At 43.6% G+C, this 60,948-nt stretch overlaps 2 protein-coding genes and 1 pseudogene across 3 annotated transcripts; 1 reads left to right on the top strand and 2 right to left on the bottom strand.

Moving 5' to 3' along the window:
• Positions 1-239: 239 nt before the first annotated feature.
• LOC311355708 (cystatin-B-like) lies at positions 240-1,026 on the bottom strand. The gene is made up of 3 exons (XM_084475518.1): positions 869-1,026; positions 674-775; positions 240-548 (listed from the first exon to the last, which is right to left on the bottom strand). The coding sequence occupies exons 1-3, from the start codon at positions 947-949 to the stop codon at positions 420-422; spliced, it is 312 nt and encodes a 103-aa protein (XP_084331644.1). The 5' UTR covers positions 950-1,026; the 3' UTR covers positions 240-419.
• Positions 1,027-3,055: 2,029 nt separating this feature from the next.
• Positions 3,056-29,887, top strand: rmc1 (regulator of MON1-CCZ1). The gene is made up of 21 exons (XM_084475384.1): positions 3,056-3,262; positions 5,194-5,270; positions 5,417-5,501; positions 9,398-9,454; positions 9,742-9,828; positions 11,620-11,760; positions 16,731-16,834; positions 16,997-17,086; positions 20,953-21,058; positions 21,263-21,371; positions 21,710-21,754; positions 21,944-21,997; positions 22,771-22,899; positions 23,227-23,333; positions 23,430-23,549; positions 23,664-23,741; positions 23,817-23,921; positions 25,433-25,501; positions 25,697-25,784; positions 26,678-26,815; positions 29,181-29,887. The coding sequence occupies exons 1-21, from the start codon at positions 3,164-3,166 to the stop codon at positions 29,258-29,260; spliced, it is 1,968 nt and encodes a 655-aa protein (XP_084331510.1). The 5' UTR covers positions 3,056-3,163; the 3' UTR covers positions 29,261-29,887.
• A 5,888-nt stretch (positions 29,888-35,775) lies between these two features.
• Positions 35,776-37,515, bottom strand: LOC311355107 (annotated as a pseudogene). The gene is made up of 4 exons: positions 37,420-37,515; positions 36,592-36,745; positions 36,222-36,361; positions 35,776-35,995 (listed from the first exon to the last, which is right to left on the bottom strand). The product of its transcript is annotated as an uncharacterized misc_RNA (transcript).
• Between the last annotated feature and the right edge of the window lie 23,433 nt (positions 37,516-60,948).

Genomic DNA, 60,948 nt, shown 5'->3' with positions numbered 1-60,948 from the left:
TATTGTATTCTTTAGTCCAAGTGATCCTTTCTGGGTGCTTTGATGCAGCTTGTGACAGATGTCATTATTATTAAATACATTGGTAGTTAAATTCGTTTTCCCACCATCAGAAGTCAGGAAGTGATATTCAGTGTGTGAGGAAAATAAATATTCTAAAAGGGCGTTGTGATCGAGGGTGTGAAGGAACACTGTGGTACACATTTCATTCAGTTATTCAATGAAAAAAGCAGCTATCCTATGGAAACTGGTTTATTTTATTAGAATGGCGAGTGTATGGCGAGTACTATACCACTGCATTGACTGAGGCTCTAACCAAGTCATGACAACACATATTTAACAATCATAAACACTAGTCGTGTTTAAAAAAAAAATGTTTAAAAATCATAGGCACTTTCCCCCCCAATATTTGTAGCGTTGGATCAGAAATGCTCGAGGGGGTCCTGGTGGGACTTGGACTCCTGCATGGCGGACAGCTTCACGTTCCCGCCGTTGCACGGCAGCTCCCTGAAGACCCGGAGGTGGACGTGGTCCTCTCCTCCCACATGGACCTTCGTGAGAAAGAACCAGGTTCAGAAAGAGTTAGTGTCAGATAATGCTACCAATTAAAAAGAACATTCAATCGATCCTTACGACATAAATACATGAACAATGCGTTTCACGGCCAGGGGACCACCTTGATGAAGAAGTTGGTTCCAGCCACCACCTGGGTTTTGTATGACTTGGCCAGGAAGACATCATAAGACTTGTTCGCTTTTCCCTCAGCGGACGCCTTAACCTGTTCAATAGATAATAACATTTAGACAACGACATCCGAACATTTTATATTCAAAGTCGATCCTCCGAGTCCGACCATCACCTCCTCACTCACCGTGTCACAGAGGTCCTGGACCTCCTGGGTCGCGGTCTTGTCTGGGGTGGTTCCTCCGCACATCATAGGCTGGGGAGACATGGTGGCTATGACATTAAATTGCAGACAGAAGTGTCAGTATACCAGGAAGATTCTACACTGACGCTTAAAGGGGTGTTGTGGACCACGTGACTCACAGGTCATGTGACGTGACTCATCCACGTGTGTGCGTCGGACCACGTGACACGGGTCATGTGACTCATCCATGTGGTTGCGTAGCAGGGGGATTCCAATCCAGCCCGTTTACGTGGTGGTGGCAGTGTTGCCAGATTGGGCCAGATTTCCCGCCAAATCTGGCAACCTTGGCCGGGTGTACGGCAATGTAAGGTATGGTAACCGGTTCTGCTGATTCGGGGCCTCGTACCACCTCACTTGTAGGGTCGTGCTTTGCTTAGACGTACTACATCACCATTCATTTGTAGCGCGTCACTAGTCGCAACGACTCACCGTTACTGTGTTTGCCCTTCTGTTAAAATATGAGTGGCAGTGGCCTATACTTTATTGTCTCCAGCAGATTGAACTAGTGCAATGCTCTTATTACTGAATCTATTAAGATCTGCTACTTGTTCTTCTGCTGCATTAATTTTCTCATTACAAAGCACTTTAACTGCAATCACTGCCAGCCCCTGATACCACTAAGCCAGCCTTCGTGTCTGGCCAGAGAGGCAACCACGGGGTGGAGGAGCGGTTTTTATCACCGAGTGTTGCAACATTATTCCTCAAAATAGCATTTCAAAGGAGGGAATTGAAAATGTGTTGTATTTGGTGAATAGACACACCCAACCTGGGTGTGTATGACAAGGAACAATTGTGCGTCTTGTTCACCTCTCCCTCTGTGGGTGGCTCGACCCGTTTTGTACAAATACAATAGCCCTCTGAAGAATCTCTGAAGAATAAGTCCAGTCTCAGAGGCTCCGGTTCCCTTGGTCAAATGTCTATGGGAAATAACATGAGGTTTTTGAATGATCGTACATAACAAACTCTGTACGTGCGATGAAGTAAAAGCTGCGTCACGTTTTGAACTACACACTTTTTCCATCTAGTTTCGACTGGGTGAATCCTAATTCACGTGTGAAAAAAAAATGAGGCTAAACTTATGTTGATGTTGAAATTAACTGCCCCCAGTAGTCTTTGTTAAATGTTAAGTTGGCATTTTATTTTCTTATGGTGTATATTATGTGCTTACTCACCAGCAATAAATTAATTCATTTCGATTCAAACAATGTTTCTAAGTAGGCCTACATGTTTTTTCTAAATGTGGGTCATCAACGAGGAGTAAAGTAGTAACTTCGGGCACATCTGTCATCTGTTCTTTCTCCCGACGTGTTTACTATCTTTATTCATTCCTTGCGATGCGGCGGGGAATGCCGTATACGGACGGGCGGCGGGAGGGGCTGCTCCGGTGAGAGAAAGATGTTTTCAGTAGACAGTCGTTTTCAGTCGACTCACTTCGGGTCGGCGATTTATTTAAAAAGCTGGCACAGAAAATGGAGCAAGCCAAGCCAAGGTGTCATGCCAATGTAGTTACCCCAGTGTATCATCATCAACATGCATTCAATACACACTACTCTTCGATTTAACCCAAAGCTGAATTAAATGTACATGTTTTTCTAAATGTTTCTCATCAACGAGGCTGTAAAATAACTACGATCTTTATTCATTCATGCGCCGCGGCCGAACTGACGGGGGTATTCTCTGATATTATGAATCTTACAGACTGCGTCGGGTTCTCCGACTCTCTGGTACTTCCACAACAAGTAAAGACTCCTAGTCTGGTTTATCTCGCCCATGGGGAAAAGGAATTGGGGGAAATTAACTTTGGTTTTAAGAACGCATGTATCGAAAGAGCGCTTGTTGTAGTCCATTTTCGGAAAATTGTAGTTTCACGCTAGAGACGCTAGAGGTCAGCAATACCCGCCGTCGCGCAATGACGTCGGTTAGGAAAAGTGGAGTCGAATTCATTTTAAACAGTGCTGTCTTTTCCTATGTTCGAAAGGAGGCACATTTTCATCTCTCCTTGACCAGATTACGTTTTACACAAAGGTTAAGGAAAGGAGGCATAAAGGTTGGGAGATTTGACTTTCCGAATTGGGCCTGGGAAACAGCCATCTGGCCATTGATCATGTGATTTGCATCACATGACACCGACGTGCACCCGGAAGACAGTCTGGCACTAGAGCACCAGTGAGCCACTACCTCTTAATACAGATGTTATAACGGTCCTGAAGCAGCACGACGAACACATTGAAGAGGACGATGAGTGAGGAGCATTACCTGGAACTGTGCGAGAGCCCGGTCCAGTTCGAGCATGCGTCCAGCGTCAACAACGTCTTCTTCGACGAAGCAAACAAGCAGGTAGGCTAACGCTGAGCTAGTACTGGTCGGTCAGATACTGTGGACATGATTAATATATCGATCAGATACTTTGGACATGATGAATATATCGATCAGATCCTAGGCTGTGGACAAGATTTAATAAGCTGCGATCCATTTGTATGGTACGCCGGTACGTCCGACCTGCTCTAACGAGAATGCGACGTACTCTCCTGGCTTGCAGCACTTATAGCGTTCCCGTTTCTCATTGGCTAGTCATTGTTGTTGTTAGCTACATTAGCCTCTTTAGCAAACCAGCTCGTAAACAAACAACACAACTTTACATTGTGTTACACGGTCTTGCTGCAATGCCTGCATTGGTGACCGGAATACAGTAGCAATGTAATCAAGTGTGTAAGAGCATTTCAATCGACATTAAAATGACCAACGTGTTTGTATGGTACGCCCGCCCGTACGAGTCGTAAGGTGTAAATCTCCCAGCTTTCTCTCGCACATTTCACGGAGGCACGCCCCCTTGCTGTGCGTGCAATACAATGTAAAGTTGTGTTGTTTGTTTTCGTGTTGGTTTGCTAAAGAGACTAATGTGGCTAGCAATGACTAGCCAACGACAAACTGGAACGCTATAAGTGCTGCAAGCCAGGAAATTACATCATGTTCTCGCTAGAGCAGGTCGGACGTACCGGTGTACCATACAAATGGATCGCAGCATCACTGAACTCAGAATCCGAGTGGGACAGACCAAAAGGGGGCGTTCCTCCGTGAAATGCCGCAAGAAAACTGGGAGATTAATGGTGCTATCCATTTGTTTGGTACGCCCACCATCCCAGTCGGATCTCCAAGCTTTCTTGCGGCATTGATGCATTGTGGCATTGAGGCACGCCTCCTTTTCTTTGGGGATACCAAGCTCCCGCTGGCGATTGTGATGAGTACACCGAGTAGCGATAGATCCCCGTGACGCTCAACGAATGAAGATGGCTGCGCCCGTAGTTAATAAAGTTTGTATGTATGTATGTATTTTCTTTCTCTTTGTTCCACATTGGTGTCTTTAATGTCGATGTACACTGCTCTTACACACTAGATTACATTTATGCTTTAATCCAGTCACCAATGTATGCATTGCACGGTCTTGCTGTGCATGCAATACAATGTAAAGTTTTGTTTTCGAGCTGGTTTGCTAAAGAGCCTAATGTTGCTAACAACAATGACTAGCCTGCTACTACTGCTGCCACCTCCAGGCGTCCATTATTCTCCCACTCGTCACACACAAAGGACTACTGGAACACTTTTAAGGTGGGAAGAGCCAGGACGTTACGTCACATTCTTGTTGAGCAGGACGGCGTACCAGCATAAAAGGCCAAATGGATAGCAGCATTACACCTTATGACTCGTACGGGCGGGCGCACCATAGAAATGGATCGCAGCATGACTTGTTATTGCACTGTACGTTTTTAAAGCTAAGCTAGGCAATTCATTTCGGAAGCATTTTTGCTTTACATCCCGACAACAATCAATAACTCAGTAATTCAGTCATTCAACTTCAATAATTCAGACAAAAAAGTAACAAAAAAGCAGGTATCTGGCTGTCACAGGCTGTAATAAGCCTGTTTGATCAACCGATTCTATGTCTTCCCTCTCTGTCTCCACCTCCCCGGCCCCCTGGTGTCCTCGGAGCAGGACTACAGTCCTCCAGAAGGCTAGGCCCCCTGGTGCCCTCAGGGCAGGACTACAGTCCTCCAGAAGGCTAGGTTGACCTTTTTGCCAAAGCTACCCTGCTAGTTGTGTGTTTTGGTTGACTGGTGACCTGGAGGAAGAATTGGGATGGCGGCCTGGAGGAAGGGTCGAGATTTTCCGGTTAGATGCTTTCAAAATCTAGCCTCCTCTGGCTGGTTTCTCTAGATCTCTACCCTAGCTTAACGCTAATCTCGGTAGGTCCTGTGTGACTGTGTCTCCAGGTGTTTGCAGTGCGTTCTGGTGGTGCCACCGGGGTTGTGGTTAAAGGCCCCGATGACAAGAACTCCATCGCCTTCAGGTACCTTTCCGTGTTCCAATCATGATTGGAACGTGGGCATGGATTACATCCTTCTAACCCTGTATCAATGTGTCTGGTTAATAGGCTGGTTGCTAACTTTCTCTTGCCAAAATGGCAATCACAGTATGTGCTGGTCTCGTCAACAGAATGGAGGACAAAGGGGAGGTCAAGTGCATTAAGTTCTCCATTGGAAATAAAATACTGGCCGTTCAAAGAACCTCCAAATCTGTGGTAAGTAAGTTATGTTGCTATGGTGTAAGACGCTAAGCACTATTTCTAAGTGAGCCAGTGTGTTATTTAGCATTGGAGACCGTTTTCAACACGTTTAATGTGATGTAAATGTCTGTGTTGATAGAATAATGTTAGAAATAAAACTATCCTTGTATCGCAATGAGCACATTACATTTTGAGGGACTACTTTCTCAGTAGCGACGGAATTTCACTTTGGCTTCCGGTGTAGCAACCAATTCATTACCGCAGAACGTAAACAGAGAAGCGTACTCCAGGTAATATCAGCCTATCGCTGCCGTAGCCTGCTTCCAACTACAGGGATTATAAACTAAATGCAATGCGATGAAAGGGTACCGGTAGTTTTATTTCTAACATTATTCTATCAACACAGACATTTACATAGATAGTCTGGCGTTACAATTGGTTTGCCTCGGGTGTACTGTGGAGTGGGTAAAACTGTTTTTATTTGCAGGCTAGCAGATCCCATCGGCTTGCACTAGCCTAGCACCAGCAATCTCTACAACTAGAGGGGTATTCCATCAACCAAGCTAAAGGCAAAGCCGGGCTTATTTCACCTAGCCTCGCTACTTTCAACTAGAGTTGCGTTCCATTAACGTGACGGGAATCTCCGCTAAGTAACCATGGCAACTTATCCGACCAAACTAACCTGGTCGGTAGCAGGTTAACTGTCAGGCTTACTTGAACGGTGTTTCAGAGAAGTCCATCTGTCGGCAACAAGTGTAATATCAAATATCACAAATGATGCAAATAAAATAATCAAATGAATTGCTATTATATTGTTATCGTCGATATTCTCAACATATTTTTATACAAATCTATGTATTCTATCAAATTAGTGAACCAGCAGTTAGGTGAGTGGTCTAGCACTTGCCCTGTGGTACGTGCTACCAGAGTTTGCGTCCTGAGTATGTCATAGAATTCTTGCCGTTGGCTTATTTTTGTAATTCCCTTTGTCAGAGAAAGTAGGCCTAACAATTTACTTTTTATATAATAAATATGTCTTACAATTTCCCTAGCACCAAAATATAACTTGCAGAAACTCATGGTAAACTTAATGTTAATATGAATGTTACTGATAGTGAAGCCTTTGTCACAATGACAAAGACACTGCTGCATGGGAAATAGTCAGCCACATAAATTCCATTCAGGTGAGTTTCTCGGCAGGCAGCCAAGACCACTTCTGTTAAGATAAATACTATGGCCAATCAATTTAGAATATTCAAAGAAATGGTAAATAAATGGCATGAAAAGTAATTTTATTTCTCCAGTAATCCTTCCTAAATTACTAATTGCGTGGGGATTGAACCCTGGATGACCGGGTGCAAGTCCGACACATTTAGGGTGACCAGATGTTGTCCCCTTTGTGTGGGACAGTCATGCATTTCCATTACTCTTTACTAGGGCTTCAAATTAACACGTTCATTTCAATTAATTAATCACAGAAAAAATAACGTGTTAAAAAAAATTAATGCAGATTAATCGCACTTCTATAGTGCCCTCTAGAGTCAAAACAAAGTATTGTATATTTTTTGCATCTTGAGTGCATCTTGAGTGAGATGGAGATTAATTAGGTGCCAAGCAACTAATTAAGGGTGCGAGGCAACCTATTGTAATGTCAATGTTTTTATTTCGCCGCGTTTGCATTACACAGCCTAAACCGCTCGCATGCTTTTTATGAAACTTACTAGACCTGTAGAGGTTGACCCAAGATTAGCAGACAGCAAATATTACACTGATTGGCCCAAAGGTGGCGCTACACCAACTGTCCAAAAAATGCAAACTTTGCACAAGCATATCTCCTAACCGGTTTGACCTACACTCATGAAACTTTGTTAACACATGCATATCCTCATGATGAACAAATACGCCTCAAGAACCTATGACTTCCGGTTTCCAGATTTGCCGCCATTTTGAATTTAGTTAAAAACAGTAAATTGCCTAAGGATCCCAGGTTTTTTGACTTTGACAAAAATCATTTAGCCCATATCATCTATGGACCATTATCCTCAATCTGACATAAAGATTAGTCTGTACAATAAAGATTAAAGCACCCATGAGCCATTGACTTCTAAAAGGGGCGTGGTTTAAAATGATGAAATAGTTAATTGCCCATATCAACATCAAGTTGGACTCCTATGATGTTGACCCCAATACAAAAGTTGTTCAGAATCAAATTCTGAACAAGATAGTCAACAAATTTTTAAATAGGGCGTGGCATCGAAATGGGCGTGACCTGTCACTAAAATCGCCACAGTTCATAGACGCAATGTTTGATTTGAGCGGGACCGACACAGTGGCTGTTGGGGCCCAAAGTTGATTGACAAAACAACATGGCCGCCGGAGGCTAAAAATCGTCAAAGAACCAAGTTGGACTCCTATGATGTTGACTCCAATACAAAAGTTGTTCATAATCAAATTCAAAATGTATGAAACTCGGTAGGCACGTATAACGTGCCAAGATCTACAGAAAAGCGTCTTGGATCCATGCCCCAAAACCCAAAACAAATTTGTGACTGTATGTTGAAGGGCGTGTCCTTGGCGTGCCATCAAAGTTGGCCATTTCGAATTCCGTGGTCTTGTATTTGAACAAACAAACTCCTAGGGAATTCATCAGATCTGCTTCAAAACTGGACAGTACACTTGAATAATGTTGCTGAATGAACGCCTTGCTATTTGTGACTGTACGTTGAAGGGCGTGTCCGTGGCGTGGCGGTTGGCTCAGGCATGGCACCTTAAACACTGTTAACAGCTTTAATTTGATAATTAATTATGCACCGTATGTTAATGAAAGACATGTTTTAAATAAAAGAGACATTGAACTTTAAAGTCTATTATGTCTATTATTCATTGAATCACTCATCTGCCATAATTTATCTGAATTAAATTATTTTGTAATACTTTCTCTGCAAAATGTAAGCATGCGATTAATTTAGATTAATTAATCACAGAGCCTGTAATTAATTTGATTCATTTTTTTTAATCGGTTGACAGCCCTACTTTTTACACGTCCCGCAAATTGAGCATTGTTATTTGCTGTCAGACTCGATTTTTGAAATGCGTGTTTTATAATCTGGCATTTATTTACACGGGACGTGTAAAAAGTAATGGAAATGCGTGACTATCCCGCACAAAGCGGGACATCTGGTCACCCTTGACACGTTACCTCGAGACTATCTCCCTGATTACAAATCCATGTTTCGACATTCACGGTTCTGGGCTGGTTCCATATCTCGTGATAATGAGATAACGATAACGTTAGCCTGGCTCGAACTAACCTGAACAAGGCGCGGCTGAACTGCTTTGATGGAATGGCTTTAGCCTCAAGTGGAAGTTGGAGCTAGTTCTAACTGGGCTTAATCAACTAAGCGCCGCCTTCGTTAGCGACCTTGATTAAATACCCCTTAGAAGGACTGAATGAAACATGTTGAAACGGTCTCCAATGATAAATAACACACTGGCTCACTTGGAAATGGGTCCAATGTCCAAAATTCTGAACTGCTCCTTTAAGATTCATACTTTTTTGTCCAGCACCAAGGGCAGAGCGTTGCTCAGACACTGTCAGCATTGGAAGTTAAATGTGTTGATTTGTTGATGTGTGATCCCTTCTCATTGTTGCTAAAGCTCTGCTTTCATTCGACTAGAAAATATTTTTCTTGTTGAAATATTGTATTTTGTCAAGTATATGGCTTTTAATACACATGCGTTTGAACAACTGCAAATGAAACCAGGCTGCACATTCATAAAGACAAAAAGTGTAAGAAATTAAACATTATTGTATGAATATGTTTTGCAAAGTCAAGATGTGTCTATGGAGCTGCCCAACTCCCTGATAGCCGCTTAGTTTAAAGTCATTGATCGCTGATTTCCCTGTGTAGGACTTCATCAACTTCATCCCAGAATATCCACACACTGAATTCTCTCAGGAATGCAAGGTACTGAAGGAACCTCATTCTTATTGTTTGTGATCAAACCTTTCCTTATTTATATCACCTTTTCCTTTGTTTTAAGCTGTTATTATAATATATAGTGTTTCGTAAAGTGTCTGTTTCTGACATGGGCCCTTTTGATTTTTAAGATATTGTTCACTTCCGTTGGACACTTTGGATTTAGAGTAAATGAAATGTCATGGCCTAGTATTTATAAATATCTCTCACATACTTGTTTTTCAAAGCACATTTAGATTTCTTTCATCTTTCATGTGTTGTTGTTGTACCGGTAGATGAAGAACGCCAGTGTTCTGGGCTTCTGTTGGACCAACTGGAACGAGATCGTCTTCATCACAGACCAGGGCATTGAGCTGTACCAGGTAACACCACATGAAGAGCCTCTAGACTAGGACATTGAGCTGTACCAGGTAACACCTCATGAAGAGCCTCTAGACCAGGACATTGAGCTGTACCAGGTAACACCACATGATGAGCCTTTAGACCAGGGCATTGAGCTGTACCAGGTAACACCTCATGAAGAGCCTCTAGACCAGGACATTGAGCTGTACCAGGTAACACCACATGATGAGCCTTTAGACCAGGGCATTGAGCTGTACCAGATATCACCACATGAAGAGCCTCTCAGAACCACCATTAACACAGAGCAGTGTTAATTTCGTCAGACGAGACGAGACTAAATATGTTCGTCAACAACCTTTTTTTCCATGGCTAAGACGAGACGATGACGAGACTGCACCAATGTCCAAAAACACTGACTAAGACTAAATTAACATGCATTCTTATTGACGACAAAAGACAAGACTAAAATGTTTTGCATAAAATAAAAACTAAGATAAAATCTCTCTCCATTTCCGTCTACAATCGTCTCTACTTTTTCATCATGAGATAGAATATTCAGCTGTTACGCCTTCAAAATATTCCGAATGTGTTCGTGCTGTTGCTGCCAGCTAGAGCACGGAACGGGCCACATTTTTCTGTCCGAGCCCGGCCCGCGTCCGACAGAAGTAAACACACCGCCGGCGAAGCGCAGCGGTGTGCGGGTGGTGTGTGTTGGGCTTAACAGAGCCCGACCTGAGCCCGACAGGCATCAAGATATATATGTCCGAGCCCGACAGTTAAAGTAAATTTTTTCTTTAGTAATGACACGTTTACGTTTGTACCATGAATGCACGCCTTTATTAAACGAATGCAAGGCATTTTGGAATTGTCAACCGATCAGCGCAACAAGCGCGCAATAACTGCGAGCACAATCATAACTTCATAATACTTCCACACAGTAGACTTTCCTTGATTTTCAATTGTTTTAAACTCTCCCGATGCCAATTTCTTCTTAACGTCCTCCATTGCTCACTTGCATTGCATTGTCCCATATAGCCTAGTAGTCACTGCACGTGAGCGTGCTGTGTTTCACGTGTGTGACGCATGTGGAATGTGTGCGATGCACGGCTTGTAGTTAAGAACAAGTTCATCATTTGTGAATGTGTCTCTTAAATCAGAAAAACAGACACAAAGTTGGATTCATCAAAATTCATTCAACAAGTGTATTTTGTCAGGTAATTATGACATTTAACCAATATTTGAGATGTGTGAATCACTAGGCCTATTTGACTGAAATGGTTATCAGAAATAATCGTTATTTAAAAAAAGACAAAAATGTTTTGACTAAAACTTGACTAAGATACCTTGAGTTCTCTTTTGACTAAAACTAGACTAAAATGACGAGACTAGTCGACTAAAACCAACCAAAAAGAGATGTGAATGACTAAAACTAACAAGGACATTTGGCACAAGACTAAGACTAAATTAAAAATAGGTGACAAAATTAACACTGACACAGAGTACACACATCAGAACCAACTTACCTGTGTGTGTGTGTATAGTATCCGTCAATGGCCTAGCTCACTGAATGTATTTGAGTAGATATAGTACATTTATTATGACCATGTGGAAGCCATACACTACACAACATTTCACTGTAGGCTACGTACTGTGAACAACATACCGTACTGCCAAGTCTCTGTCGCCAGTCTCTAGGGCTCACATACTGTACATGTAGTACATATATCAGTAACATCCTTGTTATCGTGATTAACCTAGCATTATCCACCATATTATCTCCCTCTCTCCCTCCCTCCCCCTGCCCCCTGCAGGTGTTCCCAGACAAGCGCACTGTGAAGCTTGTAAAGAGCCAGAGCCTCAGTGTGAACTGGTACCAGTACTGCCCCGAGACGGCCGTGCTGCTGCTTTCCACCTCCGGGCAGGGCAACGTGCTGCAGCCCTTTGTCTTCAGGGTGGGTGGGTCTGTGTGTAGTGGGTGGGGTCTGTGTGTAGTGGGTGGGGTCTGTGTGTAGTGGGTGAGGTCTGTGTGTAGCAGTGGCAGCTGGTGGTTTTTAAAGTGAGGAAGGAAGGACTGTGCGCTTGGTTGCCATTGACCTGTTTGCACTGTTAGTGGCGTATGGTGGCATAAGTATGTGAGACTCAAGTTGTTTCAGGGTGTTTTGGTGAACTACAAAATAGCAGGGAGGGATAATTATGTGAATACAATTGCCACCAGTGGCAGCATTGTACTTTGAAAGCTGGTGGGCAGCATGTCTTGGACTACAAAGGCAGAAGGAAAGGATGCAAAGCCAATTAGTCAAATCAGGCCTACTCTTGATTTGTAAAACTAAATTAAAAAATCTGGGCCTATCATTGGGCCTATTTTTGCCCTCAATGACTGAAGCTATTGGTTGTAATTTGGCTATGTTCATTTTCAGCTACAATTGTTTTAAGAAAAATGACCAAAAGTGATGCCATTTAAAATGCATCATGCTCTGAATCATTCACTAACATCCTTTCCACAATATTAAACAGAACGGTCAGAGTAACAAACAAATAAAAGAACAATTAAAACTGCACGCAGTGATGAACGGGACCTCGCACCCGGCTTGCGGCCGCGTCACGTGCCCTCGTAACATGTGCGCTGACCAATTGTGAAGCAGATGAATTCCCTAGGAGAGGGAGTTTGTTCAAATGCAAGGCGAAAAATACCCAAAATGGCCAACTTTGACGGCACGCCACGGACACACCCTTCTATGTAGCATAATAATAGCACGGCGTTGGTTCAGCACCATTTTTAGACTGTACAGAAACATTTTTAAGCAGATCCGATAAATTCCCTAGGAGGAGTTCGTTCAATTACAAGGCGAAAAAGTGAAAATGAGACCACCGAATTCAAAACGGCCAAATTTGACAGCATGCCACGGACACGCCCTTCAACGTACCGTCACAAATAGCACGGCGTTGGTTCAGCACCATTTTTTGACTGTACTGACCAATTGTGAAGCAGATCCGATAAATTCCCTAGGAGGAGTTTGTTCAAATACAAGGCGAAAAAAGCAAATACAAGACCATGGAATTCAAAATGGCCAACTTTGACGGCACGCCAAGGACACGCCCTTCAACGTACCGTCACAAATAACACGGCGTTGGTTGAGCACCATTTTTTGACTGTCCTGACCAATTTTTAAGCAGATCCGATAAATTCCCTAGGAGGAGTTCGTTCAAATACAAGGCGAAAAAGTGAAAATTGCTGCCGAGAGTGAAAATGAAAAAATGAAAGTAGCCGACTTCCGGTGGGTTTTGGGGCATGGGTCCAAGAGGCTTTTCTGTAGGTATTGGCACGTTGAACGTGCCTACCGAGTTTCATACATATTGGTGAAACGTGGCGCAGGGGCTGCTTTTTAAATATCCTGTAGGGGGCGCTACAAACATGACAAACACGAATTTTGGTATGTGAGCTACAGGCACCAGTCTACACGTGTCCTATGAATTTCATATTCATAACTATTACGGTCTCCGCAGAGTGATTTACCCTCCTCTGGCGGCCATGTTGTTTTGCCAATCGACTTAATTTTATTTGAGCAGTTGGAACTTTGGTCCCCAACGGCCAGGCCAAGTCAGTCCCGCTCAAATCAAACATTGCGTCTTTGAACTGTGGCGATTTTAGTAACAGGCCACGCCCATTTCGATGCCACACCCCATTTGAAAATATGTTGACTTTATCTTGTTCAGAATTTGATTCTGAACAACTTTTGTATTGGGGTCAACATCATAGGAGTCCAACTTCATGTTGATATGAGCAATTAACTATTTGCGTGTTTTAAACCACACCCATTTTAGAACTCAATGGCTCATGGGTGCTTTAAACTTTATTGTACAGACTAATCCTTATGTCAGATTGAAAATAATGGGCCATAGATGATATGTGCCAGAGGAGTCAAAAAATCCTTAGGCAATTTACTGTTTGTAACAAAATTCAAAATGGCGGAAAATCTTGAGGATTTGCATGTGTTACCAAAGTTACATACTCCCAGGCCCCCTCCAGGATCCTTGCAAGAGTGAAGAGCTGATCCACAGTTCCACGTCCAGGGCGGAAACCGCATTGTTCCTCTTCAATCTGAGGTTCGACAATCGGCCGAACCCTCCTTTCCAGCACCTTAGAGTAGACTTTCCCAGGGAGGCTGAGAAGTGTGATACCCCGGTAATTGGCACACACTCTCTGGTCCCCCTTTTTAAACAGGGGAACCACCACCCCGGTTTGCCACTCCTTTGGCACTGTACCAGACTCCCACGCAATGTTGAATAGGCGTGTCAACCAAGACAGCCCCTCAACACCAAGAGCTTTTAGCATTTCTGGCTGGATCTCATCAATCCCTGGGGCTTTGCCACTGCGGAGATGTTTAACTACCTCAGTGACTTCCACCAGGGAAATTGACGACGAAACACCATCAACCTCGAGCTCTGCCTCCATCATAGAGGACGTGTTAGTCGGATTCAGGAGTTCCTCAAAGTGTTCCTTCCAACGTTCGACTACCTCCTCAGTCGAGGTCAACAGAGTCCCACCCTTACTGTACACAGCTTGGATGTTTCCCCGTTTCCCCCTTCTGAGGTGTCGGATGGTCTTCCAGAAACACTTTGGTGTTTCACTTTGATGTCCACATTGTCCAAATCAGATTGATGATTATTTCCATGCTCTCTGGGGCTGTATATATATAAAAACTTTCTGGGCAGAAGTGACCAAAATATTATCCAACATAATGAACTCTGACATCCCGGTATGCCCCATTATCGTACTCCTTGGGGACTTATCTAACCTAGAGGTCAATAAGGCAGCTAAGCCCTTTATTTTAATTGCTCTCACCATAGCAAAAAAATATATTTTAATAAATTGGAAAAACAGAGATAAAATCTCTGTAAATCAATGGCTTACTATTTTAACCAATCACTCAAACTTAGAAAAGCTCACTGCATCCCTGAAAAACAACTTGAAAGCTTATGAAGAATCATGGTCCTTTTTCTTACAATATTTGCAAGATCCCTCAGCTGATGAATGTTGAAACTATTATGTCAGTGCCTAGTAATAGGAATTGTGTACCTATGCTGCTCAATACAGCCAGCCAAGGTGAAGTAGATCTGTGAATAGGTGAACATTGTCATGTCTGTGTTAAGTTTGTGTCATGTTACGTGTTGTCATGTTAACTGTCACTGTGTTATGTGTTGTGCAAAAAAAAAAAAACTAACCTGAGCAAGGCGCGGCTGAACTGTGTTGATGGAACAGCTTAAGCCTCAAGTGGAAGTTGGCACTAGTTCTAACCAGGCTTAATCAACTAAGCGTCGCTTTCGTTAGCGACTTGGAATACCCCTCAGGGCTCCTGCTTATTTGTTCATAGCGCAGCCAGGACTTCTTATTGGTTCATAGCGCAGCCAGGGCTTCAGCCTATTTGTGAATAGACGTTGACGCGATTCAGATCCCTTAGCTAGTCCCACCCACTCAGGGAGAGAGGAGGACTTTCCTCCTCTCTCCCATTGAACCTGATGTTATTCACCGGCCGCCAGTAGTCCCCGAGAAATGAATGGGAGTCAATGGAGGCTGAGGGAGGAATGTCCTCCCTGAAGTAATATTCAATAGGCGATAGGAGGTGCTAATGTCCCTTTACCCAGGGAAACAAACATTACATATACAAAGGCATTAAAGTAGTCATATTTAAGGGCATTAATTCATTACAGTAGTCTGGGCAATCTATACTTTTTATTCTCCTCACTGGAGAAGCCTCCACTGGTGTGTAGTGGGTGGGGTCTAGGTATAGTGGGTGGGGTCTGTGTGTAGTGGGTGGGGTATGTGTGTAGTGGCTGGGGTCTAGGTGTAGTGGGTGGGGTCTGGGTGTAGTGCGTGGAGTATAGCTGTAGTGGGTGGGGTCTGTGTGTAGTGAGTGGGGTCTGGGTGTAATGGGTGGGGTCTTGGTGTAGTGGGTGGGGTCTGGGTGTAGTGTGTGTGGGGTCTCGGTGTAGTTGGCCTTCTGCTGAAATCTTGATGATGATCTCAGTTGGGTTGTAATCAGTAATCAATGTAATCAGGCGGACGGTGTATAGGGGCAATTTGGGCGACGCACTACCAATGGGGAGAAAGAAGGATTTTTTTTTTCTAACCAATTCTATCATAGCAACAATAATTATCAGTGTAGTGTAGTCTAGACATTCAGACACAGATTCGTCAGATTCAAGTCGTGTTTCAAATGGTCCTACCTCTCTGGGGCGATTTCAATCACATCTGCGATCAAATTCAGCCAAATTGGGATTGAATCAACCAAATGTAATAATTAGCAACAATTAACAGGCTTCTACAAAGGGGGGATGTCATACACCCTGGATTTTCAAAAGATTTCTAGCAGGCTGTGAAGAAGCTAACACAGTGTTCTGCTCCCCCTGCCTCCTCTACCACCCTGAACGCCACACGGCCGACAGCACTGCGCGGGTATTTCTATGTACCACTGTGATAACTTCTTTTGTAAGCAAATACTTTCAAGGTCAGTCAATAAAAACTTGACTGTCTTTATATTGTTGCCGGACATATTTTCTCCTGTTGAGCTATTTTACATCTTACAACATTAGATTAATGTAAATAATTAATTGTGGAGTACACCATTTTTGTTTATGGAGTTGCCATCTAGTGTATACAGGAATGATCTCTGTATGATTTAATCATCTAACAACAAATTTATACTGTCTTGCTTAATGCACCTATTGAATGGGTCACCTTAATCATTATCAGAAAAATAGCCCCACCTGAGATTTTTATCAGGAGCCGACACTGGTTGTAGTGTAAATGTTTTTCTTACGGTGGTGTATAGTTTTTATGTTATGTTGTTTACTTTCCGTTAACGGGTCAAGTAATAGAAGTAGAAAGTTATTGTTAAGCAGAATGTTCTTCCCTTGTTCCCAGAATGGGACATTGTCCAAAATGACCAAGTTTGAGATCGAGCTGCCGGTCGTCCCCAAGCCCGCAAAACTCAGTCTGTCGGAGAGAGACATCGCTATGGCAACCATGTGAGTCTAGGATTGTCATTGGGGCAGGGGTGTGGGGATAAATACTTACTCCACCCTCTTTCCTGCTTTTGGAAGTAGCCGTAAAAATGTTTATCATTGTCAATCCTTCAAAAATGACCTAACATAACTGGCTTTCTAAAACCCTCTCTGCCCCTCTCATAGTTATGGTCAGCTCTACGTGATGTACCTCAAGCACCACTCCAGGACTGCCAACAGTCCCAGCGCTGAGGTGGTGCTATACCACCTACCACGGTAACACACACATGCACACACACACACACACACACACACACACACACACACACACACACACACACACACACACACACACACACACACACACACACACACACACACACACACAGTACCTGCCATGTTAATACTGAGATGTTTCTCGAGAAGAGCCATGTTAATACTAAGGTGTTTCTAGAGAAGAGCCATGTTAATACTGAGGTGTGTTTCTAGAGAAGAGCCATGTTAATAGTCAGTGCGTTTACATGACACTCAAGAAAGTCAAATTATTGGGTTAGTCCAACTATTATTAAGATGCATGTATACACCTTAGTCGAGCTAAAATCAAATCGAATTGGGTTTCTCATAGTCGAATTAAGACCCCTAGATTATTCGACTATTAGTCTCATTAAGCGTGCATGTATGGATTGGGATTGGGATTGGATTATGCGTTCTGCGCATGCTCGAGATCGTTTCCGGGGGCCGTGAGCCGGAAGTAGAAGGAGACGATAGTCGTGTTGTTGTCGCCGTCGGAAAACGATAAACGGCCATTTATTTAAAAAGGTGGCGCAGAAGATGGAAGAAGCCGGTGAATGTAATTACCCCCTATAAGAATTGTATCTCTGGCCGCGGGAGCGCATTCAGTAAAGGTGGAAACCAGTGGCGATTTCTCTAAGACTGCAAGGGAAGCTCAGCTTCCCCTAAAATTTCCAAAATTAAATGGTAAAATATATACTGTCTGTCATTGACTAAAAATGCGTTAAAACACGTTGATCTTGAAGACGAGTTCGTTCAGAATCAGCTGCTTATCGCAGGTCGACTGACTCGATTTCCTTCTGATACATTCTCGTAGCGTCACAGTGCATTTGCCTTGCCTTGAAGCTCAGCGTCCATCCACTTCAATGGGGCTGCATAGAACAGCTTCTTTTAGTGCGTTGAAAGTCGACGGTCATTGGATAATGCTGCGATTATGTCCCTCCCACGGACGCTCAGCGTCTCTGGGGGTGAATGGAGGAGTGGGCTGGCCTGGACGCTGGGCTTCTGCGTGATGATTGGAGGGTTTGCGAAAGACTGAGTTGCCGTTTGAGTGACAGCGATTTTGAACGATAAAACGTTGCAAGAGCTCTCTTTAGTCTTCAGTCCCATCGCGGATTTTGCAAGCGAGTCGAAAGACAAACTGCAACCAATGTCTTGATATTTGCTTGGCGAAATTGCTAGACAATTTTCATTGTACATTTCGTACACTACACTCAATTCCTTGTTTCAGTTTAACATAATTCCCACATTTCCTTCTTCAAGTTTCATATTATTTTGGTAGTTGGCCATCACTTTGATTCAGGGAACCTGAGTTCTGCAGTCGGTTGCACCAGCAGAACGTAAAGCCGATCATAAGTTCAGGTGTAAAGCTCGACTTAACCCTACGCTCGACGTAGCTAGTTTCAAACTAAAGGTGTTCTAAATTTTGGTTGCACCACCATAACTTAAGTTCTAACGTTACTAGTAGTGCGTAAATTGTACCAGTGTCGCATTTAATGACGTTTAGATCATTTCAAGCCAATCGTTGACAGCAAACAATGTAAACAGGAAGTAGCTGCTACCAGCAAGTTTCCACCTTATCCGAGTGAAGACGCGTTAGCACCCATATGAGAGGGTAAACAAAACAGTTCAAGTTCATTTATTCTCTAAAATTGACTTGGGCGTGAGGTTGAGCTATTTGATGGCGGATTTTTATAATAAATTGCAGCTCATTGCTGCTTTGTATGCTATTCGTTGTGTGAGAGTTTTTATAGAGTTAGCCTCTACCTGGCTATGCATTGTATGGAATAGCTCTAGAATATTGGTTTGTACGTGGGCCGAAACCGAAATCGCGCATATAGATCTACATCATCATACTGATGAAATGGATCGATACAGTCACGGACAATCCGTTCCCGACGCAAACCGCGTTGAACATCCTCTTCCCATTGCTCAAAACGAATAGCCATCTTTGGTATTTAAATCGTTTAACGTTTACCGGTCTTTATCGTTGGAATGGAACTTACACCAGCTAGAGGGGAGGTGTAAAATATAAGTTATAACTTAGCGTTATGTTGAAACTATCTGCTTGGTGCAACTGCTATTTTTTAGTAGAGTGTAAAGTGGAACGTTTGGGAAATTTACGTTCACCGTTTACGTTCAAGTCCTGTATTCAGATCAGGATTTGCAGGGTGGCAGGGGAAAGCTGTGTGATTTCTTGGTGTTCCTTAAAGACATGGAGTTGACAGTGCAATGCCTCAGCTTTACAAACTGTTCTCATTAGTGGCAACAATTGGAGCTACATCTGCAGGTGTAGAAAGGAGTTTCTGTTTAAAGCGGCTCAAGTCCTACACCCATAACACAATGGGCTATGGCCGTTTAAGCAGCCTAGCTCTGCTGGCCATTGAGAGGACACTTGTCAAGTCACTGGAAAATACAGCTAGTTGGTATGACAGGGCCACAGAGCATTTCCTTGAAAAGGAACAGAGAGCAGAATTTACATATACATAAATTGACAATTTATATGATGTAGGCCGAAAATGAGCTTCCCCTCTTTGAAAGACCAGCAGCCGCCACTGGTGGAAGCACACAGACACTACGCTTCAATTTCACCCAAGGCTGAATTAAAAGTATATGTTTTCTTAAATGTGGGTCATCAACGAGGTTGTAAAGTAGTAACTCGGTCGCATCTGTCAAAATAAATGTTTTTTTCTTGTGACGTGTTTACGATCTTTATTCATTCATTGCGCCGCGGCCAAACTGATGGGGATATTCTCTGATATTATGGATCTTAAAGACTGTGTCGGGTTCTCAGACTCTCTGATACTTCCACAACAAGTAAAGACTTATAGTGGGGGTTATCTTGCCCATGGGGGAGAAGGAATTGGGGGAATGCTGTATACGGACGGGTGGTGGAGGGACTGCTCCGGCGGAGCAAGATCTTTTCAGTAGACAGCTGTCAGTTCACTTCGGGTCCATATAATTTCTCCGACGCTCTTGGTCAGACTCCTCTGCGGACTCCTCCTATGTGGACTCCTCCGCCGGCAGAGCCAGCTCCTCCGGCTGGACTCCTCCCGATGCTCCGCCGCCTGAGGAGTCCGCATACGACCGAGAGGTCGGAACAATGGAGCGTCTGAGAAATTATATGGACCCAAAGTGAACTGACAGCTGTCTACTGAAAACATCGCTTTCTCCTCCCTGTCGTGTTTCAATCTGGACTTCAGAGAGTCAAAGCCAAAGTTCCTTTCCCCCAATTCCTTCTCCCCCATGGCCGAGATAACCCCAACTACGAGTTGGGGTTTTCTTTTCGGGAAGGACTTTTCGGGGACTTTTCGGGAAGGACACGTAGAGAGGCTTCTTTCTTGCTAGATACTTGGTCGGAAACATGCCGTTAAACTGCACTTGTACTTACAGCTTTTGAACCAGAGAGCACTGAGTATCACTTTATGTTCAATAAACAGACAAAAGGTCAACTTGAATGAGTCTCATTGAGTGACACACATGCTATGCTTGGGTTGTAATACAGCGGGATCCCCCCCACCATCTCATGCTTTAGGTCTTAAATTTCATTCAAGGTGGTATTAAAAAAGGTCTTAAAAAGTCTTAAATTTGACTTGCTGAAACCTGCAGATACCCTGCTCTATTACCACTAGTTGAAATGGGTACAGCGCCACCTACCGTACCGGGGCATGACATGCTTCAGCCAATGAATCGATTTACTAAACCGCCATGTATAACCAGACAATTGCAGTTGTCCAATTGTGGAGCATAGTCGAACTACGGCTTTAATCGGATTAAGCTGTGCATGTAAACGTACTGACTGAGGTGTGTTTCTAGAGAAGAGCCATGTTAATACTGAGGTGTGTTTCCAGAGAAGGGCCGTGTAAGAAGAGCCATGTGTTGAAGCTCAACACCACTGGGAAGTTTGCTCTGAATATCGTGGACAACTTGGTGGTCGTGCACCACCAGAGCACACAGGTCAGTTGGGTGTGGGTGTGGGTGTGGGTGGAGATGGATGTGAGCCTTTCTGTATTCTGTATTGTGTGTGTGTGTGTGTGTGTGTGTGTGTGTGTGTGTGTGTGTGTGTGTGTGTGTGTGTGTGTGTGTGTGTGTGTGTGTGTGTGTGTGTGTGTGTGTGTGTGTGTGTGTGTGTGTGTGTGTGTGTGTGTGTGTGTGTTCTAGACCTCTTTAATCTACGACATCCACCTGAGAGAGCCGGACTGTGCCCTCAACACACACCAACCTGTCCTTCCTGCCCGGTCCATACACCCCTACCGGATACCACTGACAGGTACACAGACAGACAACATCTTCTTCTCTCATTTTATTCTTTCTCTCGTGGGACAAATGTGTGTATTTCAAAATGTATTCAAACTGAGCTTCTTATCTTTCTTTCATTCTTTCAATTCAAACAAGATTTATTGGCATGGAAAATGAACATTTACATTGGCAAATTAGTTAAAAAAAGTTAATAAAAAGTAATACAACAATTTTGAAAACCAAGTGAAATAGTGATTTTCTCTCTCTCTCTCTCTCTCTCTCTCTCTCTCTCTCTCTCTCTCTCTCTCTCTCTCTCTCTCTCTCTCTCTCTCTCTCTCTCTCTCTCTCTCTCTCTCTCTCTCCTCCCAGGTCCAGTGGTAGTTCCCTCTCAGCCTCCGGTCCCTTGCCAGCTCTGTATCCTTCACCAGCCCTACACCGTGTGCACTAATCCATGGTTGTCCACAATATGCAGCGTCTGGATACGGCTGGATGTTTTTTCAATGTACTAGAAATAGTATGTTCTTGAAGTATGCGCATTATACACTACACTGTTGTCATATTGCCAACCGGTGTCGTCATGACAACCTTCACCGGCTGTCCCAGACTCTTCCTCCTGGAGTGTGTTTCAACCAGACATCATCATCAGTGCCAGTGAAGGTGAATGTGATGAGCACAATACACACTCTATTCCATGGAGACACACAACACACACACACACACACACACACACACACACACACACACACACACACACACACACACACACACACACACACTATAAAACAGAGACACACACTCCAAACAGACACACACTATAACTAAAGGCATTTTTACACTGTCAAGCCAGTTCGGTCGTGGCTTGGCACGCCCGGCAATTTCACCATCTTGTCTGTGCGAAACCGAGGAGGTATAATCCCTTGTCTTCACGGAGCGGGCTTTCTTGGTTCACTGGAGAAGGCGGGACTACGCATGGAGAATAGACCTCTTTAGAATAATTTTCATACTATGCTTTTATTTGTTTATGAATGAAGACACCCGCATGCAAGAATGAGTTCACATCTGCGCCAACATATTATTTATTTTATTTTGCTGACCCAACAAAAGCCTTGTAAGGAACGTTCCTCTGCGTCTTTGTTGTAGATCACACCATCTTTCAAAGTCTTCGTTAAATGCAACTGCATCACCTTCTCTCAAATGATCAGCAGCTTGCGGATTTCCCCGTCCCTCCAGTTAGAACTGTTCATGTTGATATAGCTGTGTGTTTGTAGGCTACCTGTGGTACCTGCAGGTGAAGCAGCCTCTCTCTCTCTGTGTGTGTGTGTGTGTGTGTGTGTGTGTGTGTGTGTGTGTGTGTGTGTGTGTGTGTGTGTGTGTGTGTGTGTGTGTGTGTGTGTGTGTGTGTGTGTGTGTGTGTGTGTGTGTGTGTGTAGGCTACCTGTGGTACCTGCAGGTGAAGCTGCCCCCCACAGTCAACCTGCAGCAGGACAAAGGCAAGCTCATGGACTTCCTGCTGCGCCGCCGAGACTGCAAAATGGTCATCCTCTCTGTCTGCTCCCAGAGTACGTCTCTCTGTTCACCCTTCTGTCTTTCTCTTAGTCTTCCTTTGTCACCAGTCTGCTTGTGTTTATGCTATCTTCTACTATCAGGGAGTACTGCTCCGTACCACGTCCTCAATGATCCAACTTTCCTCACATTGTTTTTGTGGAAACAGAGTTTTATCTCTCATGTTATGTTCCCCTGCCTCTTACATTATAAATCCTGACCACCTCAGCAAACTTATCTTCCGTTAAAGTGTGTGTGTGTGTGTGTGTGTGTGTGTGTGTGTGTGTGTGTGTGTGTGTGTGTGTGTGTGTGTGTGTGTGTGTGTGTGTGTGTGTGTGTGTCAGTCCTGGATGGAGGAGAAAGAGGCAGTCTCCCTGTTGTGGCCACGGTCTTTGACAAGCTCAACCAGGTGTACAAGGAGTACCTGGAGGTAGAGCAGATGTACACGCTGGTGAGTGAGGCCTCCATCAGGACTAGGAACGATACGCTGTGTGTGAAGACCCCTTCTCCATTGGTTTACATTGCGCTACACTGATGTGTGTCCCAGGCCATGGAGTCTGGGCCGAGTCGGAACAGCGCCGCCCAGAAGAGACCTGTTAGAACCCAGGCGGTCATCGATCAGTCAGACATGTACACACACGTCCTGTCGTCGTTCACAGAGAGAAAGGTACGCACGCACGCACGTGCGTCCATGTCCGTATCCTGTCGGCATTCACAGAGAGAAAGGTACACACGCATTAATCCCAATAAAAAGATCCCTCTCTCTGCGTGTTGTTTGCAGGGCGTTTGCCATAGGTTCATAATTGCGGTTCTGATGGAGTACATCCGATCCCTGAACCAGTCCCAGATCACCGTGCAGGTACCTCATCATGTCATACTTAAGTGTGTCCTGCGGCCACTTGATGTGTTTATAAAAACGAGGTGTTTCCTGTAGCACTACCTGTATGAGCTGGTGATCAAGACGTTGGTTCAACACAACCGCTTCTACATGCTGCATCAGTTCCTCCAGTACCACGTCCTCAGCGACTCCAAACCACTGGTGAGTCCAGCAAGTGGGGGTCGGCTTGGAAATTGTATCTCAAACTTCTCAAAACTTCCGCTAAACGGTCCTAAAAGCAGTCTGAAACTTGTTCTTTACTGGTCTAAAACCAGTTTCCTGGAGGACTGGGATGACATTGCAGGCACCTGGGGATTTCCACTGTTCCAACATGCTGCTCCGTTCAGGAACGTTCCCTTCTTGTGGCCGTTCACACAGCTCAGCGATTAGGGAACATCAGCCGTATGCTCCAGCATCACTTAAAGCATTGGCTTTCCACCAGTCCAGGGGACTGGTGGAAAGCCAATGCAAACGCACACATACACCACACACACACACACACACACACACACACACACACACACACACACACACACACACACACACACACACACTATCTGACGCAGACATTTCAAGCCAAAGGCAGCGCCGGACACTGCATATGCACACACATGCACGTGAAGACACACACGCACGTGGAAAGATAACGGCAAGATCGATCCCACATCCCGCAATGTCTTGTGATATTGATATCCCCCCTCCCCCTTTTAACGGCCCCGCCGTCGTCAAACTCTCCCAGGTAAGACGTTCTGCTATACTGTAGACTGTAGAAATTGCGATAAAAGAAGTGAGGAGACAATTTCTCACGTCGACAACGCAACGGCAGGTCGTTCATTTTATCATATAAAAACTCTTAGATTCAAACATCGCGCAAACTGGCATATCAACACACATGTCACGTGATCTTAAAGAGACAGCGTCCCTATAACACAGAATGAAAACATGTCAATAACACATTATGGTGAATTATGTCTATAGATTCCACCACAAGACTACAATTTGTTGCTAAAATGTAATATTGCTCTCCTCCTTGAGCCTCCCTAAATGTCTTTACACTTTGTTGCTCAAACTTAATATTACTCTCTTCCTTGAGCCAAAATGTCTTGCGATATTGATATCCCCCCTCCCCCCTGCCGACCGTTTCAGTTTTATTTTATGTTTTGTGTGTATGCTATGTGTGACTGTAGGTTACTGCTGCCTGTCTTGGCCAGGTCACTTGAAGAGATGTTTAATCTCAATGATGTATTCTTCTGCTAAAAAAAAAAATTAAATAAACATCTTAAACTCTCATGTCAGGTAGCCAATGTACAATCCGCAATCTGCAAGAAAACGGCTTATAAGTATAAAATGATTATGCTTGCTTCATAACGTAAGGAGAAAATTATTATGCTTGCTTTATTACGTAATAGGTGAACAAAAACGTTATACGTTGTAACATTATAGGCAAAATGTTATTATATTATGCGCTCAGAAATTTGTTACATTATCGACTATCAACAAGGAGTCTGATTCTTTATTGATCGAAATACAGTGGGAATCGACTTCCCAAAAGTGGCTCTAGAATCTGTACCCGAAGAAGGTTGAGTCCAACTGTAAAAAGAGTTGAACCCAGGCCTGACGTGGTTTGAGTGGTGAAATATTAAAATCTGTTGTATCCACTGCTTTTATCGTAGGCGTGTTTACTTCTGTCGTTGGAGAGTACCTACCCCCCCGCCCACCAGCTCTCCCTGGACATGCTGAAGGTACACTCACATCGCCATAGTAACTTTGTTCTACCAGACACCTCTACTTTCATCTGAAGTGTGGGATGTGCTTTTGTGCATTGCATATCGTGTGTGTGTGTGTGTGTGTGTGTGTGTGTGTGTGTGTGTGTGTGTGTGTGTGTGTGTGTGTGTGTGTGTGTGTGTGTGTGTGTGTGTGTGTGTGTGTGTGTGTAGCGGTTGTCCACAGCTAACGATGAGATCGTGGAGGTGCTGTTGTCTAAGCAGCAGGTGCTGGGAGCCCTGAGGTTCATCCGCAGTGTGGGTCAGTCTCTCCCTAAAGCTCCTCTCAGGATACCTTATGTACCACAGCGTGGGTCAGTCTCTACCTAAAGCTCCTCTCAGGATATACCTTATTGACCACAGCATTGTTCATTACATTGGGATTGGTCAATAACGTGTCATGCCTTAATGACAAATAACGGGACACCTCTGCCTTTTAACACCGAAACGATGCACTACAAATCCCAACATCAAATTCAGCTATCGACCAGAAGTTTGCTTGACTATATCCTTTCCATGAGAATATTGAAATATCAGCTATTAGGTTGATAACAATCCAAAAACGTTAGAGATTAAAGTAACCTATATCTAATGATTGTTGGAAGCTGTGGTATAAGTGGAATGAACCACCGTTCTTATTAAAGAACGTACTTTCTTTGGCGGTGAAAGCTATTTTTGCTTCAGGGGCATTGCCACCATGTCCTAAATCATTTTTCTATAATGGGACTAGAGCTGATCATGCTGGAGTTTAGGGCTGATGCCCATACATATCTACATATATACAGTATATCTATATCTATATTAGTGGTATCCTGGGGTTGGGGCCGCTCCTTGGGAGCTGCTGCTCACCCTCCATCAATGCTTCGGGCCACAGCAACGTAACATCAATGAACTTTAGGGCATAGGAGCTTAGAACCGTCACACAGAACATGATGTCAAACTTTGAGTTTACGTGGATTTACGTCTTTTAAGCACCACAGTTCTCATATCGGCAAACCTTTACGCCCATCCGATACATCTGACGGGACTCCTGTTCCTGGTTCATAACTTCTTTACTACTTGTTGTTTACATGCCTGTTTTGTTTACGTGCTTGTTTTGTTTACGTGGTTGTTTTCCCGGCACCTTGTTTGAATCCAAACTGACCGTCTCCACAGGTAGTCATGACAACGTGTCGGCCAGGAAGTTCCTGGACGCGGCACAGCAGACCAGCGACCAGATGCTGTTCTACACCGTCTTCAGGTCCTTCCAGCAGAGAAACCAGCGGCTCAGAGGGAACCCCGCCTTCAACCCCGGTGAAACGCCTACACCTTCATAAACACTGATCTACACACACCAAAACATACACTGACTTACACACACACACACACACACACACACACACACACACGCACACACACACACTGAACTACACACACACACACACACACACACACACACTAATACCACATACACACTGACCTATACACACTAATACCACATATACACTGACCTACACAAACACACCAATACCACATACAGGCTGGCATACATGCACACTCATACTTGTACAGTGTCTCCTCTGAATGTAGTGTAGTGGTCTAAAGCCCAATTCAGACCAAAGATTTGCTACGCAACTCCTTGCAACTCGCAACTCCTTGCGACTCCTTGCGAGGAGACGGGCTGAGACGTTCTAAAAACCGGGCAGTTCACACTGCTGCACCGGGCGGCGACGGTAGGTGGTCTCCCTAGCAACTGTGAACACTCTGGCACAGCTGAGAGCCGCATCAGCATCACTTGCATCCTGCTAAAAAGTAGCCTAACTTAGGTTTGCGTTTACTTTTATTTTTATTTTGGTTGAGAGTAGGCTAGAGTTGCTGTGTTTCGTCATTCTCCACTACTTCTGCATTGTAGTAATTCGCTGGAGCTTAGTTTGTTTAGATCCCGCTAGTTGGATACATTGCACTCTTTCGTAGTGGCGACTTCTCTACTGTAAGGGAAGCTCGGCTTCACCTAAAATTAAAAAAATGAAATGGTCAGATATATACTGTTGTATTAACATTTCATTGATTAAAAATGCATTAGAACACGTCCATCTCGAAGATGAGTTCGTTCAGAATCAGCTGCTTATCGCAGGTCGACTGACTCGATTTCCTTCTCATACATTCCCGTAGCTTCACAGTGCATTTGCCTGTTGAAGCTCAGCGTCCATCCACTTCAATGGGGCTGTTTAGAACAGCTTTTTTCAGTGCGTCGAAAGTCGACGGTCATTGGATAAACCTGCGACTATGTCTCTCCCACGGACGCTCAGCGTCTCTCGGGGTGAATGGGGTAGTGGGCTGGCCTGAACGCTGGGCTTCCCTTCTTTGAGAGACCAGCAGCCGCCTCAGTAGGTACGTCGTTCGTTGGTAGGGCTGAAGCGCTCGTAGAACCGTCTTAGCTCTGCCGTAGTGATGTTACAGCTCCTGCAGTCTCCGCTACTGTACAGTAACCCCCTTAGGAATCCCCGTTGTGCATGTTCATTCCAAGTTCGCATCCGTAGCCAACTGAGGCCAAATTAAACAGCATGTTTGAATTAAAGATATTGTCTCGGCTGTTCTTTATTTTGGGCTGTGGGTACAGCTGGCAAGGTCAGCTCGACTCTCGATAATTTAAAAAACTTGCAACTTCAAAAAAATATTTTATTTATTTTACAATTCAAAAATTAACAAAACTGTCTTCTAAATTAAGGAAATGATACTGGGAAACGAATAAACCATTACAAGCAACGAGTGAACTTAATAAGCGATCAAAATACTTCAATACTTCAACCACCGCCTCTTCCCCTTGACATTTAGTTTTCACTTGACGAAGGCGACCGATGTAATTAAGGCAACCTGGTCTCACAGGAATCCGTGAAATGAGTTGGTCTACGTCCCGTATAGTAGCCTATATTTTTTAATTTAACGTCTTTAATGGTAAGAGACCGCACAAGATGGATAATGAGCGTTGTTTAAGATGAAATTACAATGCCACAATGACACCTTCAGATATGAGAGACCCCCATAGTTTTTTGACATTATTGCCTTTTTGGGAGCTCGGTTCCCTCTGGCTCCCACGTAATTCGAACACTGATTTATACATTTGCAGGGCATGTAAAATAAGTGCGGTGTCGGAATGGGGGCATGTCGGACTGGCAGCATGTAACCATAACAACGGCTAACGTGTAACGGTAACGATGGTCCCGTTAAAATAATGTTAATCAGCTCAAGCCTAACATTATCTACAATCGTTGTTCTGGAACCAAAGATAATACCGTTAGCATCTACAACTTGTAGGCCTATTTAATAAGCCTAAATTGTTCTGTGCTGTGTCCTGATTGGCTTAAGAGAAATAGCCACATTGTTGCGTTCTAAAACTGGACCTGGCGATTTGACATGTTCAATCTTTGGCGACTCCTTGCAACGGCATCAGCCACCTTGCGACGAGCAGTTCACACTGCTGCAACTTTTCCCCTGCGACGTTCCAAAACAGTCTTGTTGCAAGTCGTTGCATCGCAAATCTTTGGTCTGAACTGGGCTTAACGTGTGTGTGTGTGTGTGTGTGTGTGTGTGTGTGTGTGTGTGTGTGTGTGTGTGTGTGTGTGTGTGTGTGTGTGTGTGTGTGTGTGTGTGTGTGTGTGTGTGTGTGTGTGTGTCCTAGGAGAGCACTGTGAGGAACACGTGGTCCACTTCAAGCAGCTGTTTGGAGAGCAATCGCTGATGAAAGCTGCTACTGTTTGAATGAGAGGAGATGCGCACTACAGACTGTACTAGACCATGATGTAGTGTGGAGCACATCTCATATCAGACTTTGTCGACAAGAGATTAAATGATCTGGATTCAACTGGACTGGATTCAACACATGCGTTGTCTCTCTACGATGACTCTGTTTCACCTGATCTTTGTTGGAACACCTTGATATAATGATATCAAGAAATTAAAATGATAAAAGTGTCACAGGAATCTGAAATCTGTCTGTTCCGTAGAAACCATAGAAACACCAAACCAATTCGTACAATTCTGTTTCTTTCGCTGTTGGTGATGGACAACAGGATTTAAAAACATAAATAACATATCACAACAAAGTATCCATGACACACCTAACAAATATCTTGTCCAAATGTATATTAATATCTCAAGGTCTGCTTATAAACTCTGTCTTTGAAATACTGCTTGGCTCCGTTGCCCGAATGTAAAATACACCTTTAGATACTCTTTAGATAAAAGAGTAAAAGTCAAAGAGTAAGATTTCACATTTAATGCTATAGGAATGTCGCTTGTATTGTAGTTTTACACTTATTTCAACGTTATAACTTTAGAGTTAGGTGATGGGGACCCAGTGACTATACATGTTGCTTATTTGGGTAGGAGATATGGAATAGAGGTAAAAGTTTCCAAAATTACTATTAATTAATGCTAGGATTAGCTTAGCTAATATCACTTTATAACACACATACTAGCGAACTTTAGCTTAATCTAAAGCTACAGGCAACCAAATCATTCGGAACATGCCTCGTTCTTCTGACCGTAAAGATCTCAAACCTTAATCAAGAAGGTTTTAATTCTGCTCTCTCTCCATTGAGTCCAGACTCCTCTGGTTTTCAATTCACAACGTTTATCACATTTTCCTGTGTTTGGTGTTAAATCGAGAAAACTGAAAATGCTTTATTTTCTATATGTTTCTGGCTTTTGCCAAGATAATTATAAAATAATTATTTAGCACACACAAACACACACACTCTATCAGCTAAACGCTAACACATTGTCCAATCAAACGCACCTACACTGATAGTTGGTCAAATGAAGACTTTCCCTCTCTCACCAACGGTCTCGGGGAAGTTAACTTCTGTGCTGGATTATACTTCCTGTCTTCTGTTGGCCTTATTCACCATTCGGTTCATGATGTCGCTCATCAAACAGGTGACAGACCTCCAGGCCCGTCCTGCGTAACAAAAGGGATGGCAGAGAGTGGTACACGTCTAGCAGCCTGATGAGAGGGGATGGCTGCCCCCGATACGATGACATGTGGAGTTCAGACCCAGTAGCGGCTACATTGAATTGCGCCCCGGGCGAGACCCCCTCCGTGCGCCGTGCAGGGGGGGGCGATCGCGGTCTGACGGAATTGTTGACCGGGGGTGGGGGGGGTGGGGGAGTATGATCGATAATAGAAAATGCACAGATCTTTTTTTTTTGTTTGCTCGTGCCGCCCCCCCTGTAATGCCGCACCGGGCGGCTGCCCGTATCGCCCGTAGCTAAAACCGCCACTGTTCAGACCTACCCCAACCATAAAACAAATTGCATGTAAACATCTATCATCTTAAAAAGACTGGGACTCTTTCTGCATGTCGACCAATCCCACACTTGGGTCATGCCTTTAAATTCCTATTGGCCCTAGCCCATATATATCCATGTAGTTATAAAAAGGAATTCATGACATCAAGGTGACTTTGGGGACTGAATTTACATCAGATGAATGTCTCAGTATGTCTCTTAGTTATTTGTTCTAGTTATATTAGTTACATGCCTTCATTTTTCAATGTTGAAATTATTGGAGGAGTTTGAGGCATTTACCTGGTAATAGTGATAGTTTAAGGTGTCCTGTTTCTTAAATAATACCTCATACCTTGAACATCAATATCAGTATTGTGTTTTGATATCTACCTAGTAGCTCACTGATTTTGTAGTGTTTGCTATTGGAAGAGGGAGAAGTGTGGCTTCCCTCCCATTGGTAGCTTACCTGGCTGAGCTTACCTTCCATTCACCCTGCCCTCAGGACCTCCTTCCATGGTCCATCCAGGGTTATGCTGAAGTACAGAAGGGTGAACAGACCAGTATATGGCTGGAAGTACCAGGACCAGAGGGCTTGAGGTCACCAGGTGCAGAATCTTCCAATCACGGATAAAGCATAGGAAGGTTTGATGGTACTAGTCTACTCTGCCCCGAATAGGAAGATTATATAAAAAGGAATAATGGCCCTACAGAAAATGCATTTATTAAAGTTAATGTGTGACTTCCCTGGATGATGGATCCCAGCATAATTTAGTGAATTATTCAAGCCCGTGTTTCACATTATGGTGTAGGCACAGTTATTGAATTAGATTTGCTAAGGATCACAAGAATCCATCCAGGGTTCATGTGACATTTTCTTGAGATTTTTCTTTCTTCAAAATCATCAACAATTCATATAATAATATACATGGCAAGTAGATGGCGCCAACACCAAACTAATCCCAAGACCACAACCCCACGGCCAAACCTGCAGAAATCCCAGCAAAAAAAGAAATGAAAAGGTCAACTCAGCGTGGCCTTGGGTGACTTTCTTCACGGCCTGTTGACTGTTAGAACCCAGCAAACCTGCCCACTGTGGGTATATGTGGGTTTACAATCGGGCAGTGTGGGCAGGGGCAACCCACACTAATCCCACGTCGGCCCCATGGAGGGCCCCCTTGTGGGGTTATTGTAGCAAGCCCATTTGTGGGCTAGCCCGTTTTGGGCCCAAAGCAGTTTTGCCCTTTTTGGCCCCATGAGGGTTTTCTCTATGCGACCCACAGTGGACTTTCCCTCAAAAAACCCACACGGTCCTCATGTGGGTTAGCCCATGCAGGGCCAACAGCAGTTTTGCCCTTTGGGGCCAATGTCCCACACAAAACCCACAGGCTTACTCTTGGTAAGCCTGATAAAATTCACTTAATTTCTGTGATCAACATTAGGTTTGTCCATTTTAATTAGATGGTGTAATTTGCCCTCCCATAAATCCCTGGACTGTCAGAGAAAGTCTAAAAGGTAACCAGATGTCTAAAACCAGCCCCAGCCCAATATGAGACTGAATACACATGTATTAAAAATGAGTAACCCTATTCCTGTATATAACCATCCAGGTGTCTTAGCAACCACGCTTGTTGTCTTAGCAACCACATTCTTTGGGAACCTGTAGAACCAGCATCGATGGATGCGTGAGGGGTAATTGCAGTCAGGAACAAAGGAACATACCATGTCGCTGCTGACAAGGCTATATACACTATATGAAACACTTTACATACACAAACACACACACAATATATGACGCCACTTTTCTTAACAATATAATAATGACAAAGGTTATAAGATGCAAGAAACTCACTAAACTATTGGGTGGTAACCCAATGGATGGTATTGGGTGGAGAATGCCTTTGGGATCCTTTCTTCCCAGTGGATCTGGGAAGAGTTGCTGCCAACAACTCAGGGAGGGAAGCCATCAGGATTTGGGAGGCCTTCACATCCTACTTCTCTGCAGAGGGAACCGTCCCATGGCAAGACAATGTGTAGCGCACCAGCAAACCCAAAACGGCTTTTAAGAGCCACCCACACATTAATATTGAGCATACTTCCTGCAATTACTTTATTCATTGTGATCTTCTGACTTAATGAAGCATGTATCTTTTACATACAACAGTAATATGCAATTATATTTACTAAGTTTGTTAATATTTGTTTAAATATTGAAATCAGGTAACTGAGAAAAATACCTTAATCAAACATGAGATGCTATGATACATTACTTGTCATACTCATAACATACTTTTTATGCATAAATAATTACCTTCGCTATAATGAAGGGCTTGCTTGGACCCAAGGGCGTCATCAGCTTTTTGAGAGTGGGGGGGACATATTGTCACGGGGGGTCTGGGGGTCCTCCCCCAGAAAAAAATTGAAAGAAGTAGATGCAATTTCCCGCATTCTGGTGCATTTTACCATGTTTTTAGATTTAAAATGATCTCCCTCTTTCATTGAATTTCCTTGGAGCTGGCATGGTCTGCAATTACTGACTACTATTATGTTATATATATATATATATATATATATATATAATTTTTTTATTATTATTATTATTATATATATATATTAACAGCCATTGAAAACGTTTACATGTCTTGATGATATATAGGCTAGGTTTTTTATACAACAAAGAAGGCTGTTCGGCACGAATATTTGATCTTTGTGACTTTGAATATTGCTAATGCCAGAGAATGTCTCATAAGAGTGCTAACATTCTTATCAGAAAAGCTGGCTGTGTTTGGCCATGGAAGAACGCGATTTAGCTGTTTGGCCACGCAATGGAAAACTTGGGCAACTTTACTTTACTTTACTTTCCTCTTCTTCAAAAAAAAAAAGTCCTTATGTCCATCTCATGTCGCTGTCGTTGATCCGACTCTCAACTACAGCTTGCTTCGGTCGGATTCGGTGCGTGTTTTGAATGTGTGCGTGATGCTGCGTTGTGTGTTAAAAAAAACAGAAAAACGCGGAGTGAGATTTCTATTTATATGGGTATTCCCCCTACTGATAAAGTGGAACGGATTTGATTGTGAAGCGATGGAAAGAACGCTGGACTAGTAGACCAGTCATGCACTAATATCTTTGATGGCAAATGTGGGGGGGTCGAAATGACTTTTTTTCAAGGGTGGGGGGGACGTGTCCCCCCCCAATTATATTATGGTGACGCCCATGCTTGGACCCCAATTCTGTGGCACAAATTAATTTGAAACATTTCCATCAAGCAACATATATGACCACATTCAGGCAGTACAATTGTACTGCCTGAATATGGATGGTTTGGAAACTGGATCCTAGGATAATGCAGTGTCTATTCTATTTCTAGAACAGATCTGCCTAGTAGCCTATGTGCAGTTTCCTGCACAATCCAAGCATCTTACAAATTGAGCAACTAATCAAATTGAAACCTTTTTGTACACTGGAGATAAAGGAACATGTTTCGTTAGTATCAACTGTATTTTTAAAATAAAGAATATGAAGTCAAATTTTTGGTATAAATAAGTGATTTTATTCTGTGTGTGTGTGTGTGTGTGTGTGTGTGTGTGTGTGTGTGTGTGTGTGTGTGTGTGTGTGTGTGTGTGTGTGTGTGTGTGTGTGTGTGTGTGTGTGTGTGTGTGTGTGTGTGTCAAAGAAAGAACAATAAACAAAATAACAATTAACTAACAAAGCCTGGTTTGTTCCCTGCAACGATTGTCACCCCAGTAAACCTATTCTAATGTTACCAAATTGAGCGTCACTGCGCTGTGCAATACATTTGTGTCTTGTATTTATTGGGGGTCAAGCAGCGAAGCTGCGAGACACCCATTGTGTTTCTATGTTTTCTCTTCTTATTATTATTCCTCTGACATTGAAATCAATGGCAGCCCATAGAACGCCTTGGTAAAAAGTGCTGAAATTTGACTGAAAGTTTCGGGACACTTCACTGACCACTCACACTCATTTACTGACATCTAAACCCAGCCGTCTAGCTCCACCAATGGGTCAAAATTTGGTCGAAAATTGAACCGCTTTGCTGACAGATGTGAAATTCGGCACACTGATTCGGGACCGTCCCATGATCACTCTCGCCAATTTACAGACCTCTATGCCCAACACTCTAGCGCCACCAATGGGTTGTAACTGGACTTGCGTTACTCTCCCGAGCGTTCCCTGTGCTTCCGATTTTCTGAGTTCAATGACTCCTACTACGCAACTTTGCACCATATTGAACCTCTGCCATATTGGATTTAATCCAAATTCTAGGAAAAGTTTCAGCTATCACAAATTTCATCCGCTTTTCACGGAACTTGGCGGAGATGACCTTCAGACCGAGCCGCACAAACGATAATTGTCAGTCTTTTCAATTTCAACTTTATTTGCCCGTGAAAGCCAATCAAATATGGCAGCAAAGCCGCAAAACAGAAAGTGGGCTAACATCTCAGCGATGCTTTGAGTTCACGTAACCAAACTCGACCATCAGCACACTGTCCCAATCACTCACAGCAATTTTTATGCATATGCATTGAACGCTTTAGCGCCAACACCAGTTCAAAGTTGGAATTGAATTCATGTGTGTGATATTTGACTCGTTTTTCTGATTATCACAATTTAGATCGGAATCCTTGGACCATCCCAAGTTCAATGACCCCTATCACGTTACTTTCTGCTATGTTCCGCCATTTTGGATTATGAATTAGTTCATGTTAACATAATCTTCAGTTCATTGTGAAATCATCATGAATTCATTATGAATTATGTGTTAGTTATGCACATGAATACATTGTTTGTTAACCCTTAAGTAATGTTAGTACACTACTTCTTAATGATTAATTAATTAATAGTTTGTTTATGCTTAAAGATCCCATGGCATGCTATTTTATGGATGCTTTAATATAGGTGTTAGTGGGCCCCTAATACAGTACTTGAAGACGTTCAAGAAATTCAGCCTTGGTGCAGAGTTACAGCCACTACCAGTACCTGCGCAGGCCCACCCAGAGGTGGCTGGTTAGTGGGAAGGGGGTGCGAGCCACCAGCTCAATCAACTCCTGGTCTTCTGGGCCCATGACACTCAGCAGGTCCCAGTGAGAGTCCCTGCAGTAGAGCAGGGCGTCTGACCAGCAGAGCCGGTCACCACCAGTGTGATGTTCCTCCCCATCTTTTGAATGCTCATGGAGGGTGCAGCAGGCTCTGGGGAAACAATTGACAGTGTGACGTTGAGGGATTTCTACTCTCAGCACTGTAAGTCTTCCTCTAAGTATCTGAGAAACACATCTAATCCCTACCCACTATTTAATATTAAGACACGTATCCTTGATTACAAAACAAACTCCAAACCCTGGCAGTGTTAATGCCATGCTCTACCACTTGAGCATCCCCCCTTTGATGATTATGTAATGATGGACTGAGTTCCTACCTCCATACACTTTGACCTCACAAAACGTCAAAGTGTCTGTTATATCAGAAGACTGGTATAAGTTGATGAACCTTCCTTCCATTCCCCAACACTTGATAGTCTGAATCAAGCAGCCTGGGTCATCGTTGATGATGGCACACCTGAGGAAAATAGAGAGAAGATGCAGTACATACAGTCTGGTGTGTGTTCAGGTGTACTTGAGCAGGTTGAATTCCTTTATTTTCTGGGAGTATAATATTCTATGCTATTTAGTAATTTACACTTTTATCCAAAGAGCAGGTTGAGGTCATTATGTATTAAACCCAGGACGATTTGGCTGGGAATCCAACAGTATTGAGGGATAGTTGGGTAGGTGACCCCAGTGATTCACCTTGGATTGTCGTTGCCGTTGTTCGCGAGTGAATTCCCGATGAATATTTCAACGCTGTTGAGCCTCTTCCTATTGGCATTCCTATTAGTGACCTGGATCTCTGACACCCGATCTCTGATACCCGGTACAGCTCTAGCCTCCACCATGGTTTAGCCTGATAGGCAGTAGAGCTGCCACTGTTGTGCTCCCACTAAGGGTCGCTGTTCCCATCAATGCCGTGTTCAGCCTTCCCCAGGTTCGAGTAGGTTGAAGACTGAATAGCCGCGGGCTGCGGCTTAATGGAGAAAGAAACCAAGTATTATTCTAGGGTTCAAAACACATTGAAATACTTGCCTGTTGGGATAACTTGTCATCCAGGTGACTTCCACAGGAGGATCACAACACCTGGTGATGACAAAATACTTTTTACTTAAAATAATATTTCAGCTATTATCAGCTTATATTTACAAGCATATTTCCTGCCACTATTGTATTAATGACATATTCTAACTATTCTCGGTAGGAATCTTACACATGCCCACGATCACAAAAACATAGGTCAACTGTAAAAAGTGAGGTACATTTTTATTCATTCAATACAATGAACTGGTGCCATTTGGAATACCTACCAATTAAAAAGTGGATGAGACTAGTGGACCCCATGGTTTCTGGAGAAACAACATGCTCAGACAATAGATCATACTGTTATAATTTCCTTCATATTAACATTCTATTAGAATTGCAAAGGAATTGACATATAATACACATTAATCTTAGGAGTCTAAAAATTAGGAGTCTGCCATTACAGAGCTAAACAATACAATACTAAAATAGTTTTGTCTCTCTGACTTGAAGATGGTACTCACTGGCCAAGTCGCTAGGTCCCTTTGCTGTGAATGAAGCGTCTGCATCTAGGACCAGCACCTGATAAACTTGGATTTGCATTGTAAAATGCAAAGGCTCTTGGCTGCAGTACGTCTGCTCAAGCACTTACTGTGAGAGTGAGTATAAGGTTCTCTGCAGGAAAGGAAACGTAAGGTCACTTTGATAGTCTTTAAGACAAAAACACAAAAAAAACCATTTGGTCCTAGAAATACTTGTACTTATACACAACGTATCGTCAGGACATATCCCTTTAATGGTACCACTAAAAACACATTGTCTAGGCTTGTGGTTTTCCACTGCTGGCACTATTATCATGCTGATAATATTGTGGAGATCATGGCCTTGGTTGCCATGTCTGGGTCGCTGTGTCCGGGTGCCACAATGGATCCTGGGAGGGTCAGGGGAAGAGGCACCGCCACCAAGAGAGTTGTGGGTGTGGGGCATATGCTGTGTTTCGTGTGTGTGGTGCGTTTTCAATAAAGGCAACTCTCAGGGTTGTGCGGTGTATGGGGCACGATTTGCGAACTGCTTTGAACCTGGTCTCCTGTCTGGTCATTCACGTGCTGCTCTCAACAATATAATAAGCAGACTTCCCTTTGATTTGTTGAGATGTCAATGAGTTGTTTTAATTACTAGCTTGTCTTTCTGCCTCTGTACCTTCCTCTGCAATTTGATATGCAAAAATATAAAATGGGAAAGAAATACATGGTAGTATTTCTTCCTTCATGTATTCATTATAAATTAGTAAAAGGAAGAGTATAATTTTGTTGTTTAGAATTAGAATTGTCCAATTGTATGTTATTCTTAGTAAGACATTTATTTTTCAAACTTTCAAAGATGTATCTATTTTACTATTTTTAATTAGCATTTCCTCCACAGAACATACTACCTCGGGGGTAGTATTTTTTCAGGAGGTCCAACGTCAGGATATGTCATTCACATATACGGCACCTCTGTAGAATAGACGGAGAACAGACGGATGCACGTCCATATGTGAAAGCAGCTAATATGTCATACAATCATAAAGGCACAAACACAAAGGCACACATATATATTCATCAATATAAATTTTGTCAAAATACTTCTAGGCATGAATAACACAAAATTCATATACTTTCAGCACGCATTGAAAGTCAACATTACGAAAATTGAGCAGCATAAGTATACAATAAAAAAATGTTTTATTCTCTTCAGGCTTTCACACAATTTCAGTATGCATTGAAAATCAACATTACAACAAAAAAAACAACACAATTTCCATTTTAAAATTTCCTTCAAGCATGCACAGGTTTGACACAGGTGATCTTCATGTATGTAGGGTTTCGGACATTTTTTACATTGTTTGTGTAGTGTCTGCTCCAGTCTCCATTAGTTCTCAGGTTCTCAGGTCCGATAGTTCATGAGTCCAATGTTTGTCTTGTCTGCCAGGAGCACGACATGAACCCATGTGAGCCTCGTTTTGGGATTCAATCATCAACTTGTCTGTGTCAGAAGTCAGAATTTTCCCAATAGCTTCAAAAGAAATCCACGAGACCCATCAGTGAAATAGTGCAAAAACAGCATATTACATTTAAATCTAAACAATACTATGCAATAACAAACATGACCCTCATTGGTTTGTTTAATAATTCATCATTCAAGTAAACCAGGTATATTGTTCTTCTTAGATACAGGCGCTGAACTTCAGGGGACTGGGGACTATTCCCCAGTATATAATTTAGCCTGATCACATCGGGTCCTTCTTGTCGCTGCTCGTCCATTCTCTCCGGGGCAGGTTCGATTCCTACGTAAGCCTGTAAGACATCTGGCACTCCTGGAGCACTCACTGCTGTGGTGATCAACTGATTCAGTAGCCCTCGTATGCAGGGGATGCAACAACAACCGAGCATAACTAACACGGTTACTGCCACTATCCCCATCATGAGGACTGACTGAATCTGACCTATCCATTTACCAAACATGTTCTTCACCCACCCAGTGATATGGTTAGTAATACCCGAGTTCTCCGCCCACTCTAATCTGAGGGCCTGTAAGCCTGCCAGCGCTCTGGACACTGATCCATTCAGGCTGTGTTATTGGGGATATAAGTACAACATGCTGTCCCTATCATCTGGCACACCCCTCCTTGTTCAGCTGTCCGCATGTCCAATGCTAACCAGCTCTGATAGGCCATTCGTGAGGTGGCATCTAACTGTTCTGATATTCCCCTAATCGCCTCGGTGGTAAAATTGACAAACCACTGCTGATTATAATATATATAGTTTACCCAATCAACATTTTTATTAATGGTGGCCCACCAAACAAAAACTGATTCAAATCCTGCCGCTATTTGATTGCGGGCCTTATATTCATTGGGGACACCTCGGGGCACACCTATGGAGTCTATGTAAATACTCTTATCAAAACTTCCTGGGACCGGTTTTAGTGTTTGTTTCTGGTGAGTGAAATCTCGGAAGTCTCTATTCTTCCATATTTTGAGATCCATCACGTCCATGCTATCTGGTAAAATATAGATGGGCATTACAAGTTGTATTACGGTGGTTTGGACTCAGCCGGGTCGGTGATCTGGGAAAACAACCTTAAAGATGCCTGAGTTAGTGCCTGTAGGTACTCCTGCATTACTTTGTCAAACCTGTCTGATGGGGGCCCTTTGGATGGTGGGCTGTGTGGCCCCTGCATAGATCGCCCTGTGACTAGTTTGTGTGGGCTGAGAAGGGTAGTGCTGGAAGGAGAAGAACGTATGGCCATTAATGCTAGTGGCAGGCTGTTATCCAGGTCATCTTTTTCCCTATCTTTCTTTTCCTACCTTCAACTGCCAAATGGTTTGCCTGTACCCGACCTAAGGTACGGGTTTCCACCTCCTCTGGGCTGTCCCTCAGTTTCTCCTGTCGATCGCTTCTGAGAATCTTGGCCACCTGATTCTTGATCGTCTGGTTAGCTATCTCTACCAGGCCTTGTGATTGGGGATGATACACTAAGCCGAACCGGTGTTTGAACCCTTGGTATGTTTCCACCTCTTGGAGGTGGACATTAGCGAAGTGGGTACCATTGTCAGAGCAGATTAACTTGGGGTATCCCCATCGGGGAATCAGTTCCAGCACAATGAAGGTAAAAATGCAGGTGGTGGCAGACTGGCCCACCCCTGCTAACCAGAAGGAGTTGAAGAGCTTCCTGGGCCTGGCTTCTTATTACAGGAAGTTTGTACTGGGTTTTTCATGTTTGGCTGCTCCTCTTTTTCGGCTGCTGCTAAAGGACAGTGACTTTGTGTGGACTGAGCAGTGCCAGGGGGCATATACCAGCCTTCAGCACGCCCTGAGCGAGGCCCCCGTGCTGGCCCCAGCCGACCCCTCACTATCCTTCATGCTGGACACCGATGCTAGTGGCGTCAAGGTGGGTGGGGGGCTCTCCCAAGGGGGGCCTGATGGCGAGAGAGTGGTGCCGTACTTTAGCCGGGCCTTTAACAAGGCGGAGCGGTGCTACTGCATTACCTGCAGAGAGATTTTGGCCGTGGTGCTCTCCATCCGGCACTTAAAGTACAACCTCTGCGGCCTGCCTTTCACAGTGAGGCAGGACCACTCAGCTCTCCAGTGGCTCATGACCTTCAAAGAGCCAGAAGGGCAGGTAACCAGGTGGCTGGAGGAACTCTAGGCCTACATCTTCAGAGTGGAACACCGGGCTGGCGCCCAACACACACCAGTGCCGATGCGCTCTCTCGGCGACCCTGCGCTGCAAAGGGGTGTCGTTGCTGTGAGAGGACGGAGGCCCGCGAGAGAGAACTGCGGAGGAGGAAGGCTGCTCCAGGGTGCAGCGGGTGGAGGTCGCCTGCCGGGAGCTGGAGACCATAGAGGGAGGCGATTGGAGACAGCAGTAGGAACAAGATACCGACCTTCGGTCAGTATTGCAATGGGTGGAGGCACAGGGGCCTTCTAGGAGGGGGGCTCTCGTGGGGATTCTGCTTCGCAGGGTTTGTTGTGGTTACCGGTCTTGTGTGTTCCAATGGTTTTTGAGCGGAGGTAACTAATACATTTCTGTTTAAGCAAGACTTCATTCGGGCATTACTATCTGCAAAGGGAACAGTAGTATTGACCTTGAAATGCACATTCACTGCCTCTATCGTGATCATTATACTATACTACTACTACTACTATACTAATCAACTGAACTGTAATGCCTTTTTAAAAAGAATATAGCTACTATTTTGTACTTAGTATAGTAGTATGAAGTATATTATTTGTTCACCTGGGTTTCTATAAACGTATTCATCTCCACTGATCTATTGTCAAGATTAAGATTAATCCAGAGGTAGGCACTGAAGCACTGAGATCATCTTAATGCTAAGAGCTTAGGTTAGTCTATTTAAGGGATGGGTAATTAATGAATGGTACGTATTATAGCAAGCTTTCCAAAAGCATAGCAAAAGCATTAACCAAACACGATTAGCAGCTACTGAAGCTAAAGCTACCGGTAAGTAACCAATGCACTAAGCATGGTCAGTTGTATCTGGGGCCACTACAGCAGGGCTGCTAATAAGGTAAAGTTAGATTGTGAAACCTAACCAGTACCAATCCCCAGTCCTACAGAACCTGTACTATAACGTTAAAGAGTTGTTCTGAACCTGACATACATAAAGTGAGTCAAAAAAGTCTGCATTAATACATGATGGTAACAGTCCTATACACGCCCCAGTCATGCAAATAAAGTACACTTATTATGCGTATACTGGATTAGGCTGTAGAACGGAACGGACCATTAGGGTCCCGAAAATCCGGTAAGGAAGGGTTTTTAGTGAAACCTGGATTAGGCTATAGTTGGGACGGACCATTAGGGTCCCGATACCGGTAAAGAAGGGTTTTTAGTGAAACCTGGATTAGGCTGTAGAACGGGACGGACCATTAGGGTCCCGAAAATCCGGTAAGGAAGGGTTTTTAGTGAAACCTGGATTAGGCTATAGTTGGGACGGACCATTAGGGTCCCGATACCGGTAAGGAAGGGTTTTTATTGAAACCTGGATTAGGCTATAGTTAGGACGGACCCTTACGGTCCCGATAATGGAGAGAGAGTGAGCGCGTGCATGTGTGTGCGTGTGTGAGAGACAGAGCGAGAGACAGAGCAAGAGACAGAGAGAGAGACAGAGTGTGTGTGTGTGTGTGTGTGTGTGTGTGTGTGTGTGTGTGTGTCTGACTGTGGGTCTGGGACCCGAGACACAGTTGGGAACTGTGAGTATAATCAATAACGTTTGATATCGTCTGGGTGGTTCTAAGTCCGGCCCGAGAAGCTGGTTGGAATTGTGCATAAGAATCCGGTGGTACCAGAAAAGATACTCTTAGTCGTGATAAGACGTTGCTTTGAGTCCTACGCGTCAACACTGTTAATCATATTGTGCTACCCTGCTTAGATAGTAAGATTTTTTGTGCAAATAACCCTGCTATGTGCGCAACGCTTGCTTGCTTTGTTACGCTCAACACTGTATTGCTGTGTCTGATGATTGTGGATGCCGTGGCAGACGGATAGTTACATTGACCACAGTAGACAGGAATAGTGGACACCTTGTACCCCTCACTAGTTAGGGGTGAGTGGCTGGGCATATATCTCTGTCCAGGCCCCCTGTGTGTGTGTGTGTGTGTGTGTGTGTGTGTCAGAAAACGTGCGTCTGTGTGTGAGCGCGCGTGTGCGTGCGTCAGTGTGTACGTGCGTGTCAGTATGGGTGCGACAACGTGCGTTTGTGTGAGTGTGGACGCCAGTGTGTACGCGTGTGTCAGCGTGTATGCGTCAACGTGTGTTTGTGTGTGCGTTTGCGTGGAAGACAGCTTAAGAGAGAGAGTAAGAGTACCTCAGAAGGTCAGTGAGAGTGTGTGCGTGTATGCGTTTGCGTGAAGACAGCTCGAGAAGGAGAAAAAGAGGCTGTGTGTGCGTCAATGAGTGTATGTGTTCGTTGAGGTGAGAGAGAGCGAGAGACAAGGAGAGCTTGATAGAGAGAGAAGGATAGGGAGAGACCACATTCCAATCTTATCTGTTAGAGATAGCGATAGAGAACAGAGAGTCAGTCCCCCAACATTTATAGTTCCCTGTCCACCATATTTGTAGTTCTCCCATTCCATAGATTTATAGTTCCCCTTCCACCATATTTGTAGTTCTCCCATTCCATAGATTTATAGTTCCCCTTCCACCATATTTGTAGTTCTCCCATTCCATAAATTTGTAGTCCCCGTCCGCCATATTTGTAGTTCTCCCATTTCATAGATTTATAGTTCCCCTTCCACCATAGTTGTAGTTCTCCCATTCCATAGATTTGTAGTCCCCGTCCGCCATATTTGTAGTTCTCCCATTCGGCTAATTGTAGTCCCCCTGTCCACCATATTTGAAGTTCTCCCATTTGACAAATTTGTAGTCAGCAGCAAGGACAGTAGAGATAAGAGGGGAATGCAGCCTGTGAGGGAGTCACAGGGAGACAGGCAGAGAGATTTAGAGGTTATTATCTAGACTCCATAACATGAACAATTAGCATTTAAAGTTGTCCATAGCATGCACACCGCTCATCCACAGAAGTCCAGGGGTCAACCAGTGCTGGGGACTCTTTTTAAGAGTTCAGGGAAAATCCTCTCTCACCAATCTGAGCAGAAGGACCCGCCCTAAAAGGACTTGGGGACGGCGGAGTTAATGCACAGTTCAACAGACCTGACGAGGTTTAAGTACCAAAAGACAGCATAAATAAAAAAAAAAGAAAAATTACGGAGGGATTATGATAATAACAGACATTATATTAAAATTGATAATTGATAATCTAGAGATAATAATTGACATTAGGGGACCAATAGAGGCCCACCCAGGGGAAGAAATGAAAAAACCTGGTACAAAGGGAAGTACCGTGATAAGAATAACCCCAGGGGAGCCGAGAGGCTCACGCCAGAGCTAGACAGCGAGAGATGGAAGACAGAGAAAGACCAGGTAGTAGGCCTCATCAGGGCCACTGAGATAAGGGAGGTTACTCCCCTGCGCAGAGTGTTGGAACACACAAGGTGGTTCTGGAAGCATATTTCAGATGTAACAAAAGAGTTAATAAGGAAATGGTCTTTACTATATTTAATTACAATTACATTTGTGTCAACCAATTACTAAATTGTAAAAGATGTTCTGATATTCACATTATGGCTAAAGGGGAATACATATCAGTCATACAAAATAATAATGTTACTGCAATTGAAGTTAAGAGTGTTGTTATTAACCAAGTGATTTAACCTAAAAGAATACAGATAAACAATAAGTGTCATGCGACTTGAAACTTAATATTATTATTTTCACACTGGAAAGGATAATTGAAAAAAAGATGGATATTATAAGGATAAGAATTAATAAAAATACATAAAATAAAACTTAATCTTAATAACCTGTACAAGTAGGACAATTAGATTGATTATGGATTGGATGGATTAGCGCTACATCTGCTGGGAAGGGATCTAATGTACAAGCTAGGTTCTCAATTTACATTCGGAAGTAATGGGTTTACCTTTCAAATGCCACTACTACTGCTGTTATGCTTTCATAACATGTTAACATTTGATAACATTTTCCTTCTCACTCCAACAGAAAGTTACTTTCTGATTGGCCCCATCATCCGCCCACTTACACACGCAGGGTAACTGCCCTGATGTGTCTCCATTACGCACACACTTGGATGCATGAGTAGCTGGGGCTGTCTCCATCCCTCCACTTCGCAATCTATTCCACCTAATGGGTGGAAATTGATTGTATCCCAGGCACGGTATCCTGCAATAAGCCAGTATGGAAGGCTGGTTAGCCAATGACGGGTAAGATCCCACCTTGAAACCAGGGACAACCTAAGGCAGGCACAGTCACGATTACTTGGCAGAGTCATGAAGTGACGAGCTGCAACCATCATAGGAAGAGCCGGGTGGGGTGAAAGGTGGAGGAGGAACAGGAGTCAGACATGTTGGTTCAGGCAGCGGAAGTGGTGGACTCAGAATGAGACATGTCACGTTTTCGTTTATAAAATGGTATTTACTAACTCAAGTTACGTTTTGGGTTTAGTGCATAACTTTGTTAATTTCGGGAACAGTGTGGTTTTACGGCGGCTGATGGTAAACCCACCAATATCGGCCTTTGGCTTTGGATATACTGGCTTTGATTTCCCTTCCCAATAGATTGGTTTCATTTAAAATGTAGTTAAGATTAGGGACTTCGGTTGCACCAATGGCATTTTGGGGTTTGCTTATCATTTAATAAGCAAGGAGGGAAGTAGTGAGAAATTAGAGCAAAGTGTGGATACTGTAATCAAACTTTTGACTCAATTGAATTGTGTAGATGCACTACCACTAGCACTAATGAATTATCACATGCATGCTAATAGAATGATGCATCTAACCCTGCATGAAATGCTTACGGGTCGACCCATGCCTACACTTTTATCCCCAACAACACAGCTCCAGAGGGGTCGGTGTCCAGAGCGCTGGCAGGGTTACAGGCCCTCAGATTAGAATTGGCAGAGAACTCCGGCATTAATGACCCCTTCTCTGATTGGAAGCCTGGTTTAATAACATGTTTGGAAAATGGAAAGGTATTATCCTGTCCCTCTTGGTATCACTCGCAACGTTTGCAGCCATTCTGGTATGTTGCGGGTGTTGCTGTATTCCGTGCGCCCGCAAGTTGTGTGACCGTTTGATCTCCACCGCCCTGACCCAAGAACAAGATGAGGCTGTGGAAATGCCCCTATTAGCAATTTAGGACCCGTATGACGACCGGTATGAGGAGGGGGTGAAAGTGGGCCTCCCGCAATTTTATGTCCCCAGAATGCCAGTACGAGTCAGGTTACTTCCCCATGGTAGATGGGCCATTTACATCTATGGCTGCCCAGTAAGGACGATCGACTGTTATGATAGATTTCGCCCCCCCGGCCAATGCGCCCCTTATGTATCACGAGAATTTGAGACTAGGGAAAGTTTTGAGGGAACTATAGAAGACTTCTGTGCAGAGAGTTTTGGATTGGATATTTGGGGTTGGTGTGCTTTAAATTGATTTTACATGTTGAGTTTGCTTGAAAATTGCTGTATAGCCTATAATCCAGTTAAGGGAGAATGCCATTTTGCAATAATATTTCCCGCTGTATTGCTCATGCTCACCAGGATAGCGCCCTGCCAGGGCCATTGAATAAATAGGTTTTAAACTAGTATGGGGGTGTTACCGCCCATATTCCCATGTGCCTCCCTGGCAGGGGCTAATGAAGGATGTCCCCGCTTGCCTTTTTATTTTCTATACCTAAAGGTGCTGAAAGGAAAACATGTTATGACACATATATAGCCTCATATTTTGCTGTTTGTTTGTTTGTTTGTTGTTGTGATTTAGCGGCCCTACCGGGCCGCTAAATTTAGAAAATTTAGAAAATCAAATTTAGAAATCAATCAAATTTAGAAATCAATCTAGATTTGATTTGATTTATCTTTAGATTTTAATTACTTTGACTTGATTTATCTTTTAATTTTAATTACTTTAACTTTCGGTTTTAATGACAAAAAATGGGCCCGACCGACCAGCTCGCCCAGCCTTCGCACAATAGGTAAGTGGTGCATGACACAAACAGGGTTGATGGTGACTGATCCGGAGAGTGAGGCAATATAAAGAGGTTCAGTATTGTTCCCCACTTCCTTAGCCGAGGATCTCTAATGCGTACAAAGAGGGCCGGCACAGGTTAAGCCCCGGGACCGAAAAGAAACTAGTATAGGGTAACCCCCTCCTAGACGTCAGGAGAGGTCTTCCCACCCTTCCCGCGACTGAAGGTTCCCCCACAGCCCTCATGCTATAAAAACCCATTATAGGCGAAACACTCGACAAGTCTTTTTTAAATGTTGGCATTTTTTTTTTTTATGGTGTATATTATGTGCTAAACAGCAATGAATTAATAAATTTTGACAATCAAAATTCAAACAATTATGTTTCTGGAATTGGTATCCATTATTATCAATTGTATTTTCTTCTCTTCTCTTCTTCTGCTTTACCGCATCTCTCATGCGTCTTCATGTAGAGTCACCGACAAAGGTAAACTTCGTCGGTGGCCTGTGGCCTGTAAATATTGCCACCGTAAAGGATTATGGGATACCAATATCTCCTTTCCTTTCGTAAAGGTTGGTCAGGAGTAACCTATGCTAAAGGAGGGTTAAATGCATTGAATTCAAAACCACCTTTCCTCCAAGTACTTCCAGGTCATCTCCTTAGGAAAGGAAATTTACTATGCAAAAAAGAGAATCCGTAGAGGCCCCCAGTAGCCTGAGGACAACAAAAATAAACTAAACCAAAAAATATCACAATGATAAATAAGGAAACAAAATGCCATACTGAGGACCAGCAACTTCTAAGAACTCCTGTCAGTGTGGACAAATTTAAGGAGACAAAAGGAGTTCAAACAAATAGGCCAATCCCCTTGGATCAGACTCCTGCACGGGTCCAATTTTTGAGACCCGCCCCTGCCCGCACCCGCAAAGATCAGCACCAGATCCGACCCGTCACCCGTAATAATATCAAAATGCAATACGCACCCGCCTGGACCCATTAATATTTGGCCCATTACCTAACACATGATTGAACCATGAACCATCTCTCAAACTACAAGATGGTTAGGTTCTGGTCCAAGGGGATAATTGTTTTCACACATCATCAGTCAAGTTGGAGATGCATCAACAAATAATTCAAAAGTCGCAGTAGTGACGTGATGGGTCAAGTGTCGGATCGTTGACTAAAACACATATTTGCGATGTGGTAATGGTAATTTACAAATATTTCACATATTTTTCAATTATGTTTCAGCAAACTAAAATACTGTTTTGGTTCTCATCCACTATCCGCCCGCAAGGAGTTATTTTCCCGCCCGCATCCCCGCACGTGAATCTTAGGGACGTCACAATCCGCATGTTTTAGCAACTTTTATGCAGGTACCCGACCCGTTGCAGGACTCTGCCGTGGATATCAGCAGCATGGGAAAGGCCTCCTGACAAGGATTTACCGAAACAAACACAAACAAGGAAAACAACTTATGTAAAGAGACGAAAGAGAACAAAACAAATAAAAAGCGTATAAGCAAAGCAGCAGATCAACTGGTCAACTGGTGGCCGCACCGCCCAGCTAAATAGCACTCCCTGAAATACACAATATGTGTTACGATCATGGGGGAAGGTAGCGGACCCAAAAGCACGACAGCGGGTAGACCAGGCAGGTTTAAAGGAACAGAAGTGTTTATTGAGAATCCGGGGGGGCTGGAGAATGCTGGGAATCCGGTACGGGTCCAGTGGAGTCTTGACGGAGGGGCTGAGGAGCATGGAACTGGGGACAAGGAAACACAGGTTAGGATGGAAGGTCAGGGTTAGAATAGTTCTTTAGAACAAAGGATTGCACAGAGGAACCACAAGACGATACAAACTGTCTGTTGGTTGTGTTACAATCTGGCGACGATCGTCTGGAGAACCGGGGTTGAAATAGACTGGTGGTGATTGGTGATTGCCGGCAGGTGTGTGGAATGATGCCGGCAGGTGTGTGGAGCTGAGTGGAGAGAAGGCTGGGAGAAGTTTGTGACATTACCCCCCCCTTAACGGACGCCACCTGGCAGATGCCTGGCTGCAGTCTATGGGCCCAGTTAAAGTCTAATGAGCGACTGGTCCAGGATCTGCCTCTGGGGAATCCACGTCCGCGCCTCAGGGCCATACCCCTCCCAATCGACCAGACACTGGTAGCCCCTACCACGGCGGCGCACCTCCAGTAACCGCCTGACAGTAAATGCCGGGTGGTTGTCAACATAACGGGGGGCGAGCTTGCGGGAGTCTCCCCTGAGTGGGATGTCCCGGGATGAGAGCCAAACCTGCTGGCCGGGGGCATAGCGAGGCGCCGGGGCCCAGTGGCGGTTAGCCTGGCGCTGGGAGTGAGTGGAAGCCCGAAGTAGCGCAGTGCGGGTCTTACCCCAGGTGCGCTGGCAGCGGCGCATGTGGGCCTGAATGGAGGGGACAGAGATCTCTGCCTCCTGAGAAGGAAACAGAGGGGGCTGGAAACCCAGGGAGCATTGAAATGGGGACCGACCTGTAGAGGCACTATAGAGGGAGTTGTGGGCGTACTCAACCCATGGAAATTGAGTACTCCAGGAGGAAGGTTTGGAGGAGGTGACGCAACGGAGCATAGACTCCATCTCCTGATTCACTCTCTCTGCTTGACCATTGGATTGGGGGTGGTACCCAGAAGAGAGGCTTGTGGTGGCTCCAAGGGCCGCGCAGAAGGCGCGCCAAACCTGGGAGATGAACTGGGGCCCACGATCAGAGACAATGTTGGAGGGAATGCCGTGCAGGCGAAATACGTGGGCGACCAAGAGGTCGGCGGTCCCCCTGGCAGAGGGGAGGGCTGGGAGGGCAACAAAGTGAGCGGCCTTGGAAAAACGGTCTATGATCGTGAGAATGGTGGTGTTACCATTAGAGTTGGGAAGACCAGTAACAAAGTCCACGGCGATGTGGGACCAGGGCCGAGTAGGAATGGGCAGAGGATGAAGAAGACCGGAGAGGGGCCTGGTGGAGGTCTTGTTACGAGCACAGGTGGGGCAGGCTGCGATGAATGCCTGGGTGTCAGGAACCATGGTGGACCACCAGAACCGCTGGCGTAGGAACGCTAGCATGCGAGTGATGCCGGGGTGACAGGTGAGTCTGTTAGAGTGGGCCCAGAGCAGGACCTTGGAGCAGACAGAGTCCGGGACAAAAAGACGGTGGGGTGGCCCGGTGCCCGGGTTGGGTTAATGTCTCTGGGCAGAGTCACCGTGGCTTCGATCTCCCAGACGAGGGTGGCGAGAAGGCAGGTGGAGGGCAGGATGGGGTTTGGATCCACCGTGTGCTTGTCAGAGGAGTACCGTCGGGACAGTGCATCGGCCTTGGTGTTCCGGGAGCCGGGCCTGTAGGTGAGTGTAAAATCGAACCAAAAAACAACGCCCACCTGGCTAGGCGAGAGTTGAGCCACTTGGCTCCGGGGGGGTCAAGCGCCGGGAGAAGAAGGCACAGGGGTGGAGCTTGTCGTCGGATGGCAAGCGCTGGGACAAAATGGCTCCCACCCCAGTGTCTGATGCATCCACCTCAACAATGAACTGAAGGTTTGTGTCAGGATGGGAGAGGACAGGAGCTGACACAAACTTGAGGCGGCCTTCAATGACACTTGAGGTCGTTGAAGGCCATCTCCGCTGTGGACGACCACCGGAATGGCAAGGAGGTGGAGGTGAGGGCGGTGAGCGGGACTGCGATGCGGCTGTAGCTCCTGATGAAGCACGGATAAAAATTGTCAAAGCCCAGGAATCGCTGCAGCTGCTTACAACTGGAGGGGGCTGATCACTCTGCCACTGAGGCCACCTTGGCAGGGTCCATCTCCAGAACACTCAGACCGATGATGAATCCAAGTAAAGTCACAGAGGGGGCGTGGAACACACACTTCTCAGCCTTGACAAACAGCCTGTTCTCCATCAAGCATTGCAACACCTGGCACACGTGCTGCTCGTGCTCCAAAGGATTGGACGTGACCTAGTGGGATGTTGAATGCGGTCTTCCACTCATCCCCAGCGCGGATCTGGACCAGATGATAAGCGTTGTGCAGGTCGATTTTGGAAAAAACTGAGGCATCTCGTAGTGGAACAAAAGCAGAGTCAATAAGGGGCAAGGGGTGTTTGTCCTTCACCATGATGGTTTTGAGGCCTTGATAGTCAATACAAGGACGTAATGTACTATCCTTCTTCACAAAAAAGAACCCCGTACCCACAGGGGAGCCCCATGGATGAGGCCAGCCGCGAGTAAGTCTCGGATATAGTAGGGTTGTTTATGCCAATGCGCACCATTTGGAAGTGAAGAGCATTGGTTTTGAGCACAATTCACGTATTAGGGTCAAAAACACATTGTTGGTAAAAGAGTGCTTCTCTCGCACTGAAAAGCATTTTGCACACATAAAAACTGGAAAAGTTGATAACTCAGTCCCTTTCAATGCAAACGTGTAACTGAGCTCAAATAGGGTTATTCATGACATTGCTCACCATTTGGAAGTGAAGAGCATTGGTTGTGAGCACAATTCACGTGTTAGGGTCAAAAACACATTGTTGGTAAAAAAGTGCTTCTCTCCCTCTGAAAAGCATTTTGCACTCATGAAAACTGGAAAAGTTGATAACTCAGTCCCTTTCAATGCAAACGTGAAAGTAAGCTTAAATAGGGTTGTGTATGCCATTGTGCACCATTTGGATGTGAAGAGCATTGGTTTTGAGCACAATTCACGTGTTAGGGTCAAAAACACATTGTTGGTCAAAGAGTGCTTCTCTCGCTCTGAAGAGCATTTTGCACACATAAAAACTGGAAAAGTTGATAACTCAGTCCCTTTCAATGCAAACGTGTAACTGAGCTTAAATAGGGTTATTCATGCCATTGCGCACCATTTGGAAGTGAAGAGCATTGGTTTTGAGCACAATTCACGTGTTAGGGTCAAAAACACATTGTTGGTCAAAGAGTGCTTCTCTCGCTCTGAAAAGCATTTTGCACGCATAAAAACTGGAAAAGTTGATAACTCAGTCCATTTCAACGCAAACGTGTAACTAAGCTTAAATAGGGTTATTTATGCCATTGCGCACCATTTGGAAGTGAAGAGCATTGGTTTTGAGCACAATTCACGTGTTAGGGTCAAAAACACATTGTTGGTCAAAAAGTGCTCCTCTCCCTCTGAAAAGCATTTTGCACTCATAAAAACTGGAAAAGTTGATAACTCAGTCCCTCTCAATGCAAACGTGTAACTGAGCTCAAATAGGGTTATTCATGACATTGCTCACCATTTGGAAGTGAAGAGCCTTGGTTTTGAGCACAATTCACGTGTTAGGGTCAAAAACACATTGTTGGTAAAAAAGTGCTTCTCTCCCTCTGAAAAGCATTTTGCACTCATGAAAACTGGAAAAGTTGATAACTCAGTCCCTTTCAATGCAAACGTGAACGTAAGCTTAAATAGGTTTATTTATGCCATTGTGCACCATTTGAAAGTGAAGAGCATTGGTTTTGAGCACAATTCACGTGTTAGGGTCAAAAACACATTGTTGGTCAAAAAGTGCTCCTCTCCCTCTGAAAAGCCTTTTGCATGCATAAAAACTGGAAAAGTTGATAACTCAGTCCCTTTCAATGCAAACGTGAAACTAACCTTAAATAGGGTTGTTTATGCCATTGCTCACCATTTGGAAGTGAAGAGCATTGGTTGTGAGCACAATTCACGTGTTAGGGTCAAAAACACATTGTTGGTAAAAAAGTGCTTCTCTCCCTCTGAAAAGCATTTTGCACTCATGAAAACTGGAAAAGTTGATAACTCAGTCCCTTTCAATGCGAACGTGTAACTGAGCTTAAATAGGGTTATTTATGCCATTGCACACCATTTGGAAGTGGAGAGCATTGGTTTTGAGCACAATTCACGTGTCAGGGTCAAAAACACATTGTGGGTCAAAAAGTGATTCTCTCGCTCTGAAAAGCATTTTGCACGCATAAAAACTGGAAAAGTGAATAACTCAGTCACTTTCAATGCAAACGTGTAACTGAGCTTAAATAGGGTTATTTATGCCATTGCGCACCATTTGGAAATGGAGAGCGTTGGTTTTGAGCATAATTCACGTGTTAGGGTCAAAAACACATTGTGGGTCAGAACATGCTTTTCTCGCTCAGAAAAGCATTTTGCACGCATAAAAACTGGAAAAGTGAATAACTCAGTCCCTTTCAATGCAAACGTGTAACTGAGCTCAAATAGGGTTATTCATGACATTGCTCACCATTTGGAAGTGAAGAGCATTGGTTGTGAGCACAATTCACGTGTTAGGGTCAAAAACACATTTTTGGTAAAAAAGTGCTTCTCTCCCTCTGAAAAGCATTTTGCACTCATGAAAACTGGAAAAGTTGATAACTCAGTCCCTTTCAATGCAAACGTGAAAGTAAGCTTAAATAGGGTTGTGTATGCCATTGTGCACCATTTGGATGTGAAGAGCATTGGTTTTGAGCACAATTCACGTGTTAGGGTCAAAAACACATTGTTGGTCAAAGAGTGCTTCTCTCGCTCTGAAGAGCATTTTGCACACATAAAAACTGGAAAAGTTGATAACTCAGTCCCTTTCAATGCAAACGTGTAACTGAGCTTAAATAGGGTTATTCATGCCATTGCGCACCATTTGGAAGTGAAGAGAATTGGTTTTGAGCACAATTCACGTGTTAGGGTCAAAAACTCATTGTTGGTCAAAGAGTGCTTCTCTCGCTCTGAAAAGCATTTTGCACGCATAAAAACTGGAAAAGTTGATAACTCAGTCCATTTCAACGCAAACGTGTAACCAAGCTTAAATAGGGTTATTTATGCCATTGCGCACCATTTGGAAGTGAAGAGCATTGGTTTTGAGCACAATTCACGTGTTAGGGTCAAAAACACATTGTTGGTCAAAAAGTGCTCCTCTCCCTCTGAAAAGCATTTTGCACTCATAAAAACTGGAAATGTTGATAACTCAGTCCCTTTCAATGCAAACGTGAAACTAAGCTTAAATAGGGTTGTTTATGCCATTGCGCACCATTTGGAAGTGAAGAGCATTGGTTTTGAGCACAATTCAAGTGTTAGGGTCAAAAACACATTGTTGGTCAAAGAGTGCTTCTCTCGCTCTGAAAAGCATTTTGCACGCATAAAAACTGGAAAAGTTGATAACTCAGTCCCTCTCAATGCAAACGTGTAACTGAGCTCAAATAGGGTTATTCATGACATTGCTCACCATTTGGAAGTGAAGAGCCTTGGTTTTGAGCACAATTCACGTGTTAGGGTCAAAAACACATTGTTGGTAAAAAAGTGCTTCTCTCCCTCTGAAAAGCATTTTGCACTCATGAAAACTGGAAAAGTTGATAACTCAGTCCCTTTCAATGCAAACGTGAACGTAAGCTTAAATAGGTTTATTTATGCCATTGTGCACCATTTGAAAGTGAAGAGCATTGGTTTTGAGCACAATTCACGTGTTAGGGTCAAAAACACATTGTTGGTCAAAAAGTGCTCCTCTCCCTCTGAAAAGCCTTTTGCATGCATAAAAACTGGAAAAGTTGATAACTCAGTCCCTTTCAATGCAAACGTGAAACTAACCTTAAATAGGGTTGTTTATGCCATTGCTCACCATTTGGAAGTGAAGAGCATTGGTTGTGAGCACAATTCACGTGTTAGGGTCAAAAACACATTGTTGGTAAAAAAGTGCTTCTCTCCCTCTGAAAAGCATTTTGCACTCATGAAAACTGGAAAAGTTGATAACTCAGTCCCTTTCAATGCGAACGTGTAACTGAGCTTAAATAGGGTTATTTATGCCATTGCACACCATTTGGAAGTGGAGAGCATTGGTTTTGAGCACAATTCACGTGTCAGGGTCAAAAACACATTGTGGGTCAAAAAGTGATTCTCTCGCTCTGAAAAGCATTTTGCACGCATAAAAACTGGAAAAGTGAATAACTCAGTCACTTTCAATGCAAACGTGTAACTGAGCTCAAATAGGGTTATTCATGACATTGCTCACCATTTGGAAGTGAAGAGCCTTGGTTTTGAGCACAATTCACGTGTTAGGGTCAAAAACACATTGTTGGTAAAAAAGTGCTTCTCTCCCTCTGAAAAGCATTTTGCACTCATGAAAACTGGAAAAGTTGATAACTCAGTCCCTTTCAATGCAAACGTGAACGTAAGCTTAAATAGGTTTATTTATGCCATTGTGCACCATTTGAAAGTGAAGAGCATTGGTTTTGAGCACAATTCACGTGTTAGGGTCAAAAACACATTGTTGGTCAAAAAGTGCTCCTCTCCCTCTGAAAAGCCTTTTGCATGCATAAAAACTGGAAAAGTTGATAACTCAGTCCCTTTCAATGCAAACGTGAAACTAACCTTAAATAGGGTTGTTTATGCCATTGCTCACCATTTGGAAGTGAAGAGCATTGGTTGTGAGCACAATTCACGTGTTAGGGTCAAAAACACATTGTTGGTAAAAAAGTGCTTCTCTCCCTCTGAAAAGCATTTTGCACTCATGAAAACTGGAAAAGTTGATAACTCAGTCCCTTTCAATGCGAACGTGTAACTGAGCTTAAATAGGGTTATTTATGCCATTGCACACCATTTGGAAGTGGAGAGCATTGGTTTTGAGCACAATTCACGTGTCAGGGTCAAAAACACATTGTGGGTCAAAAAGTGATTCTCTCGCTCTGAAAAGCATTTTGCACGCATAAAAACTGGAAAAGTGAATAACTCAGTCACTTTCAATGCAAACGTGTAACTGAGCTTAAATAGGGTTATTTATGCCATTGCGCACCATTTGGAAATGGAGAGCGTTGGTTTTGAGCATAATTCACGTGTTAGGGTCAAAAACACATTGTGGGTCAGAACATGCTTTTCTCGCTCAGAAAAGCATTTTGCACGCATAAAAACTGGAAAAGTGAATAACTCAGTCCCTTTCAATGCAAACGTGTAACTGAGCTCAAATAGGGTTATTCATGACATTGCTCACCATTTGGAAGTGAAGAGCATTGGTTGTGAGCACAATTCACGTGTTAGGGTCAAAAACACATTTTTGGTAAAAAAGTGCTTCTCTCCCTCTGAAAAGCATTTTGCACTCATGAAAACTGGAAAAGTTGATAACTCAGTCCCTTTCAATGCAAACGTGAAAGTAAGCTTAAATAGGGTTGTGTATGCCATTGTGCACCATTTGGATGTGAAGAGCATTGGTTTTGAGCACAATTCACGTGTTAGGGTCAAAAACACATTGTTGGTCAAAGAGTGCTTCTCTCGCTCTGAAGAGCATTTTGCACACATAAAAACTGGAAAAGTTGATAACTCAGTCCCTTTCAATGCAAACGTGTAACTGAGCTTAAATAGGGTTATTCATGCCATTGCGCACCATTTGGAAGTGAAGAGAATTGGTTTTGAGCACAATTCACGTGTTAGGGTCAAAAACTCATTGTTGGTCAAAGAGTGCTTCTCTCGCTCTGAAAAGCATTTTGCACGCATAAAAACTGGAAAAGTTGATAACTCAGTCCATTTCAACGCAAACGTGTAACCAAGCTTAAATAGGGTTATTTATGCCATTGCGCACCATTTGGAAGTGAAGAGCATTGGTTTTGAGCACAATTCACGTGTTAGGGTCAAAAACACATTGTTGGTCAAAAAGTGCTCCTCTCCCTCTGAAAAGCATTTTGCACTCATAAAAACTGGAAATGTTGATAACTCAGTCCCTTTCAATGCAAACGTGAAACTAAGCTTAAATAGGGTTGTTTATGCCATTGCGCACCATTTGGAAGTGAAGAGCATTGGTTTTGAGCACAATTCAAGTGTTAGGGTCAAAAACACATTGTTGGTCAAAGAGTGCTTCTCTCGCTCTGAAAAGCATTTTGCACGCATAAAAACTGGAAAAGTTGATAACTCAGTCCCTCTCAATGCAAACGTGTAACTGAGCTCAAATAGGGTTATTCATGACATTGCTCACCATTTGGAAGTGAAGAGCCTTGGTTTTGAGCACAATTCACGTGTTAGGGTCAAAAACACATTGTTGGTAAAAAAGTGCTTCTCTCCCTCTGAAAAGCATTTTGCACTCATGAAAACTGGAAAAGTTGATAACTCAGTCCCTTTCAATGCAAACGTGAACGTAAGCTTAAATAGGTTTATTTATGCCATTGTGCACCATTTGAAAGTGAAGAGCATTGGTTTTGAGCACAATTCACGTGTTAGGGTCAAAAACACATTGTTGGTCAAAAAGTGCTCCTCTCCCTCTGAAAAGCCTTTTGCATGCATAAAAACTGGAAAAGTTGATAACTCAGTCCCTTTCAATGCAAACGTGAAACTAACCTTAAATAGGGTTGTTTATGCCATTGCTCACCATTTGGAAGTGAAGAGCATTGGTTGTGAGCACAATTCACGTGTTAGGGTCAAAAACACATTGTTGGTAAAAAAGTGCTTCTCTCCCTCTGAAAAGCATTTTGCACTCATGAAAACTGGAAAAGTTGATAACTCAGTCCCTTTCAATGCGAACGTGTAACTGAGCTTAAATAGGGTTATTTATGCCATTGCACACCATTTGGAAGTGGAGAGCATTGGTTTTGAGCACAATTCACGTGTCAGGGTCAAAAACACATTGTGGGTCAAAAAGTGATTCTCTCGCTCTGAAAAGCATTTTGCACGCATAAAAACTGGAAAAGTGAATAACTCAGTCACTTTCAATGCAAACGTGTAACTGAGCTTAAATAGGGTTATTTATGCCATCGTGCACCATTTGGAAGTGGAGAGCATTGGTTTTGAGCATAATTCACGTGTTAGGGTCAAAAACACATTGTGGGTCAAAACATGCTTTTCTCGCTCTGAAAAGCATTTTGCACGCTTAAAAACTGGAAAAGTGAATAACTCAGTCACTTTCAATGCAAACGTGTAACTGAGCTTAAATAGGGTTATTTATGCCATTGCGCACCATTTGGAAATGGAGAGCGTTGGTTTTGAGCATAATTCACGTGTTAGGGTCAAAAACACATTGTGGGTCAGAACATGCTTTTCTCGCTCAGAAAAGCATTTTGCACGCATAAAAACTGGAAAAGTGAATAACTCAGTCACTTTCAATGCAAACGTGTAACTGAGCTTAAATAGGGTTATTTATGCCATCGCGCACCATTTGGAAGTGGAGAGCGTTGGTTTTGAGCATAATTCACGTGTTAGGGTCAAAAACACATTGTGGGTCAAAACATGCTTTTCTCGCTCTGAAAAGCATTTTGCACGCATAAAAACTGGAAAAGTGAATAACTCAGTCACTTTCAATGCAAACGTGTAACTGAGCTTAAATAGGGTTATTTATGCCATTGCGCACCATTTGGAAATGGAGAGCATTGGTTTTGAGCATAATTCACGTGTTAGGGTCAAAAACACATTGTGGGTCAGAACATGCTTTTCTCGCTCTGAAAAGCATTTTGCACGCATAAAAACTGGAAAAGTGAATAACTCAGTCCCTTTCAATGCGAACGTGTAACTGAGCTTAAATAGGGTTATTTATGCCATTGCACACCATTTGGAAGTGGAGAGCATTGGTTTTGAGCACAATTCACGTGTCAGGGTCAAAAACACATTGTGGGTCAAAACATGCTTTTCTCGCTCTGAAAAGCATTTTGCACGCATAAAAACTGGAAAAGTGAATAACTCAGTCACTTTCAATGCAAACGTGTAACTGAGCTTAAATAGGGTTATTTATGCCATTGCGCACCATTTGGAAATGGAGAGCGTTGGTTTTGAGCATAATTCACGTGTTAGGGTCAAAAACACATTGTGGGTCAGAACATGCTTTTCTCGCTCTGAAAAGCATTTTGCACGCATAAAAACTGGAAAAGTGAATAACTCAGTCACTTTCAATGCAAACGTGTAACTGAGCTTAAATAGGGTTATTTATGCCAATTCGCACCATTTGGAAGTGGAGAGCATTGGTTTTGAGCACAATTCACGTGTCAGGGTCAAAAACACATTTTTGGTCAAAAAGTGATTCTCTCGCTCTGAAAAGCATTTTGCACGCATAAAAACTGGAAAAGTGAATAACTCAGTCACTTTCAATGCAAACGTGTAACTAAGCTTAAATAGGGTTATTTATGCCATTGCGCACCATTTGGAAGTGGAGAGCATTGGTTTTGAGCACAATTCACGTGTCAGGGTCAAAAACACATTGTGGGTCAAAACATGCTTTTCTCGCTCTGAAAAGCATTTTGCACGCTTAAAAACTGGAAAAGTGAATAACTCAGTCACTTTCAATGCAAACGTGTAACTGAGCTTAAATAGGGTTATTTATGCCATTGCGCACCATTTGGAAATGGAGAGCGTTGGTTTTGAGCATAATTCACGTGTTAGGGTCAAAAACACATTGTGGGTCAAAACATGCTTTTCTCGCTCTGAAAAGCATTTTGCACGCATAAAAACTGGAAAAGTGAATAACTCAGTCACTTTCAATGCAAACGTGTAACTGAGCTTAAATAGGGTTATTTATGCCATTGCGCACCATTTGGAAGTGGAGAGCATTGGTTTTGAGCATAATTCACGTGTTAGGGTCAAAAACACATTGTGGGTCAAAACATGCTTTTCTCGCTCTGAAAAGCATTTTGCACGCATAAAAACTGGAAAAGTGAATAACTCAGTCACTTTCAATGCAAACGTGTAACTGACCTTAAATAGGGTTATTTATGCCATCGCGCACCATTTGGAAGTGGAGAGCGTTGGTTTTGAGCATAATTCACGTGTTAGGGTCAAAAACACATTGTGGGTCAGAACATGCTTTTCTCGCTCAGAAAAGCATTTTGCACGCATAAAAACTGGAAAAGTGAATAACTCAGTCACTTTCAATGCAAACGTGTAACTGAGCTTAAATAGGGTTATTTATGCCATCGCGCACCATTTGGAAGTGGAGAGCGTTGGTTTTGAGCATAATTCACGTGTTAGGGTCAAAAACACATTGTGGGTCAAAACATGCTTTTCTCGCTCTGAAAAGCATTTTGCACGCATAAAAACTGGAAAAGTGAATAACTCAGTCACTTTCAATGCAAACGTGTAACTGAGCTTAAATAGGGTTATTTATGCCATTGCGCACCATTTGGAAATGGAGAGCGTTGGTTTTGAGCATAATTCACGTGTTAGGGTCAAAAACACATTGTGGGTCAGAACATGCTTTTCTCGCTCTGAAAAGCATTTTGCACGCATAAAAACTGGAAAAGTGAATAACTCAGTCACTTTCAATGCAAACGTGTAACTGAGCTTAAATAGGGTTATTTATGCCAATTCGCACCATTTGGAAGTGGAGAGCATTGGTTTTGAGAACAATTCACGTGTCAGGGTCAAAAACACATTTTTGGTCAAAAAGTGATTCTCTCGCTCTGAAAAGCGTTTTGCACGCATAAAAACTGGAAAAGTGAATAACTCAGTCACTTTCAATGCAAACGTGTAACTGAGCTTAAATAGGGTTATTTATGCCATTGCGCACCATTTGGAAGTGGAGAGCATTGGTTTTGAGCATAATTCACGTGTTAGGGTCAAAAACACATTGTGGGTCAAAACATGCTTTTCTCGCTCTGAAAAGCATTTTGCACGCATAAAAACTGGAAAAGTTGATAACTCAGTCCCTTTCAATGCAAACGTGTAACTAAGCTTAAATAGGGTTATTTATGCCATCGCGCACCATTTGGAAGTGGAGAGCGTTGGTTTTGAGCATAATTCACGTGTTAGGGTCAAAAACACATTGTGGGTCAAAACATGCTTTTCTCGCTCTGAAAAGCATTTTGCACGCATAAAAACTGGAAAAGTGAATAACTCAGTCCCTTTCAATGCGAACGTGTAACTAAGCTTAAATAGGGTTATTTATGCCATTGCACACCATTTGGAAGTGGAGAGCATTGGTTTTGAGCACAATTCACGTGTCAGGGTCAAAAACACATTGTGGGTCAAAAAGTGATTCTCTCGCTC

The sequence above is a fragment of the Micromesistius poutassou genome (genome assembly GCF_964030765.1).
Source record: "Micromesistius poutassou genome assembly, chromosome: 11".
In the NCBI taxonomy this organism is placed as follows: Eukaryota; Metazoa; Chordata; class Actinopteri; order Gadiformes; family Gadidae; genus Micromesistius; species Micromesistius poutassou.
This window is presented reverse-complemented; position numbering and strand designations above follow the sequence as displayed.

Bases quoted from the DNA above. Each gene is read 5' to 3' on its own strand.
- LOC311355708 (XM_084475518.1), bottom strand. From the start codon at position 949: ATGTCTCCCCAGCCTATGATGTGCGGAGGAACCACCCCAGACAAGACC. The intron at 776-868 runs GTGAGTGAGGAG...TCTATTGAACAG, and splicing joins TCCAGGACCTCTGTGACACG to GTTAAGGCGTCCGCTGAGGG. The intron at 549-673 runs GTGGTCCCCTGG...TTTCTCACGAAG, and splicing joins GAACCAACTTCTTCATCAAG to GTCCATGTGGGAGGAGAGGA.
- rmc1 (XM_084475384.1), top strand. From the start codon at position 3,164: ATGAGTGAGGAGCATTACCTGGAACTGTGCGAGAGCCCGGTCCAGTTC. The intron at 9,455-9,741 runs GTACTGAAGGAA...TTGTACCGGTAG, and splicing joins AATTCTCTCAGGAATGCAAG to ATGAAGAACGCCAGTGTTCT. The intron at 25,785-26,677 runs GTCAGTCTCTCC...CCGTCTCCACAG, and splicing joins GAGGTTCATCCGCAGTGTGG to GTAGTCATGACAACGTGTCG.